This window comes from Vanessa cardui, chromosome 27 (genome assembly GCF_905220365.1).
Source record: "Vanessa cardui chromosome 27, ilVanCard2.1, whole genome shotgun sequence".
NCBI lineage: Eukaryota > Metazoa > Arthropoda > Insecta > Lepidoptera > Nymphalidae > Vanessa > Vanessa cardui.
In genome coordinates, this window is record NC_061149.1 from 2,080,118 (window position 1) to 2,143,620 (window position 63,503).

Sequence of the window (63,503 nt, forward strand, 5' to 3'; positions counted from 1 at the left end):
AAAGTATTCCGATTGGATTTCAACTGTTCCTCACAAGAAATAACCTCAAATAAATTACAACTTAGGACCAATTATATTTATTTATTGTAATAAATAAATATAATTGGTCCTAAGTTGATGTTGTATAATTGGTCCTAAGTGTCCTAAGTGTATCCTAAGTTGTCCCGTGACATCGTGTCTACTAATATTATATATCATTCTGATATAAATGTAGCCTAACTTACTCGTTATTACATCAGCTGAGAAAGTCCCGTCAGAATCAGTCCAGCTTTTACAGAGATTAACCGGAAAAAAAATGTTATTTTGGCGTATAAGTTCATATGAATTTAGTAAAGAGTTTTTATTTCAAGGTTACAAACAGACATTCTAATTTAATTATATGTATTCAACTGGATTGTTGAATGCGAATGAGAGTCGAGATAGCCCAGTGGTTAGAACGCGTGCATCTTAACCGATGATTGCGGGTTCAAATCCAGGCATGCGCCGCTGATTCATGTGCTTAATTTGTCTTTATAATTCATCTCGTGCTCAGCGGTGAAGGAAAACATCGTGAGGAAACCTGCATGCGACAAATTTCATAGAAATTCTGCCACATGTGTATTACACCAACCCGCATTGGAACAGCGTGGTGGCATATGTTCCAAACCTTCTCCTCAAAGGGAGAGGAGGCCTTTAGCCCAGCAGTGGGAATTTACAGGCTGTTGTTGTTGTTGAACTGGATTGTTGAATTTTAGAAGTAGCAGAATAATAACGTCTGAACAACGATTTGGTTTCGATTCGATTTCGATAAATTGTCAATTCGTTTTCAGAATAGGCTATTTGACAATGCGAAAAATAAATTGTGAATTATTGTAATCAGTGTATATTATGAGTTTAAAAATGGTTATTTACTAACGAAACTTGAAAATAGTACTTAATTTATTCGAAAATCAATAAATAAAAATGCATTTTTTCAAACGTTTGTCACGTGACACGAAACGCTCCTGATTGGCCGGGCTTATGTTGAAGTCACTTTCTTGTTAACATTGCTTTTATACTCTATGTACCACAGATTAAAATACAGCAAAGTGACGTCACCGACCCCATTGCAGCGCCATATTGTCCAAGTAGCGTTATATTTTTCGGCAAATATGTACTAAGAAATAAAAAAATCAACTTTTACTGGGTCTCTTAACCTCTACTAAATAATACAAAATGGATTTTAAAAACCAGTCAAATAGCCTATTGGGATCCCCCAATTCACATAGGCGAACATTCTCTGTGCTTATAGTCTAATGGAACGGCGCAATTATAATCGAAATATACCTTATTCAAGTAGGCTTTTACAAGCACTTTTGAATCGTCATTTTACAATTAAGTGAAGCTACCACCGGTTCGGAAAGATTCTACCGAGAAGAACCGGCAAGATACTCAGTAGTTACTCTTTTTCAACATTTAAAAAAAAACAGTCATGTTAATTAAATACAATTACATATGTATGAAATGTATCATGCCTGGAAGTCAACAGGTATTAATTCCAAGCTTTTTTATCATCTACATAATCTTGTATAGAATATGCTTTTTTTACCGATGTATTTTTATAAGCGATTTGAATTTACGAAACAGTTAAGTTAAAAATGTCTGCCTGAAAACTATACATAGCCTAAAATTATATTTCTACGAAGTATCAGAGATAATCTCAGTAAAATACCTTTCTACCAATTATTACGTGTACGTATTATTAATTACATATAATTATTTTTCGCGTTAAAATCGAAACTAAATATTATATTAATAGTATATACCTCCAATGTTGTGTTAATTATGCCTTATTTATTAATTATTATAAAATAAATACGTAATATTTGTGATATTTTTATAAAATAATGTTATAGTATAATATACTATACTAACGGAAATAGTGGTTTTAACAGCGCGGCTTTTATAAGACTTTTCCTATTACACATAGCTATATCCGTAGCAAAATTTCATCCAAATCGGTTTAAGCGTGAAGACAGAGTTGCTTTCACATTTATAATTACATTAACAGCGTGTAAATTTCCCACTGCTGGGCTAAGGCCTTTTCTCCTTTTAACGGGAAGGTTTGGAGCATATTCCACCGCGCTGCTTCAGTGCGGGTTGATGGATACAAATGTGGCCGAATTTCATTGAAATTAGACTCATTTAGGTTTCCTCACAATGTTTTTATTCACCACCAAGCATAAGATGAATTATAAACACAAATTAAGCACATGAAAATCAGCGCTTGGGTTTGAACCCGCATTCATCGGTTAAGATACATGCGTTCTAACCAATAGACCAACTCAGCTCATTTATAATATTAGTATAGATTGTATGTAAGTGAAAGTCTTAAATATATTATCTAGAGATAAACACAAAAAAACGTAGAAAAAAAACTAGCGTTTTTTATAAGCCGACCTAAAATTTACTATTAAATGTACCTTTATACCATGTAAAATAATGGGGAAAAAATTAAATCTGGCAACTCAGCTAAAACTATTTTTAAAAATCGATTCGTGATGCGTTTTACACGTTATTGTAATAAATTCGAATTTTAAACGATGTATATGATTTTCGATACATTGTTTTTTTTTTTAATAATATTGGTAGGGAAAAATAGCCATATGTTATATCAATTAAGCCTGTGTTACACTGGCTAACTGACAATACATTATTATTATTATTTCTGTTTGTCTGTTTTGTATTGTCTCTTGTTTTTCTATTTGTCGGTATTAGATAAGGACGCGGTACCTACCCAGAGGAACGCAGCCCATCTTTGTGTAAAACCCTACCACTGAAAGGTAGATACGTTACAAATCATTAATAATCAGTGGAAACCAGATTTGTCTCAACTAAAACTATACACAATAAGTGTAGGGCTCACTTGGTGGTAGGGCTTTGTGCAAGTGCCGTCTGGGTAGGTACCACCCACTCATCAGATATTCTACCGCCAAATAACAGTACTCACTATTGTTGTGTTTCGGTCTGAAGGGTGAGTGAGCCAGTGTAACTACAGGCACAAGGGACTTAACATCTTAGTTCCCAAGGTTGGTGGCACATTGACGATGAAAGGTAATATATCTTACAGTGTCATTGTCTATGGGTTATGGTGACCGCTTTCCATCAGGTGGCCCATATGCTCGTCCGCCAACCTATACAATAAAAAAAGTATTTGAAAGTCATGTGACCTGATAGTGTTTGACAGAGATACTTTGTTCTTAATTCAAATATTTTAAACTCGAGAAAAAAAATATAAGACCATAAAACCTTAGAATGTAAGACCTACATGGTGCGTCAAATTTTAACAAGAATATGGAAATAAAAAAATCAAAGTCACGATCGTATTTCAAGCTTTTACGAAAACGACAAAGCAATTTCATACTCACCACGGAGTAACCAAATATTTCCGAGATGAAAACTAACAATACAGCGTTATAACGGTCGCACAGCGAACCCACCTGATAATCAATTTGCCGCAAAAATTTAAACTGAAACAAAACAAAATTACATTTACCCTAAAACAGGCGAAAATCAACCTTAAACATGGCAACATTCGTTCGTTCCATTTTTCGTAAACGCATTATCATTGACGAAATGTTCTAAGAACACGCTCAGTTTAAATCCGATTCATTAACTCCAAGCGTAGCATATTAGGCATTCGAGCATTGTCAAAATATATCCTTAATAATTTAAAAAGTTGGCAACGACCTTATTTCCACTCCAAAAAGGTTGCATTTCAAATAAATACTCCTTCAAGTTGCACCCACTGCGTCACGAATCGCGCCAAAATATTGACATTAAGTTTGACAGCTCGTAACAATGTACACTTTTTTTTTAAATACGTCACCTGGGCATAGACAAAGCCGTGTTTACGCCGTCGCAAATTGGCCTTTTTGCTGAGGTGAGTTTATTGTTCTTTTGTTTATTGTCTGTTTTCATTGCATTGTCAAACGTAAATGTTTTATTCTACTGTTTTACGCGTGCGACGGATAATATATTACATCTAACCTGTTTTAATTTTATAAAATAACTACTAGGAGCCCGCGGGTTCGCTCGCGTTTTTGTAAGCAGTATAGTGATTATTCTAACGTACTCACACATATGTAATACCTGGCTGTAAATTTCCCACTGTTGGGCTAAAGCCTAAGGAGCAGGTTAGGAGCATATTCCACTACGCTGCTCTAATGTGGCAATACACATATGGCAGAATTTTGTTGAAATTAGACAAACAGGTTTCTCTCAATGTTTTCCTTCACCACCAACCACGAGATGTATTATAAAAACAAATTTATTACAAGAAAATTCAGTGATGCTTTGTTAGGTGAACCCGTTATCATCGCTTAAGATGTACGCGTTCTAATCACTGGGCCATCTCGTCTTAGTACCTATCTGCTAACGTACCACTTGTCAGTCAGTTGTACCTACAGTCTTAAATTGGTATGACTTTACTGATTGAGTCTAATGCCGTTAAAGCGACTAATACCTGGTTAAAGTAATTGTATTACAACCATTTTAGCATAATTAGGTAATTCATACTGAAACCTTCTTGCAGTTTTTTTATTTAAGTGACCTTGAGAGTTTTTTAATAATATACTTTGGCAGTAAACCGCCTTAGATTAGGAGTTGCAAGAAATAATCACTCTTTATAGGAGTAATGTGCCACCAACCTTGGATACTAAGATGTTATGGCCCTTGTGCCTGTAGTTACACAGAATAAGTATTGCTGTTGGCTATGTGAGCGGGCAATTTCTACGGGCAGTGATAATACCTGTGTTATAAAAAATATCATCTTAATTTTTAAGACTTAATATGTAAAATACATTGCAAAAATTAAAATACAAATTTAGCCTTTTGAGGACTTCTGACTTTATGTCGGTGCCTCTTAATTATTTGAAAATAAATTCACAAGCCATGTAACACCATATACGCGAGCCTTAACACCTTTATAATATGAATAATAATACAAATTCTAATAATGGCTTTAATTAGCAGATCGACAGATATATAACCTCGAAAGTGTAAAAACTATACAATTTCGCGCCATAAAACATAATTTATTTCTCAATTCCAAGTTTAAAACCATTTAATGTACAACAACACGTTCCGTAAACGGTTATTTATATTGTTACTGGACTTTATAATATCGCGACTGTACTTGTGAAAATATTTAATCCATTTTTATTTTAAACATCATAAATTATTTTTGAATATTATTACTTTAAATTAATTTATTATTAAGTAAGATTTGTTTTTTTATTATTATTTTTAATTTTATCTGTAGTAAAACCTCTTTCCCAACGTGTAGGATTCGTTACGTTATTTCAATACTATTTCAATACTCCCATCCTTAAGTAAAATTTTCGAAAAAATTATTTTAAATCAACTTCTCGTCCATTTCGGTACAAATGCTATTTTTCATGGTGAGCAATTCGGTTTTAGAAGAGGTCGCTCGACAACTGATGCGGGAATTGCGCTTCTCAAACATATTTACGATGCTTGGGAGGAATCACAGAACGCTATTGGAGTATTCTGTGATTTATCTAAAGCATTCGATTGTGTAGAACACGAAACGCTTCTTTATAAGCTCAAATATTACGGTGTTAAGGGTAAAGCTCTTGATCTCATCGCTTCATATTTAAGTCAAAGAATCCAGCAAGTTTTCATTAATGGAATAAAGTCTTCTGGATCTACGTTAAAAATGGGAGTTCCACAAGGTTCAATTTTGGGTCCCTTTCTATTCCTAGTATATATAAATGATCTTCCTTTCTATGTTAAGGGTATTTGTGATATAGTGTTGTTTGCTGACGATACTTCGCTGATTTTTAAGGTTGACAGGAAAAAAAATGACTATGACGATGTGAACGGTGCATTATCACAGATACACAATTGGTTTACAGTAAATAATTTAGTTTTGAATGCTCAAAAAACAAAATGTGTAGTTTTTACCCTACCTAATGTTAGCAAGCAAAATTATAATATATCTTTAAATGGTGACCGTCTTGAAGTAGCTGATACTACGGTGTTTTTAGGAATGGAATTGGATTCCAGACTTCAGTGGACCTCTCATTTATCATCCCTAACAGGAAGACTCAGCTCCGCAACATACGCGGTTAGAAAAGTTAGACAACTAACTGATATTGATACCGCTCGTTTAGTTTATTTTGGTTATTTTCACAGTATTATGTCATATGGCATATTACTTTGGGGTAACGCTGCAGATATTGAATCTGTCTTTATTTTACAAAAGAGAGCAATTCGGTTTTTAACAGAGTAAGAATGCTTACTGTTGCGTCGCAATATATTTACAACAATATCATGTATATTCACAGTAACATTGATCACTTTGATAAAATCAGTGATAATCATTGTATATGCACTAGAAGTAAGGATAAACTTATAACGCCAAGTTTCCGACTCCGCAAAGTCAATAGATCCTTCTTGGGGCAAGGTATCCGTTTCTATAATAAAATTCCGCAGAAATTTTTAACTTTGCCGTTTAGTAAATTCAAATCGTTTGTTAAAAATACATTGGTAGAAAAAGCATACTATTCGATACAAGATTTTGTAGATGATAAAAAAGCGTGGAGTTAATACCTGTTGACTTCCAAGCAGGATACATTAATTGAAATAATTGTATTTAATTAACATGACGTTGTATTTTTTAAATGTTAAAAAAGAGTAACTACTGAGTTTCTTGCCGGTTCTTCTCGGTAGAATCTACTTTCCGAACCGGTGGTAGCTTCACTTAATTGTAAAATGACGATTCAAAAGTGCTTATAAAAGCCTACTTGAATAAAGTTTATTTTGATTTTTGATTTTTTTTTTTTTTTTTTTTATTTCCCGTAACCAATCAGATTATAATTATAAACACTATATTGATTAAGATCTTCCTTATCTAGTCTTCGCCATCTTGGATTTCTTATAAGTTTTGTAATCCATTTTTATTTCGGACATCATAAATTATTTCAGAATAATTGATCTATTAATTAATTCAATATTCTTTGAGATATTTTAATTTGTAATTATTTTGATTTGATGTGGCTTTCAATTTGTAACACTTTCAAATATTGAGAAATCTAAATCAATTTCTTACAGGAAATTAGTTCATTAAAATAATAGCTGATTTTTATTTGAGTGGGTTTTTTAAATATAAATAATTTTATCAAACACAATAGCAATCGTTATTTTTTAAATTTATTTAATATATTTAAAAAAATAATTTCTTTTTTTTTATTTTATGCCGCCATTAAGTAGTACATGTTGATACAGCCTATAATAATAACAACTATTTTGTCATTTTTAACGTTTTAATTCCTTTAAACAATTGACAAACTGTATTTATTGTTTCAAATCGCTTAACTTTTATTTATTCTTCAATTATTAATGATGATTATGTGATTTATGAACGTATTTTGTAATATGTCTATAATATAATAAAAAAAGAAAAATAAAAAAATAGTGTCGGTAATTTCATTTAAATAAGATAATATTACGATAATCGTACAAAGTTGAAATATTCCGCAAATAAAAATGTACTTTTTTTTAATTGAAATTTTCATACAGTCAGACAAACGATTTTATACATATATATAGTTAATGCTGGTGTTAAAACTGTATTTCAATGTCATTGAAATTCCTTTACGTAACAGACATACAGGCAGAGAGATCGATTATATATGAATTAACTCAAAAATTAAACATGGCTAACTATTTGCAGCTGTTATAAAATGGCCGAACGCATTATTTACAATTAACATGGAATTCAACTCTGCACTTTTATAAACTTGTTATTTTTTTTTTTTTAATATTTTAATGATAACGCCGAGCTCAATAATGACACAGATAATATCATAGAGAAACATAAATAAATATTAAAAAGGTTTTAATTACGAACGTTGTAAATATTCATTAATTATATTCTGTTATTATTAAAACATGAGACTTACAATATTAATAAGTATTACTTATATAATAATACTACAAATGGGATGGTAACTTTGCCTGTTACCTGTTCATGCTTAAGCCGTTGAACCGATTTTGATGAAATTTGTAATGGTTTTAGGTTGAGTCACTAACCGGGCATTGCGGCTAAAAAAAGTGTGTGGGTGGTAATAATGTCGGGCAGGTAAAGCCGCAGGATTAGTTAGTCATTACATAGTATAAAATAAAGTTTCTTACACTGTATATTTAGATATTATACATATAAAACTATACGGATTTTGATGAATCATGTACAATATAGTAAAGATGGCCCAGTGGTTAGAACGCGTGCATCTTAACCGATGATTGCGGGTTCAAACCCAGACAAGCACCGCTATATATATGTGCTTAATTTGTGTTTATAATACATCTCGTGCTCGGCGGTGAAGGAAAACATCGTGAGGAAACCTGAATGTGACAAATTTCATAGAAATTCTGCCACATGTGTATTCCACCAACCCGCATTGGAACAGCGTGGTGGAATATGTTCCAAACCTTCTCCTCAAAGGGAGAGGAGGCCCAGCAGTGGGAATTTACAGGCTGTTGTTTATGTTGTATAGTAAAGAAACACTGATTTTTAAACACTTAATTTTAGATATTTCTAATGCGACGACCTAGATACATATTTTTCACTTACATTGCAAACGCTGCCTGAACCCTACGAGATATATCAAAATAACATAGTGCAGTATATTATACACTTTAAATTGTCTTTCTTTCTATTAGGGATTACCCATAGTAAACATATTTGTCATTTAATTTTCACGAAGTAAACAAAATTTTATCTTCTCTATATTATCATGAAATGGAGCAAAAATGACATGGGGTCCATAAAGTAAAAAGTAAAGTAACAGCCTGTCAATTTCCCACTGCTGAGATAAGGCCTCCTCTTGCAATAAGGAGAGGGTTTGGAACATATTCCACCACGATTCCAATGCGGGTTGGTGGAATACACATGTGGCAGAATTTCGATGAAATTGCAGGTTTCTTCACGATGTTTTACTTCACCGCCGAGCAAGAGATGAATTATAAACACAAATTAAGCACATATATATAGTGGTGATTGCCTGGGTTTGAACCCGCAATCATCGGTTAAGATGCACGCGTTCTAACCACTGGGACATCACGGGGTCCATATCACCTGTCTAATTATGCAAATCTGCTGTGAAATTAGTTATTAAATATTACTAGCAACATATAACTAATTAAAATGGAAGACATGACATCATTCGAAATTTAAATAATCTGTGGTATTCTGTGTGGATCCGTGAAAATATGGCGCCTCGAATGTCGGCCTTGCTTAGAACTCTAGCGGTTAAATTTAATTGGATTAATATAGTTAAGAGATGTGTCTATAGTAATATTATAAATGGCAAAGTGAGTCACTTAAACCGCTGAACCGATTTTGATGCAATTTGGCATGGAGATAGTTTATGGGTGTGAAATTTGTGCTTTTAGGTAAAGATTGCAAATTACGTGCGGATTAAGCCGTAAGTTCGGCTAGTTATAAATAATGATATATTTAACGAAAACTCTATTCTAGTCAGAGCCAGATTTAAAGGTCTGGAGGCCCCCGGGCCACAAAGCAGTGGGGGCCCTAGACAAACAGAAGCGTGAACAACCAAATAATTATATTATCATGAATTAATTACTTTTTTATTTCAATCAGTAAGCTATGATTTATTTACTTATATCGGTAACTTTTAAAATATTAAATAATAACATTATTATAATTTGACTATATCTTGGTATTTGTTAACTTGCTGAAAACTGTGGCCCCCACTAATGTGGAGGCCCCAGGAGAGTTGCCCCGTTTGCCCTCCCCTAAATACGGCCCTGATTCTAGTGTATAATATAGTATAGTCTGGTGTAGTAAGTAGTAGTAAGTCTCAATTTTGTATATTTTAGGTATTTTTTATATGTAGCCCCTTTATATGTATTTATTAATACTAGCTGTTAATATAATATGATAGCACTCCTTAGTGAATGTCATGATATGATATTTTATAAGTGTAGATCAACAGCCTGAAATATATGTTTTATGATTCTAGTTCTAAAAATGACAATACTTTCTTACAACCTTCCATTGCCCTTCCAATCCTCAACAACATTTTTTTCTAATTATAAAGTGTATGACTTTTCTCAGGGTCTAGACTATTTTTGTTACCAAATTTCATTTAAATCGGTCCAGTTTTGGCGAAACAGACAGACAGACAGAGTTACTTTCTCATAATATTATTAAGTATGACATTAAATATAGTTTTTGTTGTTCCCTCATTGGATATTAAAACAAGTTGAATTAAAAGATTTATGTTAATTTGCTGATCAAATCTTGAAACTAAAATTAAAATACTTTAAAGTAATAAATCGCCATTAATTCATAATGAATGAAAACATTCACAATAATCCAACTTAAATTGTAATATTGGGTTTAGTCTCAATCCCAACCGTGGGACACTCACATACTATCAAGTTCTATGTTTAATTAAAAACATGCAATAATACAAATGACATATTTATTTCGATGCGGTAATTGTCCTGATCGATTAAACTCAATTTCAAACTCAAATTACTTTATTTAATATCTTTCAGCATTACACATTCTTATTGATGGTCAATTGAAACAGTACCACCGGTTCGGAAAAGAAAACACCCTGATCTGAGAAGAACCGGCGAAAGAAACTCAGTGGGTTTTTTTGTCTCATATATTATATAAACAATTTAATATGAAATGAAATAGCCAGTATCCTGTCATTCCCAAGGTGTGCTAACGATTATCGATTAGAAGCACAAAGCTGACCCTGGTTGCCATCATCGATTCAGCTCTATTTGATATTTACGTATATCATCGGTATAATATAAGATCATTGTTGAGCTGAAATGGCCCAGTGGTTAGAACGCGTGCATCTTAACCGATGATTGCGTGTTCAAACCCAGGCAAGCACCGCTGATTCATGTGCTTAATTTGTGTTTATAATTCATCTCGTACTCAGCGGTGAAGGAAAACATCGTGAGGAAACCTGCATGTGACAAATTTCATAGAAATTCTGCCACATGTGTATTCCACCAACCCGCATTGGAACAGCGTGGTGGAATATCCAAACCTTCTCCTCAAAGGGAGAAGAGGACTTTAGCCCAGCAGTTGGAATTTACAGGCTGTTGTTGTTGTTGTTGTGCCTCGGATAGCACGTAAAGTCGCTGGTGTTGCTCAACCATTTCCGGTCCTGAATGAAATCGATCAGACGATCGTCAGAAACATATTTTTAATGTTAAAAGGCATTCATTAATTTTAAAAAGAATAATTCATAAATATAACATTAGATCGTTAATTAATATAGAATTAATTGAATAAAACAGCTTTTATAGCTATTAAGTAATTAATTCGTCCATAAATCTATAAAAGATATAAATAAACACAGTTATGTTATAGGTATGTATGCACGTATACCTTTGCGTAATAATTATTAAAAAAAAAAACAATAAAAAATATTTACGACACGCATATAATTGTCATCGCAATTTTAAGATGAATTATGATTATTAATTAAGCGAGCTCTTCCATATAATCAATTATAATTGCATTTTATATAGTTAATATAATTTCACATATAAAACTGAAATCCATATAAACGTATCGAAACAATAAAGTCTCAGCTATTAAAACGATTCACGAACGAAAACAATCAATAATTTCTAATCTACGCAATAAAATTAAAAAACAAAACACAGCAATAAAAACGTACCATAAAAACCCCAATAACCGTAGGTATTTAAACAGTACTAAAAATATCTTCAGATATAAACGGGCCTGAAATATGGCCGCGGATACTGGCGAACAGTTTAATTACGGACCACACACGTAGTTCATTAAAACTGGATTCATACAGGGCTTATAATTTCGCGCTCACCGAGAGAAAAAAAATTATTAAAACATAACCTTTTCTTATTAATCTGTCAACAACTCAATTTATGGCGGGAATCGACGGTGACGCCCTCTGCGACGCGGCTATCGACCAATCGGAATCGTTTATCGTACCCTCGCGTTTCGAAGCACTGAGACACATCTAGCTATCTCTTTTTGATTCATTTTGAATTATATATCGCTTAGATGTCTATCTCTTTCTGTCGTTTACAAGAAACTCTGCTCGTTATCTTGTGGGTGCGTAGTTAAATTGATTTAGATAATTGATTATTTTTAATTGCGTTGACAGTTTTTTCGATTGCATTTTAATTAGACGTGCTCAGTCGAGGGGATGAAAATTGTATTTATTAAATATTTATCAATAAATTCCTTGTAAGTATTTTAATAATACAATTAAGTTAGTAACTATTTATATTTTCTTAATAATACGATTAGTGTTACAGTAAAAAAAAAACTGTCTGAAATACATTTTTGTTTTTTTTTTTTTTATTATAGGTTTTATAATTAGAAAGGTATTGTTACGTACATAAATAAACAAATAAAATTATTATTTATTTAAATTGCCTTTTATAAATCGTCATTTTACAGATTTGAGTGTAGGGTTTAGGGCCTAGGTGTATAGACTCTTTCTAAAAGAACTTCGAAGAAGACTAACTACATTACACAATCAAGTATCGTATAACTATAACAGTAAATAAAATACATAAAATAAATGAAATACATATGTATAAGTATTTTTATTTTACTACAAACCGGTGATGTTTTACTCAGATTCTGAAATAGTCAGAAGTACGTACTTGTCTAAGCTAGGACTAGCGATTAGAGCGGTCCCCGGGGCCTCAATAGGGGCATCAATTTCAATGTGTAAACACCATAACATAGTATAAAACAAAGTCGCTTACACTCTGTCCCTATGTATGCTTAGATCTTTGAAATTACGCAACGGATTTTGATGCGGTTTTCTTCAATAGATAGAGTGCAAGAGGAAGGTTTATATATATGTTATACATAAACAATATAGTACAGAAATACTGATATGTTTAGAGCTTTTAAAGTGATGTCGTAAAATACATTCTGTAGTATATTTACTTAGTTATATCAGCATTGCATCCGTGCGAAGACGGGGAGGGTCGCTAGTAATTAATACAACACATATATTATTATATACATGTATAATAGTATACTATATTTGTTTATTAAGTCGTGGAATAAAGCCCATTAATTTGAATCATAATTACAGGTCTAAAATTCCTGGTCGTTTAACAGGTTAACCTATGTTATATTGGTATGCTATGTTAGTATATTATATGTGTTACACTACCAAAATTATGAACAACGGGAAATAACATCTTACGTACCTACATAGGTACTACGTATACTCGTCACTACATAGCGCGTTGGAAAAATAATCTAGTAACTGACAGAAATATCACCTAGTTTATAATCATACTAATAACGGGAAAAAGCCGATGTAATGGGGACGATAGAACACAAATCATAAATGTTGCAATAAAAAGTAGGGGCGGCAAAAATTGAATAGCCTACTAGCGGCAGATTTGTAAATCCATTGGGTACTGTTTAATTTGACCATCAATAAGTAAGTGTAGGTACCTAATGCTTCTATGTTGAATAAAGGAATTTGAGTATGAGTTTGTAATAATAACATCTCAGTTCGAAAGTTAGTGCATTAGTGGAATTAATACCTGTTGACTTCCAAGCAGGATATGTTAATTTAAATAATTGTATTTAATTAAAATGACTTTGTATTTTTTAAATGTTCAAAAAGAGTAACTACTGAGTTTCATGCCGGTTCTTCTCGGTAGAATTTACTTTCCGAACCGGTGGTAGCTTCACTTAATTGTAAAATGATGCTTAAAAAGTGCTTGTAAAAGCCTACTTGAATAAAGTATATTTTGATTTTGATTGATTGGATGTAAGAAATGGTTAGTTCTAACAGCGTCTATGGGTGGTAACTTGTGAGGCGTCTAATTTGATCGTCAGTCGACCTACCTTAAATTTTTTTAACCCTGATCGTTAGGGCAGCTGTTTCTAACCAATTATGAAGGAATATATGTCTGTGTGTCGCACACTCTCGTGTACAAATTGAAATCAAAATATACTTAATTAATAACGAAAAAAGTAACAAAAAATAATACCTATGTGTAAAAATACTAAGTTAGGACATAAGTTTTTATTGTTACTAACAATATATGTATATAAAAAAAGATTGCTTTCATTCACTTAGCGCATCGGTTAAGTGACAAGCACTAAGTGTTACAAGCCAGCGTGTCACCTTGGAAGCCTGCTTATATAATAATACTAGCGACCCGCCCGCACGGGTGCAATACCGATACTAAATATACTACAGAACTTGTTTATTTATATAACATTACAAACTTCTAAAATTATCAGTGTTTCTTTACTATATTGTCCATGTATTATTCACAAAAACCTTCCTCTCGAATCACTCTATCTATTAAAAAAATCCACATCATAATCCGTTGCGTAATTTCAAAGATCTAAGCATACATAAGGACAGCGGTAAGCGACTTTGTTTTATACTATGTAATGATAATGATGATTTAATAAAACAATTTCTAGAATGCGCTGCATCTTCCTGTATAAGTTTTATCTATATTGGCTTATTATTATTATTTTCCTTTTTTTATTAATTTTTTTCTTATCAAAATAAACTTTATTCAAGTGGGTTTTTACAAGCACTTTTGAATCGTCATTTAACAATTAAGTGAAGCTACCACCGGTTCGGAAAGTAGATTCTACCGAGAAGAACCGGCAAGAAACTCAGTAGTTACTCTTTTTTAGTTAGTAAAGGTAAACAATATATTTTTTATTTTGGTCATTTATAAATTTCTTTGTCATCCTAAATCAATGTAAACACCTCTCTATTAAATCTTACTAAATAAATTAAAAAAAAAAAAAAACAAAAACAGCTACCAGAGACAATCTCATTACTTTTTAAAAAGTTTAAAACTTTTCGGAATCGATTTTTAAATTTCGAAATCACTCCCATCCGTGCGTTTCCCGCCTTAACGTGTAATTATCGCGGTGAAAAAAATGTAGCGGCCATTTTGTTCTGGCACTTTTGTTTCGTTTTAAAAACTTAATTTTATTCGTCGTTAGCGAAGATCATTTTGGGATATAGTAATCAGAATAGACTGGTCGTACCGCGCGGGTTTGTCTGTTTTATTAATAATTTTATTTGTTGCCATGTTTTTATGTTATCTGTTGTTTAAAATTAAAGATTTCATTTTTATAATTTGACTTACTAGTAATATTATATTATTACTTTATAATTAAAGCACATGTTATATAAAGCATATGTGCAATAAATATAATTAAGTTTTCAAGATTTTTTAAATGTAATATTCAGGTAATTTGTTAAAAACAACTTAAGCGCCTTTATTTTATTTCTAATGAATTTTGAAATGAGTTTAAATTTAACAAAAATGGCATTAATTTAAAATACAAATAATTAATTATACTCGAAACAAAAAAAAAAGGATGGATAACGGGAAATGGCAATCGGGATGTGAGCTCAGAAATATGTTATTAAACCAAAAAGTTTTTATATTAAAAAAAAAAGCTTATATACGAATCACCCCACGATCCCTAAAATATAATTTACCTCAGCATAAACAACATATTCAACAAAATTACGACCCGATTAATACATTTATAATGCATCCGTCCCTTTCTAACGCACTCGTACAATTATCTATCCCTCTCTAATGTCATTTTGAAAATGGAACACTGCGTGAGTGCATGAAATTAGTCCCGCTTTTTCATCTCCAGCCGCGCCCGATTTGAATTTGGAAGCTTTTTATTTTTTATCGATGCCGAAGGACGTTGAAAGCGACGGCCATGTTGTCGGTTTTTTTTTTAATTATCAATGTTTCGAAGCGAACATACTTAATGCTGCTGCCTAATTTTTTTTTTTTCGGAGAGAAATTTATATTTTTCGGTAGAATGTCATTTGGGTAAATTGCGTCTTCTGATGGGCTGGCCTATATACAGGCTGTTGTTGGGTCACTCAATATGTCATTGAATTTATCTTTTGATGCTTGTAATACTTAAGCAGTTTTAAAGTACCAATAAACTAAATTATTATATATTTATTGATATTTATAGTCTCGTAAAATATTTAGCTAACTTATTTAAAATTAGTTACTTTTAGATTAAATATTTAAGTGTGATGAAATTCTGATTATAGTTAGATTTATATTTCATTAAATTAAAAAAAAAATACAGTTTAGGAACAACACTCACATCTAGTATTCTTAAAACTTATTTATTATTATAATTGCATAACTTTGGATTGATTTATAACTCAATAACACCAGAACTGCTGAGCTGATTTGGATGTAATTTGTTACAAAGATAGATCATAGTTTTTAGACCATAACACATGTTTAATTTGATCTTGGATTAAGTAATACATACAAGCTTGTAATAGAGTTATAGTATTAGGATATATTATACATACAATCAAAAGTAATTGACTAACATAACTATATTTATTATATAATTTATAGGTTTGAAAAAAAAAAAACAACTAGAGTTTCTTGCCGGTTCTTCTCAATTGAATCTATATTCCGAAACTTGTAGCGTTAATTAATATATTCTGTAATATAACGCTTCAAAAGTGTCTACAAAAGCCTATTTGAATAAAGGATGTTTAGATTTACATTTTGTGAACACGCTGTATAATATACTTTGTGGTTAAATCTCTTTTTTTATCTAATGCCGTTCAGATTATTACGTTTTGTTTATGTGGACTGACAGATGATCGTTTTTTTATTATAATACATATATGTCGTTATATGATATATAAAATTGCTATTAGGTTTAAATATTACTATATATGTACTTATATAGAGCTGAGATGGCCCCGTGTTTAGAACGCGTGCATCTTAACCGATGATTGCGGGTTCAAACCCATATATATGTGCTTAATTTGTGTTTATAATTCATCTCGTGCTCAGCGGTGAAGGAAAACATCGTGAGGTAACCTGCATGTGTCTAATTTCATCGAAATTCCGCCACATGTGCATTCCAACAACCCGCATTGGAACACCGTGGTGGAATATGTTCCAAACCCTCTCCTTAATGGAAGAGGCCTTAGCCCAGCAGTGGGTAATTTACAGGCTGTTACTTTACTTTACTATATATATATATATAATAAGAGTTTGTTAAAAGATTACAGTTAAATGTCTATACAGATTTTGATGAAGTTTGTCGTAAAAGTAGACATTTTTTTTAAAATATATTTTTCTCAGAGACTGTTGCTAGCTTGTAAATCAACCAAAACAAAACCTTTTTTATTTTGTTAATTGTATATTATTAAGGATTTGGTTTAAATATATATTATTAAGAAAATGAAAAGGAGTAACTACCGAGTTTCTTGCCGGTTCTTCTCATCTACTTTCCGAACCGGTGCTTCACTTAATATAGTTGTTAAATGATTCAAAAGTGCTTGTAAAAGCATACTTGAATAAAGTATATATCTTGATTTTGATTTATAGAAACAAGTAACTTTTCTCTTCAAAAATCTAACCCAACATTCAACAACTATTCAAGAGATGAAGATCTTAAAACAAATCATCGCTAAAATTGCTCTCAATTAAGTCACACTAAATAAAAAAAGAATTAAATGCAAAACTGCTTATTGTTTATGAACTACAATTCGATAGATAATCTATACATATAATAAAATTGGAGTGTCTGTTTTTAATATCAAAATAGCCTGTTAGTCAATGCAAATGTATGTATACACGGTACATATACCAAAATAACATTTTTACAATTGTTGTCGATCTGTTTGTGCCGACTAATCTCTAGAACGGCTTGACCGATTTTGATAGGTCTATCACTGGTAGATAGCTGAAGTAATGAGGAGTAACTTAGGCTACTACAATAATTTTTATTGTTTAATTATGACGCACATAAAGTCGCAGGCAAAGCTAGCCTGTACCTACCAATATTATAAACGTGTAAGTAACTCTGTCTGTCTTTCAAGAGCAAACCGCTGAACCGAAATCGATGAAATTTGCTATGAAGCAAATTTGAACTCCAAGAAAAGACTAGGCTACTTTCCTGCCTCACATGACAACCAACACCCAAAAACGCGAGGGGAGTCGCGAGCGATCACTAGTGTATTACAAATAGATTACAAATGTTACTGGTAATGTAAACAGTGTAAATAAAGGAGCGATATATAAAATCGTATCTAAGTTACGTTACATTAGTCGGCCATTGTGGTCACACCTGGCCTCTCCCAGGAGGGGTGACCACGATACGAGGTAACAAAATGGTCGCATTCATCTATTTCATAATACATTTATTTGTATGATTCTAGTTTAATACTTTATTTACTCTGTTAAATATGTAACCAGTATGGCACTACCTTAATCACATTGACACTGTCAGAAGTATGAACTATCCTTTAAATCATCAATGCGGCACCAATCAAATCTTAAATTTGACGTATTAATTTTGATCGAGTATTGTGTACACCGGTTTTCATGGATACGCCAATCCGAGTCCCGGGTTTGATGTCCGGTCGAGTCGATGTATTAAAAGTACATTAGTTTGCTATGTTGTCTTGGGTCTGGGTGTTTGTGGTATCATTACTTCTGATTTTCCACAACACAAGTGCTTTAGCTACTTACATTGGGGTCAGAGTAATGTATGTGATGTTGTCCAATATTTATTTATTTATTTAAATCTAATAATTATTTAATACAAACGATTATTGTATTAAAACCTCATATAATACTACCTCATAAATATTCCATAAGTCACCAATGTACAACCAGTTTAATGGGCTAAGAGGCTACATCTCTAGAGCCTAAAGCTGGGGCGGATCGCTATAAAAGTAAAAAGTAAAGTAACAGCCTGTAAATTTCCCACTGCTGAGATAAGACCTCTCTCCCATTAAGGAGAGGGTTTGGAACGTATTCCACCACGCTGTTCCAATGCGGGTTGGAGGAATGCACATGTGGCAGAATTTCGATGAAATTAGACACATGCAGGTTTCCTTACGATGTTTTCCTTCACCTCCGAGCATGAGATGAATTATAAACACAATTAAGCACATATATATAGTGGTGCTTGCCTGGGTTTGAACTCGCAATCGTCGGTTAAGATGCACGCGTTCTAACCACTGGGCCAACTCAGCTCTCAGCGGGTCGCTATATACCATATATATAAATAACTCAGAAATCATAACACCTATGAACTTGAAAACTGTCAGATAAATTCCTTATAGGGTGTAGATACCCGCTAAGGACTTTATGAAACTCTACCCCTAAGGAATAACACGGGGATTGGTAATTTGTGTTTTATGAATTTCGCGCGGAATAGACGCAAATTCACCTATTCAATTAGACTACTAACTATTAATCCCTATTTACATTTATTATTATACTAGCTGTCGTCACTTCGTGCGCTTTTGTATTTAACAAAAAACTTATTTTCGTAGCTTAAGTTACTCCTAATGACATTAGATATATGCCAGTGAAAGTCACATCAAAATCCACCATTCCAGAGATAAGCCGGAACAAACAGACAGACAAAAATTGTAAAAATGTAATTTTGGTATATGTACCGTGTATATGCATTCAAATCAAATCAAATCAAATCAATTCTATTCAAGTAAACTTCATAATGAAGCGTTTTTGAATCGTCAACAATTAAATACTACCACCGTTTCGAAAAGCAGCTTCTAGCGAGAAGAAACGGCAAGAAACTCGCATAGTTGCTCTTATCAAATAAACATATTTACAATGCTGTTATTTACAGTAATTAGTGTCCTATGATGGAACACGAGCCTCCAGGCGTTTCTTTCCAAAAAGTACTCTTTTTATGAATAATACGATTAATTAATTAATTTAGTTTTAATTATTGAGTAGAAAAGGGCTGTTTTAACTACAAACAGACACTCCAATTTTATTATATGTATATATTTAATAAACAAGGCAGGTAGCCTTACCTCGTGGCCACCCTACAAGGAACCCTAAAACGAGGCAATCATCATATTTCACGAGTGAGCGAATATTTTTCTTAATTTATTTTACGTGGCGTCCATTATGGGTTATTATAACATATATTTACAAAAACGATGCACAGCTTTGTGCGATTATGGCGTTTTGCAATCCCCTGGAAACTTCCCCGGGGTTCCTCTGGAATTAATTGAAAGCGATATCGAAGTGAATCATTTTTGTGTGTATTATACGTGCAACAATTGCTTATGTAACGTTTTAGTGAAACGTTTCTGACGCGAAAGCTGTGAAATGTTTTATTAAATTCAAAAATCAAAAACATACATACATAGTAACCCTTATCGTTTTGAGATTAAAAGTAATACTAAGTAAATATATACATGGTGAATATATATATATACTTATGTACTATATAGTATAAAACAATGTCGGATTTTGATGTGGTTTTTTTATAGATAGAGTAATTCGAGAGGAAGGTTTTTGTATATAATACATGGACAATATATTAAAGAAACGCTGATAATTTTAGAAGTTGATGTGATGTCGCAAATAAACAAAGTCTGTAGTATATTTTGTATCAGTATTGCACCCGTGCGAAGACGGGGCGCGTCGCTAGTTGATTATAAGCTTGGAATTGTAACAGATATATACGAATGTTATGTTTTTGGTGACCCAAATAAATATGAAAGGAAAAAGAAACGTTTTTACTCATGCGATGATATCTCATATATTTATTTATTTATAAGGACAACTTACTAAACATACATCATTTATAGCTTTTAAAATAAAGGTAATTACATTATCAGCTAAGTTTTGTTTTAATTAAAAGTTATCACGGCATGGAAAAGGACAGTTTTTTCTATTAACCTAACATAACTTTTTTTTTCTACTTCCATTATACAAAAGGGGTAACAAAAAATACTACCAATAATAATACAATATAAAATGAAAATTACACAAGACAATAACAAATAACCAACTTATTACTAAACAATTAAAAAATTAATAAAATGAAGCTTTTTTTTTAGAAAACTTTACTATAAGCCGAAAAAGACATTAGTTTCAATTTTTTTTCCAAATGTGCCTTTTAATTATTTCTATTGACCTCTACAGCGTCGCCAGGAGGAGTAGGATCGCTAAACTACTCAAGCCTTGATGAGGTTTCACTTGGGAATCCACTTTAGGGCTCAGAATACACGCGTCCTAAGAGTGCCTCTTTTAAGGCTGGAACTCTGCTCATGTTGTTGGGATTCCACTTAAGGGCTCAGAATACACGCGTCCTAAGAGTGCCTCTTTTAAGGGCGGACCTCTGCTCATGATGTTGGGATTCCACTTAAGGGCTCAGAATACACGCGTCCTAAGAGTGCCTCTTTTAAGGGCGGACCTCTGCTCATGATATTGGGATTCCACTTAAGGGCTCAGAATACACGGGTTCTAAGAGTGCCTCTTTTAAGGGCGGACCTCTGCTCATGATGTTGGAATTCCACTTAAGGGCTCAGAATACACGCGTCCTAAGAGTGCCTCTTTTAAGGGCGGACCTCTGCTCATGATGTTGGGATTCCACTTAAGGGCTCAGAATACAAGCGTCCTAAGAGTGCCTCTTTTAAGGGCGGACCTCTGCTCATGATGTTGGGATTCCACTTAAGGGCTCAGAATACAAGCGTCCTAAGAGTGCCTCTTTTAAGGGCGGACCTCTGCTCATGATGTTGGGAATCCACTTAAGGGCTCAGAATACGAGAATCCTTAATGCCTCCTGAAGGTGGACCTCAGGTTAGAACGTAGTAGAGTACGAGGGACCTCCAGCGGGTCAGTGTGTGTTATCTGTGTTGCCTATCGAGATAGAGTTGTCGGCAGTTTGTCAAAAGAGTCGTGTAGATACTTAGGACGCCCAAGGGTCAGATAGGATCGTTCCAAAGATGACCACTATGACTATTACTTCCAACTATTTCAATGTTGGAGTTATAACACCTCTTATCAGATGTTCAGGCTCCAAGAACGCAACAATGATACGTTTGTTTTACAACTGTTTTTCGGTATTATGTGAGTGGTACCTATTCTGATGCTACCACCTACCACCAAGTACATAAACTAAGTACGATGACATAAATTATGAACGCTAATATAATTTTAAGAGTAGTTATTGATTTTCTTACCCAACCAAGCAAGCTTCCCATCTACCACCAAGTAGATAAATTAGGTACGACACAAATTGTAACGCTAATATGAATAAAAGAGTAGTAACTGAGTTTTTCATCTACTTAGACAGTGCCTAACACTTACCATAAAGTAGACATAATAGGTACGATAACACAAACTGTAACGCTAATATGAATAAAAGAGTAGTAAATGAGATTCTAAACTACCCAGGCAGGCTTGCCACCTACTACCCAGTACTCAAATTAGGTACGATTACACAAATTGTAACGCCAATATGAATTTAAGCGTAGTTACTGAGTATAATAAGCTTTTGATCATATAATTTAATGTTTCCGAAAACCATATAAATATAATAATATAAATGTAAATTTCTCTATTCAATCGTCATCAGCAATTCTGTCCGTCCGTTCATTTATTCATTGAACAAAGAAACCATTAGTACTTTGGCGGTTCAAATGCTACTCCATTGAAATTCGTAATGGTGGCTCTTTTTAAGTGCCTCACTTTCGGGGTAGGGTGACTGTAGTATATAGGGAATTAGGATAAGATTTGTTTTTGCAAACCTTTTTAAAAGTAAAAGGTTTTTGAGGTTGCTGTTACATCCCACTGTTGGGCTAAGACTCTATTTGAAGAGAAGTCTTGCAACATATTCCACAATGCTGTTTGCATGTGTCAGAATTTCGATGAAATTAGACATACGCGGGTTTTCTTACGATTTTTTTGTTCAACATGAGATGAATTATAAACACAAATTAAGCACGTGAATATTTAGTGGCAAGGCAAAGTCAAGCATGTCTGGGTTTAAGGCCACAATCATTGGTTGAAGATGTACGAGTTTTAACCACTGGGCCGTCTCAGCTCTCGAGGTTGAATTGTGTTGTGTTGTTTTTGATTTTCTAAAGAGATTTGGATGTATCGTTAGAGTTGTTGGCTGTTTTGAATGAAACTGGCTAAAAAAATAATCAACTAGCTCACAAAAGGGCATAAATATTTAAAAAAATTGTGTATAATATTAGTACTACTTTAAAAACATTATTATACTGAGTTATACGTACTTATATGGACAATTGTATGTGGATCTATCTGTGCGAGATACTATCAGACCCCTATTCTGATTAAACATGTGAAAATAAATTGATGAAAAGTTCAAACCAAGGGAAGTACGATTGAAAAAGTATATAAAGGAAAGCATCGTGAGGAAACCAGCATGTTGTGGATTAAAGTCGCATGTATGCACGCATTGGAGCATGGCAACTGTGAATCTACTAAAGGGCGATAGCCCAGCAATGGATTTTAAGCAGCAGTGTCATTTACAGTTTAATTATGTACATGTACAGTCAAATTAAGAAAACCTTCGTCAGTTTTCAAATTCATTCCTTTATCAAATCTTAAGCTCTTAGTGCCTTTTGAATCTAAACGTCAAATCATTGCGACGCAATATGTCACTCTCGATCGGTAAAGCAGATTATCGCTCACACTGAGCACACGAAAATAGATCTTAAGGTGACGAACCTTTTCTTACCCCGACTATTACGTATTAAAATATGTTAAAACGTTGCACGTTAACGTTACAAATAGAAATGTTGCGTCTAAATATTCCTTAACGCAACGTAGCATATAAACGTTACATGATCATGATCACTTTGAAAGAAGCTTGACTTAAACGATGTTACAAAGCGCCTTATAATTAAAAGAGCAATATCTTCCAACATACTTTAGGTATATTTTGGAACTAGTAGTCACCTGTCAGTGTTGCTTGTCACGTGTCCTTACTTGAGGTTATAGTTTGCTTCACACCAAATTTCATCAATTTCTCTTGAACGGTTTGGTCGTAAAAGATGCACAGACAGACAATTATAACATTAATATAGATAAATATATATTTGATGTTCTTGATCTAAGTTGAAACAAAGAAAGAGAAGAGGAATATGAAAATGGAGGCTTTCAGGAATTTAGAAATGAAAATCAATATGTTCCCTATTCAAGTATACTCACAAAAGCACATTTGAATCGTCGTATTACACTTGAATTAAATATAAATCTACCGGTTCAGCTGAAGATGGCCCAGTGGTTAGAACACGATCTTAAGCGATGATTGCGGGTTCAAACACAGACAAGCACCACTATATATATATGTGCTTAAATTTGTGTATATAATTCGTCTCATGCTCGGCGGTGAAGGAAAACATCATGAGGAAACCTGCATGTGTCTATATTCATCGAAATTCTGCTTAATGTTCATTGGAACAGCGTGGTGGAATATGTTCCAAACCCTCTACTTAATGGAAGACGAGGCCTTATCCCAGCAGTCGGAAATTTACAGGCTGTTACTTTACTTTACTTTACTACCGGTTCAGAAAGTAAATTCTACCGAGAATAACCGACAGGAAACTCAGTAGTTACTATAATAATTATTAAGTGTATATCACAGATTAAAAATATATCTTTATCAAAGAACACATTAGTAATGTATAAATTAAAAAAAGTGGTTTTTGCCCATACATATAACCCTTACATATAATTATCGAAACAGATTAAAAACATAAGTTACAGAAAGTACCTATTAGTTTTCTATAATGATGTATTGAATCCCATTATCAAAAGGCATAACTCTGTATTTAATATAATCATGATACCTATTAATATTATGAATACCTAAAGTTATAATTAGGTGATAAATATTTAGAAGAAACAGCAATTCGTTATCTTGAGGATGATATGAATTGTCCAAATTCAGCAAACCAAGAGCACATATTCTATCAACTATCACTGACTAATTGTCGCAGATTTATTCTCATTTTAAGGGTTGATCTCTCGGTTTTATGCTAAAAATATCATTCCTTGGGGTTTAAGTTTGCCTTGTACCAAATTTCATCAAATTCTGCTCAGTGCCTTCTCTTGGAAAGATCAACAAAGACAGACACACTTGGGCATTCGTATGAATGAAAAATTTAAAAGGACTAAGAATTATACCTTGAGGGATCCCTATCCTAAGATTCTACAAGATGGTTTACTTTTAATATCAATACTATTCCTAATATAAGAATTCAGGTCTTACTTGTAAATTCTAACTCCTTTATATGATATTATCAGAGTTTCATAAACACAAACATCGTCCTGTCCTTATCTCAATTTTACTTGGGGTTGGTTGAATATATTTTTTTCTTCCATACTTCTCTATCTGATGTCATCTCACAAGTAACTTCTCCAGCCATATCGTCTTTCACACAATCCATCCATCGTTTCATTGGTCGTCTCCAACTAAATCCATCCACGTCCGTGCTCAAAATCTTCCTCTCACCATGGTCTTCATTCATAAAAACAAACAAAGTAATCAAATCATTTGACTCTTCAAAAGCTTCACAGATATCCATAATAAACTAGATACCTTATATAAGTCCTCGAATGCCAAATAATCCAGATTATGTAGGTAATCCAGTGCCCAGGCTTGCCGACGGATGGCACAAAATAGGAGTGACTGGAGAAATGTCGTGCGAAGTCTTCAGGAGAACCACAAGCTTGGTGGTTATGGCCCTTAGTGATGAGGAACGACTAGGAAGAAGATGTAGGTAATAACTAATTTAATTGTGAATGTTGGTAGTATTTTGTGTAGTCTATAGTTATTGAGGGTCTAAATAATAGATTAGAAATATAACTCCTATAATGTGACCATTAGAATTTTGCTTAAGAGTCTCTTCACTCGTGGTGGTGAGTTATCTGCTAGGATGGGTAGGTACCACTCACCAAACAGCAATGATTATTATTATCCTGTTCCAGTACGAAGGGTGAGTTAGCCAATGTTACTATCTAAGGAGACAGCACCTTAGCCTCAAAGGTTTAAGATTTTCTTATCAGGGGCCACTTTCTTGTAACCTTAAAAGCCTGCTTGAATAAAAACAATTTTTATTTTGAAACTATATTTTATTGATATGTTATTTATTGAAAGTGTAGAAGCATGCTACGGTATACATAATAGCTGCTAGGAAGTCTTGACAAAAGTATACACGATACTCTTCCCCCTAAGACGAGTTTCCTCTAGACACGAGTGGGGATTGCCAGCCGATGCTTAGCGACCAACACCCCATCTAACCTAGTTAGACTACTATAAGCTTATCAATCTCGACTTATTATAATTTATTTATGGGGTAATCTTGACCGAATATTGCAGTATCAAGTAAGATAGGTAAGGGTGGTGGAGGAAAACTATATGGAAACCAGCTTGTATCTGATTCAACTTCCTATCAATCAAAAAAAACAAAATAAACTTTATTCAAGTAGGCTTTTACAAGCACTTTTGAATCGTCATTTTACAATTAAGTGAAGCTGCCACCGGTTCGGACAGTAGATTATACCGAGAAGAACCGGCAAGAAACTCAGTACTTACTCTTTTTCAACATTTGAAATATACAGTCCAAGAACAATCCAAGAAACTTCCGAAGGCCCAGAAGATTTTGATGCTAAAAAAAATACGAAAAAAACTTTTCCAAATGAAAACCAATTCGATATATCTCGTTAAAAATAACGTTATACTTAATCAACGTTAAATATTGTTATCAAAAAAACTAAATTAATGGTTGTAGTACACAATGCCTACGTAAAAGTTAAAACTGTCCATTCATTGTTAAATATCTGTTCAGGGTTGCCTATCATCAGTTTATATCAAGATAATATATATTAGATTAAAATATATAACGCGTTATATACGACCTCCGTGGTCGAGTGGTGTGTACACCGGTTTTCATGGGTACGCCACTCCAAGGTCCCGGGTTCGATTCCCGGCCGAGTCAATGTAGATTATCATTAGTTTTCTATGTTGTCTTAGGTCTGGGTGTTTGTGGTATCGTCGTTACTTCTGATCTTCCATAACACAAGTGCTTTAGCTACTTACATTGGGATCAGAGTAATGTATGTGATATTGTCTCATATTTATTATTTATTGTTAATATATTAATATTTACTTAGAATAATAGTCATTTTGACCGCGGTTTCGTTCACGTTTTAGGTTGTTGGTTGTCATGTGTCAGGCAAAAAGTAACCTTTAACCAGCTATAACTGTAACCAGCAATTTGGTCGTGAAAGAGGACATACAGACAGACAGAGCTACTTTCACATTTATAATATTAATATATATTCCTTTTTTCGCTTCTAAACGAAACTGTGGGACAGAAAAAATTAGGCTATCTAAAACAAAACGGTAGATTTTGGTTAGTTGTTGCTCCCAGCTTTGTTCCTTTTAGGGTTGCTTCGGGTGCTATGCATAGTAATGCTTAATAACCTATGTCCTTTCACAGAGTTGAAGATTGCTTCAGTTTTGGTTGTGATAGAGCAACGGACACACAGAGTTACTTTCGCATTTATAATATTATTATAGATGGCTCTCATATCATTTGAAGAAACGTGTTGTTAAGTATTGTTTAAAACATTAACAAATAATCAGACAGTTTACTTTATGAGTCCAGATAAGTTTTACGTAAGGGACTTAAGTCCAAGCATTGACAATCTATAAGTTAGTCCAAAAAAATAATAATGCATAAGACCCGAGGCATTCTTCCTAAAAATAAAATTAAAAAATCACAAATAAATTAAACTATTTGTTATAAATATTAGAAATTATAGAAAGATTATCTATAAAAGATTATTCTAGAAGTGATCAACCTTAGCGTTTCCTTGTTTACAGAGAGCGCCGTAATGGCCGCCACGCCCGCGGGAAACGTGACAGCTGTCAGAAATGGCGGCAAATTGATTGCGTTCGAAAACATTGATTATATGACTGATGTTGCTTCGATTTGTTTTTCCTTTATATTTATTCGTCATTGATATTTGATCGCGTTTTTTAATTATATTTATGACATCTTTTTCATTTATATTTTTTAATGATATATTTTAATGGATTCTTATTGTATGTTATTTTCTTTTTTGTATAAATTTGCAAAGCTTCCGACGCTTATAGTATCTTCGATTACTTTAAAAAATAACGTATATTTTTTAAATTAAAAAATGCAAATTGTAAAAATACTAGCTGTGTCCGCGACTTTAATTTAACAAAATTATTGTTGTAGCTACTTTTTACTTATTTTTTCCTACTCTTTATTACATCAGCTGCCAGTGAAAGTCCCACCAAAGTAGGTCAAGCAGTTCCACAAATTATCCGGAACAAATAGAAATACAAACAAAAATTGTTCAGAATCCATGACAATTAAATGTATTTTTACATTTGTGACTTTTTATATTGTAGAAGGTTAAATATTACGTAGATATATTTAGAACTACTGAGTTTCTTGCCGGTCTCGAAAGAATCTTCTTTTCGAACTGGCTTAAATCAAATTCAACGAGATTATAACATTGGTTCAAGTAAACACAATTATATTACTCTTGAAATTCGATTGTATTTTTGATATACGTATATCTATACATATATTTTTAGTCGCCAATGTGCCACTAACTTTGGGGACTAAGATGTCTCTTGTGCCTGTAGCTATACTGTTGTCACCCTTTTAACTGGAACACACCACTACTAAACATTGCTGTATGGCGGTAGATAATATTATTCACAGAGTATCAAGTAAACTTATCTACTGACAATTATAGGCACATACATAAAATTCAAGGATAAAATCTGTATGGGAATTCGAATTTAAATACAAGGAGCTGATATAGCCCAGTGGTTAGAACGCGTGCATCTTAACCGATGAGCTGGTGCGAGCACCACTGAATCCTCATGTGCTTAATTTTTGCTTATTATTCATCTCGTGCTCGGCGGTGATTCAAAACATCGTAGGGAAACCTGCATGTGTCTAATTTCATAGAAATTCTGCCACTTGTGTAACCAGTATCCCGTATTGGAGCAGCGTGTAGGTAAATAATCTCCAAAACCTTCTCCTCAAATGAAGAGGCCTTAATCCAGAAGTGGGAAGTTTACAGGCTGTTATTGTTATTTAGTTTATGGTTGTTAACAGTTACGAATAGAATGATCGCATCCTATTTCTTTTGACAAGAAAAAACAGCTGAGTTACTTTCGCCGGTTATTCTCAGGTCAGGGTATTTTTCCGTCGTTGTTTTAATTTCACAACAAGTAACTGTAATGCTTCTATATTGAATGAAGGAATTCGATTTGATTCTATTACAACGCTATTTATTTGATACAATCTAAATCATTCAAGATTTCAACTCGAACACAAAAAACAATATCGAAATCGGTCAAGCTGTTTAAGAGTTACATACACACTTAAAAAAAGAATTATTTATATATTTATACTAATATTATAAATGTGAAAGTAACTCTGTCTGTCTGTCTCTTTCACCCAAACCGGTCGCTCTTTAACTGCCAAACCAATGAATCGATTTTGATGCAATTTGCTATGAAACAAACTTGAGCTCCAAGGAAACAGCCCTCTTAAATGCAAGCGAAGCCGCACACGACAGTTAGTCTATAAATATATTCTAATGCTTATTGAAAAGAAAAATTCGAATTTCGAATTTAAATTCTTGTAAACAAATTGTCAAAGTTTTTTTTTCTTTTTAATTTTGATAACAGTCAAACGTTATTCATCCTATATTATTTCGCGGTTATTTAATACAATGCGACGCTTAATGTATACAACATCCGGTTAACCCCGACCTTGTCCTACCGCAAGTGTAAATACACGAATATTTTGACACTTACACTTATGCTAATTACACATCGTCTGTGTGTTTGTAATTATCATTTTTGTGTACACCCGTTGATGACGACGTATTCGATGGTGTGGAGTTTATCGATATTTATATCGATTTTTATTACAACAGCAGTCTGTAAGTCCCACAGCTGGGATAAACCCTCCTCCCCCTTTTGAGGTAAAGGTTTGGCATATATTCCACAACCTTCACCGCTGTGTACAAGATGAATAATAAACGCTAACTAAGCACATCAATGTTCAGTGGCGATTGCTTGGGTTTGTACCCACAAACATCAGTTAATATGCATGCGTTCTAACCACTGGACTATCTTGGCTCTTTTTATTAATACAGTCCTAATTTGTAAATTATATTGGAGACTATAAATGAAAGATCGTGTGTCAATTATAATAAGATCTAAAAAGCAAGAGGTCGGTAGAGATTTGTTTACATGAGAAAAATATATTAGTACTTCTTAATGTATTTGTGTATTGCAATGATCAAAGTTATTTATTTTCTTTACTATCATATTTTTTAATATATAGCTTTATTGAGAAATGGTGAGTAAGCCAGTAACCATGTAAAATCAGAAATAAAATAAGTTTATTATAAAAATTAAACATCATGTTACTTGGGAGTATAATATATAACGCTTACAATGATACCCTAAATTTGGTAAGTCATTTAAAAATTATGGTGGAATAAAACCACACATACATACATAAATATTTTTTTGGGTAGCTGTTTAAACTACCAAGATGGGATGGGAAGCACTGATACGACTAATTAATTTTAAACTACAGTCTGAATGTAACACTACACTTACCTATAAAAACTTCCATTGATAAATTTCATTATACAATCGTGTAAGGTTTCACCAAATAGTTTACATTAATAGATCACTTTTTTATCTCTAAAAAAAAAGATATCAGTTTCAATCAAAACACTTAATTTTAACCATGTAATATAAAAAAAAATATCGAACGCGGCGACATCAACCGAAATCGGAGCCTAGACCATGTTGATATGAATAATAAAAAAAAAAAGTATAAAGAAACATGGCGTCGCTAACAAGCCGACGGCTGTCACTCTGCTTTCCCGCCTAAATAGCTGTCAAGTGTCAATCCGCGGGCGCTATTGTTGTGCATAATTGTTCAGTAATTCTGTTTATTCAGATCGCGCATTGTATTATTTTTTTTTATAACTTGATGGTTATATGATTGCTCTTGACAGATACATGGTTTTAATTAATAACATATCTGTTTTCTTTATTGTATTTAATGTAATATACAGATAATAGAAACATGTTTGTCGTTTTTTTTTTATAAATTGGTCATGATCTTTGATACAAATCCAAGTTTTCTATTCATTTGGTGTGTGATAATTAAATAAATAAATGTATATAAATTAAATTTTCAGGCGTTGCTCGTACGTTTGAGGAAGTTTAGACGTCGTGTGTGGTCCGGTCGGTTTATGAGCTAATGCGTACGTGTTAAGGGGAAGATCTGCTTAACCGACTTTCAGAGTAGCATTACCTTTCGTTCGTTATTTAAATTTTAATACGAATCAATTTTATTTTATTATTATATTCGTTCGAATTTTAAATTTCATGTTAATTGGTTTGACCAATAGCATGTCCAATTTTAAGTATTCGATCGTTAAATTATTTTATTATCATCGATGACCTTGATATCTGATAATCCACATTTTCAAGGCGTTTTCTTCTATAGAACTGTTTTTCGCTTTTTCTTAGACAGGAAACTCACCTGGGAGACCTTCAAGTCATTACCAGTCAGGAGCTGATACTTCATGACCTTGAAATTTCAGTTTTGAGTTTATATGTAATAGCTCTTACGTATGATATAAACTACTGCTAGGTAGAGCTTTATGCAAGGTCTGGGTGGTACTGACCATCAGGTATTCTACCGCCAAACAGTAATACTTAGTTATTATTGCGTTTTGTTATTGCTTTGTTCCATGCTGCATGCATACATTAAAAAATAGTTGGCAAAGTAGAAAAATGATTTACATTTCTTACAGCATTAATATCTAAGTGTAAGTGGTGATTACCTACCATTAACTACCTAAATCACAAAAAAAAATATTGGTTACCATACAGACTACCACGATAAATACTAGATAACTGCATTTTTTTATGTTATATTTGGCAAACGAGCAGGGCTTACCTGATGGAAAGTGTATTTATGTATGGTGACTGATCGCCTTAAGTGCTTTCGTGTATCGCGTAATTCTGTAAACATCGCTCTCGCCCGTGGTTCCGTCCATTTTTATTGCGATAATACTCGCCTCGCGTCTGTTTTATTGTAATTAACGTAACAGAAAACATTCGGCCATGTTGGATTGGAAAAATAAATAATCAAAATAATTTATTTGTTTAACTTTTATATAAGTTACAACTTGTTTTCTAACATACAAAATCAATAGATATTACTATAAATAATTAAGAATTTGTTTATTATAATGTTTTATTTCATACTAGCAACACGCCCCGGCTTCGCACGGGTGCAATACTCATACTAAATATACTTACCTACTGCAAAAGATGTTACGACATCACATTACAAACTTCTAAAATTATCATTATTTCTTTACTATATTGTCCATGTATTATATACAAATAACCTTCCTCTCGAATCACTCTATCTATTGAAAAACCGCATCAAAATCCGTTGCGTAATTTCTAAGATCTAAGCATACATAGGGATAGCGGTAAGCGACTTTGTTTTATACTATGTAATGATAATGATGATTATGCTGGCTAATTAAAAAATCAAGATCAAAATATATTTAATACCTACTCGAGTAAATTTTTACAAGCATTTTCAATATGTTATTTAACATACTATATTAAGTGTACTATATCAAATGAAGCTACCACCGATTCGGTATGCCTATTCTACCGAGAAGAACCGGCAAAAAATCATTAATTAATGACGCTTCTGCCTCATACAGCTTACAGAACAGTAAAATAGTATGTAAAGGTAGTAAATATTAATATATTAATAAAATCTATATTAAAGTAACTCTGTCTGTCTGTCTGTCACTTTTTCATAACCAAACCGCTAAACTGAATTTGATGAATATGGTATGAAGCAAGTTGGAACCCCAAGGAAGGAGTTACTACAGCAAAGGACTACTTACTAAAACGCGAGAAAAGATGACGGTGACTGCTAGTACGTATATAAATCATAGTATGTATTTTGATGTTGTAATATTTTTTTTTTTTTTTTATGGTATAGGTTGGCGGACGAGCATATGGGCCACCTGATGGTAAGTGGTCACCATCACCCATAGACAATGACGCTGTGAGAAATATTAACTATTCCTTACATCGTCACTGCGCCACTAACCTTGGGAACTAAGATGTTATGTCCCTTGTGCCTGTAGTTACACTGGCTCACTCACCCTTCAAACCGGAACACAACAATACTGACTACTGTTATTTGGCGGTAGAATAACTCATTTAACACACAAAGTCGTGTGTAAGCCCTATAGAAGGCTATACAAGATGTAAATGATTACTTCATTAATAAAGCTAATTCTAGACAATTATTATTTCCAAAGGGCGCCATTAGTGTTGAATAGTAATGAACTTACGTCGTTATTGTATTTAGTTGGTTTAGTTTGGTCTGTATTTATTCTATACTAGCTAAACCTGCTTTACTCCCACGAATTGTATAAAACACAAACTTTCAACCCAAGTTTTATACCCTTAGGGGTTATCTAATGTCTATCTACACCCTATAAGGAGTCATTCTGCCAAATTTCGTTATATTAAATATAATTCATACTCTATAGCGCCCAAATATATTTATTTGCGTGTAGTTTTATCGAATGAATAAATTATTATTTAATGTATGCAATTTATCTAAATAAATTATATATGTAATATCTATTGTTTTTATTTTAAATTTTAGTATTTGTATTTTAATTGGGTTACCGCCCGTCAGTATCAAAAAAGGGTACCATTGAAAATCAGCATTGGGTGTCCACATCTATGAATTGCTGAATGGTATACCTATTTGGGACACGTGACATACCTATATTGTAGTTGTTCTTTTTCTTTATTTTTTTTTGTGTAAATTAGGTATAAGTTATTTGTATTTGAGTTATTTTTTTATTATTATTATTTTTACGTTTTACTTTGTACCTAATTGTCATTTTGTCCCAAATAAAAGTGTTCTTTCTTACTTTCTCAAGAATCATGTAGCTTTCTACGGTGAAAAATATTAAAAATGGATTACTAGTTTTGGAGACATACAGACACACAAGAATGGTCGCTAATAAGGATTAATGGATTATGGCAGATATATAGATCCCTTAAGTAGAGCCTTGACCCAGTGGTATCCTTTTGAATCGTCATTTAAAAACTGTATTAAGTGAAGCTACCATCGTTTCGGAAATTAGATTCTACCGAGAACTGGCGAGAAACTCAGTAGTTACTCTTTTTCAACGTTTAAAAATACAGTCAGGTTGGTTAATTACAGTTATATATGTATGTAATATATCTGTATGTATGTCAGATATAGCTCATGTGAGTTTTTTTACTGACGTTGATTCGTCAATAGATGGCGCTACAGTACATAAAAGTATTCGATCTGTGAAACACAATGATGTTTATTTATGAAAATTTATATGTTGTTATTCTATGTTTTCTAGTTAGTTACGTTAGCTACAGTCGAAAGGTCGAAAAAAAAAAACAAAAACTAATTTAAACTTATTTAATTAAAAGAAATTAAAATAAAACTTATTTCCTAATTAACATTTCTAACCTCGATGTAAGTAATTGGAATGAATAATTAAATTATAAAATCACATTTGCAATGTTACACATACACTTAGTTTGGTTCTCACGACGAAGCAATCGCTGCATCATCAGTCCTCTTGATGTGTGCACGTAACTAGTTTACCTACCATTTTGTCTATGTAATATAAACATTATTACAATAGTGAGTATTAATATAAAATAATTAATTAACATTATATCATAAATTCGTAAAGATTTTCTAATACCAATGAAATCATTATCATTTCGTATCAAATCAAGATTCCAACTTTCAAAGAACACTGATGTCTATACTATAAATGTTTTAAGCAAAGGGTTAAGGGTTTTTTCATACATATTACGGAACTCTAAAAATCAATCCTACGTCATATCTAAAGGTGCGTTTGCACCTACGAAAAAATTGCAGTTATACCTACTGATGTTAATGGCGGGGTGAAGGGTGCGGGGGAGTGCACTTGATCGCTTCTGACATGAAAGTAAAGTAAAGTAACAGCCTGTACATTTCCCACTGCTGAGGTAAGGCCTCCTCTTCCATTAAGGAGAGGGTTTGGAACATATTCCACCACGCTGTTACAATGCGGGTTGGTGAAATGCACATGTGGCAGAATTTCGATGAAATTAGACACATGCAGGTTTCCTTACGATGTTTTCCTTCACCGCCGAGCACGAGATGAATTATAAAGACAAATTAAGCACATGAATCAGCGGTGCTTGCCTGGGTTTGAACCAGCAATCGTCGGTTAAGATGCACGTGTTCTAACCACTGGGCCATCTCGACTCTCGAATATTCATGTGCTTAATATTAGTTTATACCTAATTCATCTCGTGCTCGGCAGTGGAAACAAACATTGAGGAAGCCTGCATGCGTCTAATTTCAACGAAATTCTGCCTTTGCATTGGAGCATGGGACAGCAAGGCTAAGCCCAGTAGTGGGAAATTACAGGCTGTTGTTGTTTGTTGTTGTGAAAGAAAACGTCATGAGGAAATTGAGTTATTGATAGTCATGTGTCCACTGACCCTTGGAACAGCGTGGTGGTCACTTCAAACCTTTTTAAGAAGATTCAAGAACTCTACACATCCGTGGGACTTAACCGAGCTATTACTTTGCTATAGATATCTATAATATTATATATGTGAAAGAAACTCTGTCTGTCTGTCGCTATTTCACAACCAAATCACTGAACCGAAATTGATGAAATTTGGTATGAAGCAAACTTGAATTCCAGGAAAACATATATTATTAGGCTATTTTATTGCCATGACAACCAACGCCCTAAAACGCGAAAAGCCGCGCGCGATTACTAGTTATAAATAACAGAATCCATTTTCCTCATTAAAATTAACGTTAAGGCATCCTATCAATTATATTTTATTAAGTTAATTTAACACGGTATTTAAGTTAATAAAACAATTTACATAGCAAGTATCAAAACTACTCCATTAACGGCACACTATAAATCTACACGTATACAACATAATTACACGCAATCGGGCAATTTGTAAAAAAATACCTAAATATCAAATAATTTTAATACAAGATGGCGTCCTCTATCAATATAATAATTCTGTCAAACTTTAATTGAAATTCTGCTCCGCGTTCAAAGCGCCCGCAGTATTATTGATACATTATGATCCCGCGAACGAGCCATAGCAATTTACAACTAAATACACAATCAGGTTAAATCAATTGTCGCTGCCCTCTCCCTCTCTAACCGCGAAAGGTTCGCGCTCGAGCGAACGAGACGGAAGATGTTTTCCGTCGCGCAATGGAGCGCGGACACGCCCACAAACGCAAAGTGGAGGGGATGGAAATCTTGTTTGTTCTAGGGCGTGTCTCCCGCGCGGCGCGTGGGGCGCAGTCGACCGGTGGCCGCCGCCGCGAGCGCATTGTCGCGTCAAACTTTGACATTTCAATCTGACAGCGGCTGTCACGATTCGAATTTTAAAAAAAGTATACAGTGCGATTAAGAAGTCATGGTCCATTGATGTTAATGATATACAAACGCGTCTGACATTACGTTTCGATAACAGTCGTACCGTGTAAACGATATTGTGATGGCGTTTGAAGACCGCTGCAGTCCTAATCAGGCGAACAGCCCCGGTCCGGTTGCCGGACGAGTGCCGGCCCCGCACGCGAACCCGGGCAACGTGAGCTACTGCCCGAGCCAGTACACCTGCACCACCATCGACTCGAGATTTGACAGATCGAACATGACCGTTGTCAAAGTCCAACCGAACTCACCGCCTCCCAGCCCAGAGCACAACCAAAACGATATGGACTACCAAAACTACTACAGACCTGACACGCCGGACGTCAAACCGGTTCTGCCAGCTGACAGGTTCGAGCCGGACAAGCGGAACCGCCAGCAGCCGCCAGCGTCCATAGCGTTTTCAATCAGCAACATCCTTCACCCGGAATTCGGTTTGAACGCGATTCGAAAAACGAACAAAATCGAGGGCCCCAAGGCGGTTGGGCCGAATCACAGTATTCTGTACAAGCCGTACGATCTTTCGAAGGAGTATTCGAAATTCAATTTCGAATATTTGAAATCGAAGGATGATTTTGGCGCGTTGCCGCCGCTCGGCGGTTTGCGTCAAACGGTTTCGAACATTGGAGAAATTCAAAAAGAGAAGGAGGTATCAAAGAGTATGGAGGCACAAAAGAGGCCGGACTCTGCTAGTTCCATGGTGTCGTCAACGTCAAGCGGTGCCTTGTCTACGTGCGGGAGTACAGATACAAACAGCCAGACGTCACAGGGGAATGCGAACTTATGGCCAGCCTGGGTGTACTGCACCAGATACAGCGATAGACCTAGTTCTGGTGAGTACATTTATGACATTTGTTTTTTTTTTAATTAGACAAAAAGTTCGTATTATTTTTGGCATAATGTTATCGTGCTTTTGCACATCATCTAGTTAGTTAACTCTATGTGAAAAAAAATAACGTAGTTTATTATTATCTACATTTGATTACAATTAATATTCTATATTTAAATTTACATCTTCGTATTAATATTATATTATGTGCGTTGAATATACGAGTAATATATTCGCATTTTTTTTAAAGCAAAAATGTTGCTATCTTTGCTTACCTTTTTTTATTTTATAATTATTTCTTTTTTTTACAACATTTAAAAACAGAATTAAAAAACGACATAAATATTATAATTTATTATAATCTTTGATTTATCGCTTAATTTGTGAAAAATTTATGAAAACATTTATATCTCCATATTTAGTTAGTTTTATAAAATGTTGTGTATAAATTGGAAGCTGAATTTTATAATACGGTTTGATACACCGTTACAGGTAGAGTGAGCCAGTGTAATTTATTATAGGTAGCTGTGAACATTATATAAAAAGTTAAGACTAATACATTTAGAATATATTTGACCATCAAACAACTTTACCATTTTATTATAGCATAGGTGGCGGACAGATTTGATGGCAAGTGGTCACTGCCTATATCATCGTTACAAATTCTTAATAGCGTGGTAGCGTCAATGGCGTAGCAAGGTGAGGAAGGGCCCCGGTGCATAGAAAAAGAATCGGGCCCTCACCCCCTCTATCCCTTTCCTCATTAACTAATAATTACCCTTTAAAATTATAGATACCTAATAAGGAATCTTGTGTGCAGGGTCGTGATTTTCTAGCTACAGAAGCTTAAGGTATAGTTTAGAGGGCCCCCTGAACTCCGGGGCCCTGGTGCACTGCACCTCCTAGCCCTACGATAGCTACGCCACTGGGTAGCGTTTTCAACAGACTCAAAAGTGCTCTCATGTGCCTACTTGAATACAGTATATTTTGACAACCATTCCATACATCATGAATGCGTTATCAAACTTCAGTTATACTATGTTATGTCCTTTGTTACACTGGCTCACTGTACCTTTAAACCGGAACACAATAATTGCCGCTTAGCTTATATTTACTAGTAGACGCCCGTGGCTTCACTTGTGTTTTAGTCCTTCCTTGCAATTCAAGTTTGCTTCATTTTTTTATGGTAAAGGTTGGCGGACTAGCATATGGGCCACCTGATGGTAAGTGGTCACCATCGCCCATAGACAATGACGCTGTAAGAAATATTAACTATTCCTTACATCGTCAATGCGCCACCAACCTTGGGAACTAAGATGTTATGTCCCTTGTGCCTGCAGTTATACTGGCTCACTCACCCTTCATACCTAAATTCATGAAATTTGTTTCATTGGTTTGGTTGTGAAAGACAGATAGACAGAGTTACTTTCACATTTATAATATTAATTATGGATAATATAGATAAGTGGATGGTACCCCAAAGCCCGCCATCAAATAGCTATTCAAACAGTGATATAACCATTAATTGACAACATATATAACAGCTACAATAGCTGATAATTATGCATTTATTAAGAACTGGTGAGCTGTGGACATGGATGGCTGGTCCAGTAAGGGACATGGCCTGTTTAATTATGTTATAAGTCTACTATCGCCTGAGCAAGTTATGATGCGGTTTTTTTATGATCATAACTTACGTGCATGTTAATAACTTAAAAAAAAAGTTACGGAAATGAATAATTTAATTTGCAAGAATGTTTTTCTTATTGGAAAACTGTGACGTCATTGTAGTTTTTTTTTATTGGGATTTCGAGTCAATAGAATACGTTATTCGAATTGGTGTAACGGAAACGATTTATCGTGAAACTTACATGTATTAGACAGTTATATTAAAATGCCATTTTAGGTTAAGTTAAACGATCTTAGGCCGTAACATATAGATAGTATATGTTTCGAATTTATACATATAGGTTTATTGATACAGTAACTAGTTTTAGTTCATATTTGTATATATATATATTTAAGCATTTAATGTTGTTAATTCTTATGTTAATAAAGTTATCTACTTTCGTTAGTAAATAACTATTTTTAAACTCATAATATACGCGGATTAAAATATATAGGTTAACATAATATCATTCTAACTAATGAAGCAAAACTATTTTTATTATATTTAAGATTAAACAAAATGGTAGTATTCCTTTTTAGTTCGATTTCAATATGCTGAAAGAATACAAAGCTATATTCCAATTTCCTATTTCTAACAAGAGATTTCCCAAAACAATTAGTAGTTTAAAAAAAAATGCGTATTGAATAATTTTAAGCCCTGTTATAAGGAACGAATTTTGGGAATTATAAAATGACACCGATGCCACAATTGCTACAAAAAAAAAACAAACAAGCAATGACAAGTAAAAAAAGCCGGGAATTTGTTTCGCGCCTTTCGAGTCTGTGGTGACTTTACCGAAGCTGTGGCTAATAATGATTGCGAAAATTACGCGTAAGATTTCGTTCGAAATTCAAAAATTGTTATTTTTTTAGTATAGCAACTGTTTAATTAATATTGATATTTATTTTTTGTTTTTAATCGAATTATTTGTATTTAATACTTACATTGCACGAAGGCTGTATAAAATTAAGCCGTCGGTTATATTTGTTCAAATAATTTTAACTTGGCAACTATTTAATTTAGTATTATTAGTTAAAATTTACGAGATATATTTATTGATTACAAATCGTGTTGTCAAAACGTTTAACGAATTACTTTTGACAAAATCTTGGTTTATGTAGGAGTAGTTTGTTTTATTTTATTTTTTTGTTTTTACGGTATAGGTTGGCGGACGAGCATATGGGCCACCTGATGGTAAGTGGTCACCATCACCCATAGACAATGACGCTGTAAGAAATATTAACTATTCCTTACATCGTCAATGTGCCACCAACCTTGGGAACTAAGATGTTATGTCCCTTGTGCCCGTAGTTACACTGGCTCACTCACCCTTCAAACCGGAACACAACAATACTGAGTACTGTTATTTGGCGGTAGAATAACTGGTGAGTGGGTGGTACCTACCCAGACGGGCTTGCACAGAGCCCTACCACCAAGAAGTAGTTTTCCGACTGTGATGTACCAAATTCACGCATTTTCATTGTATTAAGTAACACAGATAAATAATTATTGGACAATGCTGTCTGTATAACACGCCTTGAGTATAATCTGTGCATTTGTCTATTAATTTAGACAAGTGACATTTCGTATAAAAATAATATGCCTTTATATCTTTATGTTATTACTCAAAATAACTTTACCGGAGAAGCGTTGCTTCTTTTAATTAACCGAAGTTTTTTTTTAATGTTAGTAGATAAACAGCCAAGTCTGCCTAATGATCTTTATTATAAATTTTGGCATTGTACTGCATTGGAATTTGATTTTATTCCCTTGTATTTATACTGGCTCACTCACCATTCAAACCGGAAGACAATAATGCTGAATATTGCTGTTTAACGGTAGGATATGCCGTCACGAGTGGGTGGTACATAACCAATAAAGCTTGTAGTATTCCATCAAAACACAAAATGACATCTACGCAATTTTAAAAAACTGTACCAATATTATATAAATATGAAAGTAGCTCTATGTAAAAGAAAAGCCGTATCATCACTACATAGTATAAAACAAAGTCGCTTTCTCTGTCCCTATATCCCTATGTATGCTTAAATCTTTAAAAGTACACAACAGATTTTGATGTGGTTTATTTTAATAGATAGAGTGATTCGATGTGGAACTTTACAGCAATTATACATCAGAATATCACATAGGCTACAATTTATAATGATTTTATGTTATAGCGTCATAATATAACGATATATATAAGGTACGTGAAGCCGGGTCGGGTCGCTAGTATTTTTAATTCAAGTAGGCTTTTACAAGCACTTTTGAATCGTTACTTAACAACTATATTAAGTGAAGCTACCACCAGTTCGGAAAGTAGCTACCAAGAAGAACCGTCAAGAAACTCAGTAGTTACTCTTTTTACCATTTAATAATAGTCATGTTAGTTAATTACAATTATATAGTCCCGCTTCGCAGTTTCACTCGCTTTTTTCAAAGCATCGTGACAAATAACAATATTCTCGTATATTATACACACGTTGAATTATACGGAGAGAGTTCAAGGCGTTTTATATTATACGCGTGACGACAAAGTATTAAACCTGTTTCACTTATAAAATAATGTTTAATTCATATGAATAATTACATCTCAATAAACTAAGGACGCGATCAGCTGTTTCAGGGTTGCTGTTCACAATAAATCTATATTTGAAAAGATTATTTAGACTGGTATCACTTTTTAAAACGCGTTCGATGTTTAAATTGATAATGTTTTAGAATGTTTGGATATTATTACAGTTTCATATTTCAGTGTTCTATATTTAAATTGTTTCTGTTTTTTTTTTTAATGTGGTGTTTGACATTCCTTATTAACAGTAGTTCCATATTTAAATTGCTTTTTTCTCATTTCATTGTAGATATGGGTTTTTATTAGTAAAGTTCGTTTTTACTAGACGTTCCATTTTTGAATTGATGGCTATAATTTTTCTGGAATGCATTGAATATAATTGGGCGTTAGTTGTTAACACTAGTTCTATATTTAAATTTTGTTATTTTTTTTTTATAATGAGAAACATTTTTACTCGTATCGTTTGACATGGATATGAATTCTATTTTTAAATGTTTTTTTTTTTTGAATAACAATGACAAAGGCTGTCTTCAGAACTTACTTCGAACTCTTAGAAATGTCATGAAATCAAAAAAATCGATTTTATAAATATATTACAGCTCGTTTAACAACTTTTAACTTTTCGAGTCAAATTCAATTATTAAACTACCTCCATTTTAACCAGCACGCCACTGATGGTTATCTATTATTTTGAACGCGATTACGAAATGTCAGCGTAAAAAAAAAACAAAATGGACTGATAGCATTATTAATTTTTCATATTCCGCCATCTTGATTACGAAAGGTGTTTATCAATTATAACTGAACCCTCGGAACGAGTTAATACGTTTTTGTTTCAACGTCGAGTCACGAATATTAACTTGAACCAAGTTTTTTGTAGACGGGCTCATACTCTACCACGTGGTAAGTGACCAAGACGACCTCCGTGGTCGAGTGGTGTGTACACCGGTTTTCAATGGTCCACCACTCCGAGGTCCCGGGTTCGATTCCCGACCGAGTCGATATAGATTATCATTAGTTTTCTATGTTGTCTTATGTCTGGGTGTTTGTGGTACCGTCGTTACTTCTGATTTTCCATAACACAAGTGCTTTAGCTATCCAATCCCAATGTAAGATCAGAGTAATATATGTGATGTTGTCTCATATTTATTTATTTAAGTGGTCACCACCATAGACACATTACTTTAAAACAAACATCCCTTACATCAATGTAACTTGGCCACTAAGATGTTATGTGCCTTGTGATATGGCTGTTTCAAATAACAAGAATAGGTTTATTACTGTATATTGTAAATTGACATTATATAAAAAAAACCCGCTGAGTTTCTTTCGCCGGTTCTTCTCAGGTCTGAGGTATTATATTCCGAACCGGTAGATTTTAGACAATCAATGAGAAAGTGTAAAAACTTCTATTTTTAATAAAGGTTTTTGACTTTGACTTTTATACTAGGTTATCTTTAATCACTCATCATCATCATCAGCCCGTTTTTGTCCACTGCTGGGCATAGCCTTCTCCATGCGCACGCCACTGTGGACTTTACTTTAGCTACACGCTTTTATCACTACATAGTATAAAACAAAGTCGCTTTCTCTGTCCCTATATCCCTATGTATGCTTAAATCGTTAAAACTACGAATCAGATTTTGATGCGGTTTTTTTTAATGGATAGAGTGATGCGAGAGTAAGGTTTTTGTATATAATACATGGAGAATATAGTAAAGAAACACTGATAATTTCAGAAGTTTGTAATGTGATGTCGTTAATAAACAAATTCTGTAGTATATTTAGTAACAGTATTGTACCGGGTCGCTATTTAAAAAAAAAATCAAACACAACAATACTAAGATTGTCTCCTGACATCTCACATGTAAAGTGTGTGTTCTATTTGTAAAATCTACTGATAACTCTGAGAAGTTTCACTTCGAAAAAATCTTATCTGACATTAAATTCAGTTAAGATTCTCTTTCAATCAACATTAAAGTCTATTAAGAATCTAATTCCTTACATTATTTATATTTATCTATATTTAAATATAGTATCGTACTATAAAATAATAATATGCCAAATTTATCTTTGTGTGCGTGACAAGCTGACAACACAAACGTCACACTACTTTACTAGAGTGCGTATTAGTGCCCAACTATTGGGCTACATACTATCTGTATTTATATTATTAATATACAATCTAAAAAGCTAAGATGGCCCAGTGGTTAGAGCGCGTGCATCTTAATCGATGATTACGGGTTCAAATCCAAGCACCACAATATATATGTGCTTAATTTGTGTTTATTCATCGTGATGAATTCTGCATGTGTATAATTTAATCGAAATTCTGCTACATGTGCATTCCACCAACCCGCATTGGAACAGCGTGGTGGAATATGTTCCAAACCCTCTCCTTAGTGGAAGAGTTACTAGAAAGTACTGTTAATATACTATCTAGATATACTGTAACTTGTATACTCTTAAGATAATGTATATCGACATAGTTCTAATACTATATTAGGAAAATGAAAAAAATACCAAGCCCGTACCAAACCAAGATGGCGTTGGCGCCCCGATGACAGCTGTCAACTTGACAAGACATGACAAGTGATAAAAACATGGCGTTATGTATTAATAAAATATATTTCCTATTTCGTTTGGAGTTGTTATATATTGAAATATAATATACAACGACACCGTTACTTTTCATATGTTTTGTTAGACTTACTTAACCGTCTGTTTATATATGTTTTTGTATATATTGTTAATTTAAAACATACTTAAAATCATGTTGGAACTTTCGGTCTTATTAGTATCTTTATCAGTGATATTTCTTGCTGTTTAGTGCTCGTGCATAAGGATATATTGCACCATGCAATTCCAGTTTGAATAGGTGTATGGAAACCTTATAATATTTTATACTACCGCCTAAAACGAGATTTATTTAAAAATATTATTTCAAATGTCCAGTTCTGTTGCCTATTGTATTCTGGTTGGAAGGGTTGAGTGAGCCAGTGTAATTTGGCAAAAGATTAGTGGATTGGCCATGTAAGTAATTATTATAATAGCTTATGTCACTAAAATCTTCTTCGTTTGATGATCTGCCAACCTAAAAATAAAAATTAAACACGCATAAATACATTAAAAAAAAAAAAACATTTTTTTATTTACTAAGCAATCTTACTTATATTTATAATTTAAAACGATAATTACAAACACAAAAAACAGTCATAATAAGCAATTAATAAAAATAACAATAAACAAAAAAATGCTATTCAAGAAAGTATAAGAAACTTTTTAAACGAAACTCCTTGTATAAACTTTCGTAATAAAAAAAACATACTTCATTCATACAAACAGCCGCCTCCCACAGATGTCATATCGCAGATTAAAAAGATAACCAATGACAATATAATTACGTTTTATTTCGTTCCAATTTTAAATTATCACTTTTAAAACTCGTTCGCTAAAGACAAACCAGTTATTTTTTTTTAATTTTAGCACACAGTAATACGCGTTATGCCTGTTAAAAATTAATTGTAATTTAATACGTGAATCTTTACTAATAGTTTTCGCTATTGCCATAGATAATTAAATATTAATATAATTAATGTTTAAATGACTGCTCTAATGTTCTTTTTTTAAATAATTTCTTAATTAACACACACGAAAAGATTTATTGAGCAAAACTAGTTCAACTCAGTCCGTTTTTTTTTTAATTAGTCAAAGACAAATTCATAAGCTCAACAGATAATATAAAAATCGCAAGTCTGTTTGTTGTGAATGTTAAATTAGGTACGTTTTAAATTTATAATAACGATTGAAAGTGTAATTAGTTAGGTTCAGAAAAGTATAGAAAGGCTTTGAACGGAAATGAATGACAGAAATACTATTTGACCATTATTACCGTTATGACATTTTTAAATTGTTCTTCATATAAGCATTTAGATATTTTCGTGAATTTGTTGCTTTTGAATTACTAGTTTTTGCATACGGCTTCACTCATGTTAGGAGGTCATGTGTCAAAAAAGTAGCCTATGTCCTTCCCTGGACTTTAAACTTGCTTCATACCAAATTTCATCAAATTCGGTTCAGTGGTTTGGTAGTGAAAGCGTCAGACAGACAGGCAGAGTTACAGAGAACTAAGATGTAAAGTGCTTTGTGTCGTTACACTGGCTCACTCACCCTTAAAACCGGATCACAACTGAGTACTGTTGGTAGAATATCTGATGAATAGGTGGTACCCAGACTTACGAGCCAAGCAATAGAATGCTATGCAAATAAATTATGGAATTTTAAATGAATCTTTAGGTATTAGCATTTAACGTACCATCAACAATGGCAAACATAATGTCCTATAATTACACTGGCTCACTATTCAAAATCAAAATACACTTTATTCAAGGCTTTTACAAGAACTTTTGAATCGTCATTTAACAATTAAGTGAAGCTACCACCGGTACGGAAAGTAGCTACCGAGAAAAACCGGCAAGAAAATCAGTAGTTACTCTTTTTCAACATTTAAAATATAAAGTTATGTTAGTTAAATACAATTTATGTATTATATATCCTGCCTGGAAATCAACTTTCATTGAATTCAGCGGTTTGGTCGTGATAGAGCGACAGACAGACACAGCTATTTCCACGTTTATAATATTCGTTTAGAAGTTCAGATTGTTTTTTTACTTTAAATCTTGTTTAGTTAATCAGAGGTGTTACGAGTATGAAAACGAAACATGATTCGGATACATGAATAACATATTTCTAGTTTCAGATACGGTTACGAATTTATTACATCAGATTATCCGATTGTTTCGTATAGTGTTAGTTGTCAGCTGTTAGGATTAAAAATGAGCCTCTTTCTTTACTTAATTTTATCAAATTATGTCCAATAATGTAACCGCGAAAGACCAATAATTAAATTATTATGACATAATAATGGTACAATAATAAGTATGCGTTGAGTTGTCAATTTGACATTCAATTAATTTACGTAAAGTCAGCTTGTTGAAATTAAGTAACATTTCGGTTTATTTAAATTAATATAATTATAGTAAATATTTACATAGGAAAGTAATCTTCTTATGTATATACAAATATGAGCAGTATTTTTTTCAACTGGCAATACATTTTTTTATGTCAATGTCATTGTCAAGTGACTTTTTTGTTTTCGAATCGTTTGAGGTTCTAATTGTTGAACGCAAGCTCGAAAACCGCGGTGTCCACGACGCAGGTGTGACGAACTCACGGACGAGACAAAAAACTAAGACATGAAGACGTCAAAAGATCACCCATTCCGTCTGTCCGAATACAGTCAGACGGACAACATTATATATATATATTCAAAAATTATTAATCGCCATTTTGGTAAAATCACTTAAAATAAACGACTTATATAATCCGATATTTTTGTAAAGCTTTTACGGGAAAATACAACGCTTTTCAGAGAAGATAGTATTGTTAAATTCAGATTTGTCATGACAAGTGCGAATATTAGTATTAGATGAAAAAAAAAAAACATAATTTGTATGGTAACACTTACTTTCAATAAAACTAAAAATAACTTAAGAATAAAATACGTAATATAAATTAAATAGCAATGCATTTTGTCAACAATAATATAAGCGAATTATTAAAGTTATATTTATCTAAGAGGGTACCACTAGTTCATCATTACATCAAGAAGTTAGTAAGTGGTCATCTCTAAACATTGGCAGTGTAAGAAATGTAAAAAAATAAATAACATAATGTACCTTGTGCTTTGTTTATACTGGCTCACTCAACCCAACACTAATTATTTATATTAGACAAATAACCCAGAGGAGTACAAAAATTTACAGAGTAAATTTAAAAAAAAAAAAAAAGTAACACCTCTAAATTTCCCACTGCTGGGCTAAAGTCTCCTCCCCCATTCAGGAGAGGCTTTGGAACATATTCCACCACGCTGTTCCAATGCAATTTGGTGGAATGCACATGTGGCAGAATTTCGATTAAATTAGACACATGCAGGTTTCGTCACAATGCTTTCCTTCCCGCCGAGCACGAGATGGATTATAAACACAAATTAAGCACATATATATAGTGGTGCTTGCCTGGGTTTGAACCCGGAATCATCGGTTAAATTGCGTTCTAACCACTGGGCAATCTCTAAATTAATAAGATTAATATAATATAAATAAGGTAACATTACAGTTATAGATAGATAAACGTTGAATATAGATAGTAAAAGATATAAAAAAGGAAAGCAAGACTAGTAGTACTTAATTATGTTAATGCTAGCTATTGCGAGGCATACATATATGTAGTTGTTATGTAATCGTACTATATATAGGTGTACGCCATTTTGTAATGACTCCACGGAACATTAAACGATATATTTGCTAAATAGTTACGTTTTAATTGTTCAATCTATATTTATATTATAAATGTGAAAGTAGCTCTGTCTGTCTGTCTTTCACTAACAAACCGCTGAACCGAATTTGATTAAATTTGGTGTGAGGCAAATTTGAACTTTAAAGAAGGACATAGGCTACTTTTTTAACTTTTGTAACCTAACACACGAGAACCAACACCCTATAACTAGTTTTAAATAAATTAATCATTTCACTTCCATGCTTGGTTGTGTAACGAATAAATTTATTATATTGTGACGTCATTTGAAATCCAAGATGGCGGATGATTTGTATTCGAATAATTTTGGTTCGAAATGCTGTTGAATTTTTGATAATAATAACACATATTGTCTATAAATAAACTTTTTCTGTTCACTGTACTTATACAAGATATTTCGATGTATTTAATTGGTGTGATCATTTCTGGCTACTGTGACGACTGCTTTTGAGAAACGTAGGGATGTGATACACATTACTGATCGATATATCGACAAATAAACAAATTAGGTTATATTACAATTAATATATTTTAGTGATCTATATAAGAGATGGCCCAGTGGTTAGAATACGTGCATCTTAAACGATGATTGCGGGTTCGAACTCAGGTAGGCACTGAATGTTCATGTACTTAATTTGTGTATATAATTCATCTCGTGCTCGGTGGACAAGGAAAACATCGTGAAGAAACCTGCATGTGTCAAATTTCATAGACATTCTGCCACATGTGTATTCCACCAACCCGATTTGGAACAGCGTGATGGAATATGTTGCAAGCCTTCTCAAAGGGAGAGGAGGCCTTAGCCCAGCAGTGGGAAATTTACAGGCTGTTGTTGTTGTTGTACATAATAAATCAACATAGCTCAATTATGATAAAGATTCACATTTTTTCAAATTTTCCAATCAATTAAACAGACGTACTTAAACAAAGTCCGTTGTAATTGTAAAATCGTACCGCAATCGAATAATTAAACACTAATTACTGTTTCCCAACGCCAAATATGGCGGCGCTATTTAAATAGAATCCGTGTAATGCGTTCATGCTGAATTAAATCAAAAAATAAAACTCGCACCATGCATTAAGTATTCGAGTCTTGGGTATTTTACCTAATTAAACGTTTCCGTTGGGAAATATTGTAATAATTAGAACATAGCTAGATGTAACTGTGATAGGACTTCACTAGTCCATCGATATCGATGTTAGTGATGTTTAAATATCAATTGTATGAAATTTTTTGATAGGGCCTGGTAATATTATAGCATTGGCAAATTCTCTTATACATATGTAGTTGTATTTCTATAACATGGATGGTCAAGTTATGGGCCATTTGATAAGTGGGCACCACAGCCTATATATATTTTTTCTACGCAGTTCATTACTTACTTCAATGCGTCACCAATCTCGGGAACTGGTTCAATTATCCTTCAAACCAGCACAAAACATTCCAAGATATTGTTGCATTGTTATTTCAATATTTGCGAAAATAGAAATGTGTAATACTTTTACATACATATATAATAATATATATTAAAATTTGTTTGTTTTTGTGTTTGGAGAGTCTAGAGCTACATCATTCTATAAAATATCACTTATTAAATAAACTACAACGCAAGGGGCAAATCGTTATAACAATTTAATACATCCAAAAGCTATTATGAATTTACAAAATTGAATATCAATTAAATATCAATCATATTTAAAAGTCGATCAAAATGACCGTTTTTATCGATAAGCGTTAAGCTCGAAGCGCATCACTATCCCACCTACCGGGAACCGGCCACCAACTTTTACGGTTTTTCTCTCAAAGCATTCGTTAATAACTTGATCTCAAACTGTCTTGCGTTTTTTTTTATAATCCAACATTCTATACTTTTAATACGATCGTTTCGTCTGTACGTGGGTAATAACGCTTAAATACTCAATTATATATAGCTACGTGTGTTTGTCCGTCTGTGTATGTCATTTTTTTTTTCGTCGGTGCGTATAAAAAGTTTTGGTTTTCGATGCAAACTTTTTGAATAAAACTTTATTAGTTACGTGTAATTTTTGAGATTATCGCTTTTTAAGGGATGATTATTAACCCTTAAGATGCTAATTGGTATCACAGATAAAAAATCTATCAATGTTTTTTTTTTCTTAACAGAAAAAGTCGAATAAGAAATATAGTTTTGTAAAAATAAACGTTAATAGCGCAGCATTGTTGCACATCACTAATGTCGAGCTAATTTTGGTGAATGTAAATTTCATGATACCATTTTAAGGATAATGGCTATATAAATGTATGTCTGTCTGTCCGTGACTTGATTGCTTATGATTGATTTGGTTTTACAATTTTATAACTTTTTTTTTATTTGGAATATCGAATAAGTATTGTACCTACTTGCAAGAAAAATACATTATTTTGATTCCTTTTAAATTCACATTATTAAAAAAAATTAAATATTTTTTATTAATAAGTTCAGTTTGGCTGAATTTGATGAGCCTTAGGCCGATTTTTTTATTTCATGCGACATTTAAAAAAAATATAACCAAAATTCTATTTTTAAATTTGAAAAATATCTCATGCTAAAAGCCACGAAAAAGGTTTTACACCTGTTTTTTTTTAATCTTCGAAATTGTACCTATTACGTAACACACCCTATCACCCCTGGTTTAAAGAAAAATCAATTTCATGGACTTATACAATTCAAAAGAAATACGACTTTATACCTCATAAAATAGAGTCCATATTAGTATACTATTCCTTTCTACTTTAAGCCGTTCCAATATATACAAAAATGAATCTTATACAGTTTGAAATAAAGTTGTTTTTTATATGCAGATAGAAAAAAAATTAAGTCCTTAAATGTATTGAAAAGTGATTCTTAAAACAAAAGCACAAGTTTGAAAATAGAACGATTTTTCGTTTATTGAAAGTATGTTTAAGGAAGACTAAATCTTAAAGGATTTTGTTAAGGTCGTTTATTGAATGCGAGAAAATTTTCGTAACACGCAGTGAATATGTAATAGAATTTATGGAAGTGCTAATGATGGATGCGGTATTTATATTGTTGTTATTATTTTGCATTATAATAGTAACATATTACTTTTTTGAATGTTATATTAAATATTATGTACATAGATTAATTATTGTATTAATTAATAATAATAATGTTGCGTTCTAAACCGGAAATAGTTCATAATGTGTATTAAGGATTAACATTTAATATAAGTTAAGTTCTTAAAAATAGATTATTCAAGTAATAAAGTATTTGAAATTTATAAAAATATATAGTTCAAAAATAATAATGCCGTATCCAATATTACCTCTGCATTTCTTAACTCCGCAAAATCAATGTACTTCAATAGTTACAAATGCGTGAATGTTCAAAGATTTTTTTTTATCCTTAGAACAGAGAAATCCATAGAGCGTCAATGTTATACAAAAAAAAAAATTTATTTATTTAAATATTTTAATAAGAAGTATAGAAACTTAAATTAAATACACATAAAAAACACTTCGTAACACCATCATCATACCAAAAATAACGCACGCCTTTTAAACATATCGCCGAAATAAATACGAGATTTTCGACATATTTTAAGATTTTTCAAAATGACATCTCTCAAGCTATGTGACTTGAATGCAATTTAACATTTATGTCTTACTCGGAATAGCGCCATTTTGTTATTTAACGTCAAAATGGCGGATAATTATCGAGCTGAGGGAATGAATTATTTCAACGAATTCTGACGTTATAATTATTTCTATACAATCCTTAGAACCGTGACTTCGCTCCCTTTAAGCGGATATATAGAGTCACTTAAAGAAATCTAGTTATTTTATATAATGACTAGTATACCCCTAAAGGGGGGATACATTATTAGTATACAACAAACAAATAACAACAGCCTGTAAATTCCCACTGCTGGGCTAAAGGCCTCCTCTCCCTTTGAGGAGAAGGTTTGGAACATATTCCACCACGCTGTTCCAATACACATGTGGCATAATTTCTATGAAATTTGTCACATGCAGGTTTCCTCACAATGTTTTCCTTCACCGCTGAGCACGAGATGAATTATAATGACAAATTAAGCACATGAAACAGCGGTGTTTCTGTTTGAACCCGCAATCATCGGTTGAGATGCATGCGTTCTAACCACTGGGCCATCTCGACTCACATAGCGCATACATTTTAAATTTCAAGTATCTTACTCTAGAAACATCGTATACCCCTTTAGGTAGTATCGTAAAGTATATTCCTAGTGATGTCTACTACCTGTAAGTAACCTAGTTTGAAGTTAGTCAGTAGTATATATTCTGAGATTTCGTGATCAAGTAGTTTTGCTTATATATACAGCTATAGTTGTCGCCGCGACTATGCTCGTATTTAGGGTGTTGGTTGTCACGTGTCAGGCAAAAAAGTAGCCTATGTCCTTTCTTGGAGTTAAAGTTTGCTTCATACCAAATTTCATCAAAATCTGTTCAGCGATTTGGTCGTAAGCGACAGACAGACAGAGTTACTTTCACATTTATATCTTTGTCTATTTAACACATTATATTATAATTAAAAACGTTTAAACTTATTAATAATATAAATGAAACAAATTGCTATTTAACAAAAAAAAATATAACCACGCAAAAATTTAATAATTACGCTTAATTGAGCAAAACCTAGCGCTATTCCGTGCAAACATTTCATTGTTCTTAAAAGAATTTAAACAACATAGAGTTTTGAAATATAGTTAATTGTTAATAATAAAATTGTAATAAGTATGACAGTGATGGCCACCCATTTAATATAATATCAATATTATCAATATATCTATATTAATATTATATATGTGAAACTGTCTGTCTGTCAGTTCTTCACAACCAAACCAGTGAACTAAATTTGATGTAATTTGGTATGCAAAAAATCTCCCAGAAAGGACATAGGTTTATTGCCTAAAACATAATAATCATGCCTAGTATGCCATGCCATGCCATGATGACTAGTATTAATAACATTCCATATACTCTAGTGGTTAGCAACATATATATAACAGTATGTATTAATACCACTGCTGGGCTAAGGCAAAAGGTTTCGAGTTAATTCCACTACGCTTTTCCAATGCTGGTTGATATCACATATCGCAGGTTACCTCACGATTCACCTTTACCTAACACGAGATGAATTATAAACACTGATTAAGCACATGAAAATTCAATAAAGCTTTTCTGTGTAAGAAAGAGTTTTACTGGACCATCGTTGAACTTTTTTTATAAGTAGCTATATTTTTTTTATGGGATAGGTTGGCGGACGAGCATATGTGCCACCTGATGGTAAGTGGTCACCATCACCCATAGACAATGACGCTGTAAGAAATATTAACTATTCCTTACATCGTCAATGCGCCACCAACCTTGGGAACTAAGATGCTATGTCCCTTGTGCCTGTAGTTACACTGGCTCACTCGCCCTTCAAACCGGAACACAACAATACTGCGTACTGTTTAGCGGTAGAATAACTGATGAGTGGGTGGTACCTACCCAGACGGGCTTGCACAAAACCCTACCACCAAGTATATATTTGGAATATTTCATTAAATCCATGCAAAAGTCTTCGCTTAATTGTGCAAATATGTATTTAAATATTAAAATAAAACACACTTGTTTTCCTTTAACAATGAACGGACAAAACTGTATACTTTCATTATTACTACATAGTATAAAAAAAAAAAAATACAGACGAATTGATAACCTCCTCCTTTTGGAAGTCGGTTGAAAACAAAGTCGCTTTCTCTGTCCCTATATCCCTATGTATGCATAAATCTTTAAAACTACGCAACGGATTTTGATGCGGTTTTTTTAATAGATAGAGTGATTCGAGAGGTAGGTTTTTGTATATAATACATGGACAATATAGTAAATAAACGCTGATAATTTTGGAAGTTTGTAATGTGATATAAATAAACAAATTCTATAGTATATTTAGTATCAGTATTGCACCCGTGCGAAGCCGGGCGGGTTGCTAGTATATGTATATATTTAGTATGGAATTTATTAAGGACATCTGTTGTAAGTAACAATAACTCGTTGAAAGATCGGTGGCTGAGTAATTAAGCATTTAATGACTTAATTACAACAATTATTACATTACATTTAAATGTCAAAAGTATTTTTTTTAATATTTCTTTTTTTTTCATGGCAAAGATGTAAATCTATAAGTCCAAATATTCTTTTTTTAATATGGTTTTTTAATTGAATTGGACAATAAATATAGAAGACACGAAAGTTAAGGGGGCTTATAGGGTAACAACCACATGGACATTCCCTATAAATTGTCGCCATTACACTAACGAGCAGGGATGGTATGTTAATATGTAAAGTTACACAATTTGTCAGTGCGTTTTTATTTTAAACCACTAACTGTTATTGCTTTTACTTAAAACCACGTAAATTTGGGGGAAATTTAATAATCTAACAATAATAAAAGAAGGTGGAAAGAAAAAGTTTTTATATAAATAAATATTAAAGAAATTCTGTTCTCCATTTTAAATTTCGAATATTTGTGACAAAGCTCCTTAATTCTTATCTATGTACATAATTATATACATTTCTGAATTCAAAAAAAGAACGTTTTAAAATAAAGTCAAAGGTATTTAAACGGTTAAAGAACGCTCGGAAAGCAATATTTTTCCGCGTCCAGAAACATTTCGCCTCGTTACGGAAAATCCTTTATTTCAAGAGTTTGTTTAATTAAAAAGCCGAATAAAAAAACTAACTGCCCGCTTTTATCGGGTGATGAACGGCCCTGAAACATACACACCCCGGCAAACGAAAATAAACCTTATTCGAAAGCAGTAAAACCCAATTTCAATAATCGTTTATCACGCGCCCGTTCCATTTTTCAAACTCTAAAAGATTTGTGTTTACACCATTTCCTGTTCTATTCTTAAAGCAATAAAACTCAGAATTCATTAAATATACATCGTTTCCATTTCAAAAGATTTCCCCCAAGCGAATTTGAATCGTAAAACTGCGTAGTAAAATTCAGAAGCGTTAAATGTGTCGCTAATAAAATTGTTTAGTTTTAAAACGTAATAAGTCAAATCAATTTCACGGCAATTCGAGTCTTGATAGAATTAATTTAGAGGTCATTATTGCTTATTGGGTAGACACATGCATAAAGTCAATTGTACGTGTCAAGCGAATGATTTGACGAATTAAAAATATCACACGTTCGAATTTTAAATTTGAAATGGAGGCAGTTTTTTTAAAGTACGACACAACTTAGATGTAGCATCGGCAAATTCAATAAAATCGATTGCCGATTTAAACTATCAGTTCAACCCGAAAAAGCAAGTGCATGTAAATCGACGCGTCAAATTAACGAATATATATCATATGATATTTCAAGTTATTACGTTTGTGTAAAGATTATATTCGCACGAGAAATAAATATTGATTATTTGGTAGTGTACTTAATTCGGGTGTGATCGGTCTGCCGATGCTACATATAAGTTGTGTACTATATCAATTCTATAAAATAAAATCGATACAAGCGCATCTTGAATCTGCCTTTATCTGACTGTACAGGAAAGCGCAAAAGTGTTTATAGCCTGTTCCTCCGCTGATAGGGGTTCCCGCGTAAAGATTTATTACGAGTACACTCGCACGCTAAACTGCGATCCTTCGCCACAGATAAAATAAAATTTAGTGTTCAAATATAAGCTACTCCCACACGCACGGGACTATAACACTTATGTTAACGAAATGAGGTTGAATATATGTATTAATTTATTAAAAAAAAACCTTTTCATGCTACCGTATTTAAACGTTTACGTTTTGTGACTAAAATCATTTCAGTTTTATTACGTTCGTGTAATGAAAATGTTATTTCATATAATTTTACGTAATTTTTTTTTTTAATTTCATACAAAGATTTAAGCTCGTAATAAAACAGTATTAAAAATGTATTGTTAAAACAACTCAATTAAATTATGGTAATTAATATGAAACATAACCTTATACGATAAGGTTTTTTTATTAAGAAATCTTAATTATTGTTTGAATGTATATTTATAGCTATTAAAAGATTTAATCAGAAACGTGATTAATTTTACATATATTTTTATTTATGTATCCATATAATCTTTAGCACTTTTATTAAAAAAAAAAAATCATGATGTTCAATTTTTGTGCTACGTGTAGGGTGGCTTTTAAAATCACATTTTAGTATAACTTTAGTCAATAGTTTTCAAAAAAAAAGTTAATTATTTTTAATTATAAATTTTCATAAAAAGTGTCAAGTTTAAAAAGTATTATGGAAAAAGTATTGCTTTATACAAATACTAGCAACTCGCCCGGCTTTGAACGGGTGCAATACTGATACTAAATATACTACAGAATTTGTTTATTTACGACATTACATTAGAAACATCCAAAATTATGAGTGTTTCTTTACTATATTATCCATGTATTATATACAAAAACCTTCCTCACGAATCACTCTATCTATTAAAAAAACTACATTTAAGTATACATAGGGATATAGGGACAGAGAAAGCGACTTTGTTTTATACTATGTAGTGATAATTAATTGCTTTACTGGTAACACTAAATAATGTAACTATTTAACAATATTTAAGTTACTGTATCGTAATTACATGTTGTTCCGTTTTCGTATTGACGCCATTTTGTAATAGATAATAACAGATAATTAAACAACGTTTATTTGACTTCCATTTTTAAATTTGGAACGGAAATTAGATTATTTTAAAGATTTCTTCAGCATTCTCATAGTTTGTTTAATGGTCACCATCACCCATTGACAATGAGGCTGTAAGAAATATTAACTATTCATTACATCGTCAATGTGCCACCAACCTTGGGAACTAAGATGTTATGTCACTGGCTCACTCACCCTTCAAACCGGAACACAACAATACTGAGTACTGTTATTTGGCGGTAGAATAACTGATGAGTGGGTGGTACCTACCCATCAGTTATTAAGGGCAGAAAGGCCAATAAGTAGTAAAGATAATATATTTTTATTGATAAACCATTTGAATTTTAATTAGTATTTAAAGAATCTTCTGAAACAACGACTAAAAATGACTATTCAAAAGTGCTTGTAAAAGCCTACTTGAATAATATATTTTAATTTTGTTAATTTAAAATATTGATTTTGAATCGATCTATCCAGAGTTACTCCCAAGTTCATGATATAATATTCGTTTAACATATATGTTTCATTGTCACCAGGTCCCAGAAGTAGAAGGGTGAAGAAGAAGATGCATCCAGAAGAGAAAAGACCGAGAACTGCCTTCAGTGCTGCACAACTCGCTAGATTAAAGGTAAGTTAATCTTAATATACTTAAACTTACAAATAACCAATGATGTTCTAGTGAACAGATATGTTATTAACGCGCAAAAAGTGAAGACTAGAAAACGTCCTAATTGGGACGTTTGCCTTTAGTCGTTTTACGTAGTAATACTTTATAATACATCATAATTACGTAGTAACACGTTTTGCGTAATAAAAACATCTAGTTATCCCTTTTACTTATTGTTTTTATCAAGCTATCCTTTTTACATGTAACGAAATGTAAAATAAACGGTCCCCGGCGCGGCACACCTTTTTCTGTTGATTTGTATGGATATAACATATCTGTTTATTAGAATATCATTGCAAATAACTTAACAAAAACTATTACAAAGAATTAATAGTCATAGTAATAATCCTTTCGGTTTATAAATTAATTGGAAAACGATATTTTTAACCGACTTCAAAAAAAGGAGGTTTTCAGTTCGATTGTTTGTATGTATGTAGGTATGTTTGTCCGCGATTATCTCGCGTTTGGCTAAAGCTATTTGGATGCGGTTTTCAGAAAAGCATTTGTTACATTCAGGAGAAGGTGTTAGCGCTTTAATAAACTCTATAAAAAGGAGGTTCTTAGTTTGATACGTAATTATTAATACTATATATACTACTATAACTTGTATATTAACGACTTATATATTAAGGATAAGCCGTCGTAATCACGATGAAAGATAGATAGTAAACATATAGAAAGCCCATAAAGCCTATGATGTAGAGACAAGGGGAGACTATATGCAAATAAACTTACTTTTTTCATTCAAAAATATAAGAATCTTAATATTATTATCAACTAATAGTAAATATTGTCCACAGCACGAGTTTGCTGAGAACCGATACCTAACCGAACGCCGGAGGCAGGCCCTCGCTGGAGAACTGGGCCTGGCAGAAGCCCAGATCAAGATCTGGTTCCAGAACAAACGAGCCAAGATCAAGAAGGCAACTGGACAAAGGAACCCGCTGGCTATGCAACTGATGGCCCAAGGGCTATACAACCACAGCACCGTGACAGAGAGTGACGAGGAAGAGGAGATAAGTGTGACGTAAGCGTGACGTATGATGCTTGTGACGTCATATCGGCTCGACAATTTGAACTTGGCCGTTCCAGCTACCGTGCAACCTGATTTGTTTTAAATAATCTATGCTATTTGAATTTCGAATACTAGATCTTTGAAGTATTTTCTAAGAAGACTTTTGTTTATTTTTTATTGTTAAATTATTAATTTAAATTCTTCCAAAAATTTAGAATGATTTAATAAATTTATCTTAGCAAATTAATATTTGTAATTTATATGAAAAAATAAAATACAGATAACGAAGACCGTATCTAATAATACTTTGGCTTGTCAGATTAGAAAAAAAAAAACTGTCAAAAATCGTAGTTGAATTCAATCGATATAGAATAGAGTATAATAAAATGGTTCCTGTAATATAGTTGTAGATTAAAAAGAGTATTTATTTCATTTCATTGAGTTTGTAAGTCATTTTAATGCCGTCCTTTTCTCGCATATGACGTCAGATCTGTTCATACAATCGCCTTCCTATCAAATTTGTATTAGCTATCATCACATAGTATAAAACAAAGTCGCTTACCGCTGTCTATGTATGCTTAGATCTTTGAAATCACGCAACGGATTTTGATGCGGTTTTTTTTAATAGATAGAGTGATTCGAGAGGAAGGTTTTTGTATATAATACATAGACAATATAGTTAAGAAACATTGACAATTTCAGAAATTTGTAATGTGATGTCGTTAATAAACAAATTCTGTAGTATATTTAGTATCAGTATTGCACTCGAGCGAGTTGCTAGTTTATATATTAATCTCATGAAGCATACAGAGTCATCATATAACTATGTCTAGTACTAACGTACGTCGTTTAATACTGATCGTTTCGTTAATAGATCTATATGATCTCCAAAGTTACTCTATCAAGGAAATTTAGACCTTAACATAAAGGACTAAGACTTCATTTCTAACTGAGCTTTAGTTTAATGTAATATTGTCATTCATATATGATCCAATGTTTGGTGTTGCCATTTTATTAAAATTAAAAAAATACAAGCTATTGTTCCAGTGTTCATTTCAATGGCAGGAGTGATTATAGATAAACTCTGACCTTGAAATAACTCGATTTCATTGGTCGAAATCCATAATGACATTTGATATTTATGTATTTGGGAAAATACTTTTTTTAAGTTAGTTTCTGTTTTCAAAATGTCTGTTTATATCCCTCCTGTAATTGGAATATATCGAAATCAACTGTGTAAACAAACATATATAACTTTGTTAGTGTATATATGTTGCGATGTAATAAATAACCAATCAATAATTTGTATATAATATATTAGATAATTATAGAAGAGGCTTTTGACATTTATACTTTTTAAAAGCGTATATTTAGACGTAGACTCAATTAAGCTCGGACGGTTTGACAGATAATTTTGAAACGTCATCGAATAGACGAAGGTATAAATTTATACATCCAAAAAATACGAAAAAAAAAAATTATTACCTCAAATTTTATCTTTGAGACCTAACTGTCTTATTTACCAAATCTTTATGTTAATCCCACCGCTGGGCTTTATTCCCATTGAGGATTGGGTTCGGAGTTATGGCTCCATATTACTTTTATACGGGTTTCCTTAAGATGTCTCATCACTGAGCATGAGATGATTTACACAAATCAAGCACTTGGAAGTCACTTGGGTTTTCGTTTTTCACCTCGATTCTCATCTCAAGTGAAAACTGTTGAGCGTTTGAGTCTGTTTGAGTCTAAACTGAGTATCCTTATGTCATTAATGTAAATAGAGAGTCATATTTATGTTATAACATAGTCTAGTGACATATCTTCCATTTTGTTTCGTTTGTAAATATAGTATCGTATTATGTAATTATTATTTTTATGTTTATGACATACATGCGATTTAATATAAATTATATAAATGGTTTTATCGAAATTTATTTTTTTTGTTTTATTGATTATTTCCTATATAATGATGGTGATGATGGTGGACGGGATAGAATAGTGTACAAGTGTAAAAGTGGACTGGTGTACGATTACTCTACCTTTCCTTCTCCATTCAATTCCATGCGATATGAAATACGTCAGACATATTTTATGAAATCAAAATAAACTTTATTCAAGTGGGCTTTTACAAGCACTTTTGAATCGTTATTTAACATTTAAGTGAAGCTACCACCGGTTCCGAAAGTAGATTCTACCGTGAAGAACCGGCAAGAAATACAGAAGTTACTCTTTTTCAACATTTAAAAATACAGTCATGTTAGTTAAATACAATTATAGAAAAGTTAACAAGTATTGAATCCACGCTTTTTTGTGCCTTCTTTAACAATGTATTTTTACAAATGATTTAAATTTATGAAACGGCAAAGTTAAAAATCTCTGTGGAATTTTATTATAGAAACGGATACCTTGCAGCAAGAAGGTTTTATTGACTTTGTGGAGTCGAAAAATTATTATAAATAGCTTTACTTCTTGTGCACATAATTTTTTTTTATATTATCACTGATTTTATCAAAGTGATCAATGTTACTGTAAATATACATATTTACGAAGAGAGCTTACAATTAGTTAGCTTCCAAATTTTCTACTAAGCTATTAGTATTGCTATAGCTGGATTGGCACTGGGCTCTAAATAAATGACGCCATTTTATTGAAATTACGTAAAATAACAGTACACAATTTGTAAAAAAATAAAATTATTCGATTCACATTTGAAGATAAGGAAATCATTTACGATACTGTGAAGACGTTTTTTCTCATCATTAGATTTTTTCGCCCCGTCAAACCACTGGAACAAATCCAGTGTATGATACTAGTATAGAGAATAGTCTACAGTAACGAGCTGAGATGGCCCAGTGGTGATTAACCGATGATTGCGAATTCAAACCCAGGCAAGCACCACTATATATATGTTCTTAATTTGTGTTATAATTCATCTCGTGCTCGGCGGTGAAAGAATACATCGTGAGGAAACCTGCATGTGTCTAATTTCATTGAAATTGTGCCACATTTGCATTCGACCAACCCTCATTGGAACAACGTGGCGGAATATGTTCCAAACCTTCTCCTTAACGGAAGAGGAGGTCTTATCCCAGCAGTGGGAAATTTACAGACTGTTACTTTACTTTACTAGTAACAACCAGCCACTGTTGAAGTAACCTAGGATTTGTATCCAGGACTTCAAGATACTAAACTAGATATTTGACTAAGCTGTGATACGTTCAGGATATGTCCTGTAAAATCACTACATAATCCTAGCGAACCTCTACTAATATTATAAATGAGAAAGGTAGTCTGCCTGTTAACTCTGCAAGTATGAAACTAGTAGTAGTAAAATAGGGGGTGAAAGTTTATGTTTTTTGAAATTGTATTTCTCCGTAGTCGAGTGATGTATACACCAGTTTTGATTAAAAAATATCTAAAAGATAAGAGCTTTAATTTTAGCTAAACAATAATTTCTTAGAACGAATACTCAAAATATAAGCTTGATTGATACAAGAGCATCCTGAATATCACTATGCAGAATAATCTGGGGCTGTTCTCCACGATCTGCTGCTGTCAGCTATCAGACCTTCCACATACGAGATCAGTCCCAACTCTTAAATCTGCTGATCATACTAGGTAACTTGGTTCGTCCCCAGAAATCGAGATGAAAGTCTTAATCGAAATATTCCTTAATTAAGAAACTCTTTTGAATCGTCAATTTACTGTACAGTAATAGGTTGTATATATCCCACTGCTGGGCTAAGGCCTCCTCTCCATTTGAGGAGAAGGTTTGGAGCAGATTCTTCATTGCAGGTTGATGGATACACATGCAGGTTTCCTCACGATGTTTTACTAAACCGAGATGAATTATAAACACAAATTAAGCACATATTTAGTAGTTGTAGTTTAGTGGTGCTTGCCTCGGTTTGAACTCGCAATCATAGGTTAAAATGCACGCGTTCTAACCACTGGGTGATCTTACTGTGTTAAGCCTAATATAAAGCTACCATCCAGACCAGACCAGCTATTAGGTGAACCTACTATGATTAAATAGAATTTTTATTAAGACTTATTTTTATTGGAGGTTATGCAGATTAATAAGAAAAGAAAAAATAGCAATAAATGCGAAAACTTCAAGATCAAGAATAGATCAAATGAAATTAAAAGCTTTGAACAATTAGTCCGGGTTCGATTCCGAGTAGCGCACAGTTAAATCATAACTCGGGTATGATTTACGGCGCTCGCATGATTTATTTAGACGCGTATCAGTTATTTATTAGTTGCATCGAAAATAGTTCAGACTATTTACAGTGTGGCAAGTTCATTGGTTCTTATTTGTTTTGCGAAAATATTTGAAGTTTTTCTTTTTGGTAATCTGGTTAAAACCGGTTCTGAGAAACGTTTGTTTTGAAATTTATGTATTTTGTCCATCTGTTTATTGATTTATTTATAAAGGACAATCTACAGACACTTGACTTACAAGTTCTATACATAAAAACATATTTAAAATGTATGTGAGACAACATCACATACATTACTCTGATCCCAATGTGAGTAGTTAAAGCACTTGTGTTATGGAAAATCAGAAGTAACGACGGCACTTACACCCAGACCCAGACATGTAGTGATGATTATTTTTTGTACCCTCATAATGAATCATCAACCAAGGCGGCATGTTTGCATGCGAAAAAGACCATTTTTAGAATTATTTAGCTTAATATATGTTCGTGATTCATCTCGAGTTCAGTGAAGGAAAACATCGTGAGGAAACCTGCATTAGAGTAACGTATAAAGCTTCAAACTTCCCAAATGTTATGCGGAATATTTACAGGTTACCAATCTCGGGGAGTCGAGATGGCCCAGTGGTTAGAGCGCGTGCATCTTAACCGATGATTGCGGGTTCAAACCCAGGCAAGCACCGCTGTTTCATGTGCTTAATTTGTCTTTATAATTCATCTTGTGCTCAGCGGTGAAGGAGAACATCGTGAGGAAACCTGCATGTGACAAATTTCATAGAAATTCTGCCACATGTGTATTCCACCAACCCGCATTGGAACAGCGTGGTGGAATAAGTTCCAAACCTTCTCCTCAAAGGGAGAGGAGGCCTTTAGCCCAGCAGTGGGAATTTACAGGCTGTTGTTGTTGTTGTTAATCTCGGGGATAAAACTCTACC

At 33.0% G+C, this 63,503-nt stretch overlaps 1 protein-coding gene across 1 annotated transcript; it reads left to right on the forward strand.

The window, feature by feature from the left end:
• The first annotated feature begins 36,406 nt into the window (after positions 1 to 36,406).
• LOC124541181 (segmentation polarity homeobox protein engrailed-like) lies at positions 36,407 to 59,202 on the forward strand. Its single transcript, XM_047119044.1, has 3 exons — positions 36,407 to 37,361; positions 57,203 to 57,294; positions 58,134 to 59,202. Exons 1-3 carry the CDS (start codon positions 36,596 to 36,598, stop codon positions 58,362 to 58,364), a joined length of 1,089 nt encoding a protein of 362 aa, XP_046975000.1. The 5' UTR covers positions 36,407 to 36,595; the 3' UTR covers positions 58,365 to 59,202.
• Positions 59,203 to 63,503: the final 4,301 nt, after the last annotated feature.

What these genes read in the sequence shown, in the direction of transcription:
- LOC124541181 (XM_047119044.1), top strand. Translation starts at nt 36,596, where the DNA reads ATGGCGTTTGAAGACCGCTGCAGTCCTAATCAGGCGAACAGCCCCGGT. An exon ending in CAGCGATAGACCTAGTTCTG is followed by an intron (nt 37,362 to 57,202) that starts GTGAGTACATTT and finishes CATTGTCACCAG; the next exon opens with GTCCCAGAAGTAGAAGGGTG. An exon ending in CACAACTCGCTAGATTAAAG is followed by an intron (nt 57,295 to 58,133) that starts GTAAGTTAATCT and finishes TATTGTCCACAG; the next exon opens with CACGAGTTTGCTGAGAACCG.